The sequence below is a fragment of the Periplaneta americana genome, chromosome 14, assembly GCF_040183065.1.
Source record: "Periplaneta americana isolate PAMFEO1 chromosome 14, P.americana_PAMFEO1_priV1, whole genome shotgun sequence".
NCBI lineage: Eukaryota > Metazoa > Arthropoda > Insecta > Blattodea > Blattidae > Periplaneta > Periplaneta americana.
The window spans coordinates 153,614,111-153,686,199 of NC_091130.1; the positions used below are offsets into that span (position 1 = coordinate 153,614,111).

A 72,089-nucleotide genomic window follows, 5' to 3' on the forward strand; every position below is an offset into this window, starting at 1 on the left:
ATCAGTGCTGGCCATCCCCGAATGTAGCTCGACCAAGCGGCATATACTACCTCTTTCGTCTGTCTCTTTCCTTTCCGCTGTAAAGCACTCAGGCTCTCCTGGGCTCTAAAGCGCGCGCTTGCTCCTGTGGGCATCAATTGACATGCCTGCTTTACGGGATTGAGCGATTCGATCTGCTATTTCTCTGTTATGTATATCTTCGCTGTCAATTTTAATTTTGAAATAGTTAAAGTTTGAAACCGGTTTTATGTATTCATCAATTTTATCTGAACTATTAAAAATCGTCAGTTCTCTTCTATTAACTTACCGTCGTTTCAAAAATGGCCAGTCTTGTTATAACATGCGGTTTCAGGTAGAAAATGCATTTCTGCCATTTATATGCATCGTTGTCTGTTGAGAATCCAGCATTCCGATTCACCATTGTCTTATGAAACTTACAATTACATCAATGTTTGCTTTAGTATATAATGTGCCTCGTATTGTTAATTGAAAATTATGAAATTAAATATCTAAATCGGGCCACCGGCGAAGTCCATGTGTTTGTCTACTGACTCGAAGTTGCGCTCGGTCATGGGTTCGATTCCTTCTTGCGCTGAGTACCTGTTTCATAGGTTTTCTTCAAACCATAAGGCGAATTCTCGGCTTCATCTCGACAATATCATCTCGCTATCACCAATTCCATCGACGCTAAATAACTCAGCAGTTGATAGAGCGTCGTTAAATAACCAGGTAAAAATATATTACAGCTAGTTTATCGCTGAGGGATAAGGAAAAATCTGTTAGCTTGTATTTACTAGAAGCAAACCCGTTGTAAGTGCTTAATAATACTGGATTACTCAACGAAGTGGTGATATTCGAATCGTGTGTCTCAACTCATAGGCCTATTTACTTACTTACAAATGGCTTTTAGAGAACCTGGCGGTTCACTGCCGCCCTCACATAAGCCCGGCATCGGTCCCTATCCTGAGCAAGATTAATCCAGTCCCTAAAATCATTTCCCAACTACCTCAAATCCATTTTAATATTATCCTTCCATCTACGTCTCGGCCTCCTCAAAGGTCTTTTTCTCTCAGGTCCCCCAACTAACACTCTATACGGTGACCAATCTCGAGCTGCAGTGATTACATGCGACAGACAGCCTATGAAGTAAGGAGACGGAGGAAAGGCACTTGGCATGAAAACTACAACCAGTGGCGGTTCCTGTACTAACATCTTGATCAATCCCGCGGATAAAAATCTCAAGCTTTGCTGTATCAGTAATGTCACTGCTGTCATCAAGAGCCAGTGAATAATATACGATTTTTCTTGCTTTTTTTTAAACCTTCTTCTTGAAAATAATCAGGAATTTTCTAAATTCTTCTCTCGATACTTGGTCGAGAAATTGGTAGCTTTCAAAATTAAAAACTTCTTATAGACAAGTTACATAAGCTATTTTAATCATTACTTCTTTGAGAAATTCTGTTCTATTAAAAGGCTTTAGAGCACGAGATATTTCAAACCCCATTAAGTAGCTGACTTCCTTACATTTATTTATCTCATCTTTCTCTTCCTGGCTATGATTTAAGAATGTCAATTTCTGGCGTTTAATAGTTCGTTGACACATAATATTAAATCAGTTTTTCTACAATATTATTATTATTATTATTATTATTATTATTATTATTATTATTATTAAATGAATAACTACTAAATAGTTACACTCATCTAAAGATTAAGAAGATTAAAATTGAGATAAAACCTAATAATTTTATCCTTCTAGGGAGAAGATCTAAAAATATCAATATTCATGCACGTACAGAACACATACTTCGTTGTCAGTAATAATGATAATAATAATAATAATAATAATAATAATAATAATAATAATAATAATAATAATAATACATTATTCAGCGTGGTAATTAATGTTTCTATATACTCCTAATTGAACCGTTGAGCAAAGTAAACATATTACATTTTGTCCGACAGAACAACAAAAAAGTTCTCCTTCTCATTCTTTACGAAACCACCTCTTACTGCTTGTAGAGACAGAGTTTGTAGAGCGACATGATACCGCCACTGCTTGTCTTCAGTGCGTGAATGAAACACACAGCAATGTACAGGAAACTCCTCGTACCCGTTTGAAGGTCTGTGATTACACGATGTAAACACGACACCCGCTTTGGTCACCGCCGCTCTATACGCATTTCTGGATTCACTCATATGTGCTACATGCCCTGCCTATCTCAAACATCTGGATTTAATTTTCCTAATCATGTTAGGTGAAGAATACAAAGAAATTACCCCCAAGCTAAATTCAGCATGTTTTGCTATTAGATCTATGCAAAAGATAGTAAATATCAATACCTTAAATCAATATACTTTGCATACTTCAACTCGGTAATGAGTTTTGGAATAATATTCTGGGGAAATTCTACAGATAGTAACAATATATTCCTATTACAAAAAAGAGTAATTAGAATAATAGTAGGTGCCAAATCTAGGGAATCGTGTAGGACCATTTTAAAAAAATTACAAATATTTCCCATGGCTTGTCAGTATATTTTTTTTTCATTAATAATCTTCCTCGTATGTAATCGTTAAAACTTTGTAACTAATTCAACAGTTCATAGCATAAATACACGTCAAAAAATGACTTTCATACTCCATCGGCAAGTCTATCGTGCTATCAAAAAGGAGTGCCTTATATGGCAGTAAAAAGTTTTAATAGCCTCCCTATCAATATAAAAAAAACTCAAAACATAGCCTAAGATTATTTAGGGCCAAATTAAATAAGTACCTAATTTCTCACGCCTTCTATTCTGTAGGTGAATTCATGACATTCATTAACGCTTCATGAAATTGATACTAAAACTCTGTGTTGTACTAGTAGACTGTTTTGTAAATCTCGTCTGTATATATATTCAACTAGACTGTGATTATAAATTAAGACTTTATAGTACTATTAAGTTTTTTGACTTTTTCCATATTCTAGCTGTAAAACAATGTATGAACACCATGGAATGTTAATAAATACAATGCAATGCGTGCAGTTCTGTGTTGTGTAACTTTCTCCATTCTCCTGTAACTTCATCCCTCTTAGCATCAGATATTTTCCTAAGCACCTTAACCTGTCTTCCTCTCTCAGAATGAGAGTCCTAGTTTCACAACCATACAGAACAACCAGTAATACAACTGTTTTATAAATTCTAACTTTCAGCTTTTTGACAGAAGACTGGATGGCAGAAGCTTCTCAACCGAATAATAACAGGCATTTCCAATATTTATTCTGAGTTTAATTTCCTCCCGAGTGTCATATGTATATTTGTTACTGTTATTCCAAGATATGTGAATTTTTCTACTCTTCAAAGGATAAATTTCACCGAATAATAACAGGCATTTCCCATATTTATTCTGCGTTTAATTTCCTCCCCAGTGCCATTTATATTTGTTACTGTTATTCCAAGATATTTGAATTTTTCTACTCTTCAAAGGATAAATTTCCAACGTTTATATTTCCATTTCGTACTATGTTCTGGTCACGACACATAGTTATATAATTATTTCGTTCTTTCGGCAAACTTATCTCATTACTTGCTTCAAGTAAAATTTCCGTGTTTTTCCTAACACTTTGTGGATTTTCTCCTAACATATTCACGTCATCCGCATAGACAAGCAGCTGATGTAACCCGTTCAATTCCAAACCCTCTCTGTTATCCCGAACTTTCCTAATGGCATATTCTAGAGCAAAGTTAAAATGTAAAGGCGATAGTGCATCTCGTTGTTTTAGCCCACAGTGAATTGGAAATGCGTCACACACAAACTGGCCTATACGGACTCTGCTGAACGTTTCACTGAGACATATTTTAATTAATTCAAAATTCAATAAAAAGTATTATATAAAACTTCTCTCTTAACCGAATCATACGCTTTTTTTGAAATCTATGAATAACTAATGTACTGTACCCTTATACTCCCATTTTTCCTCCACTATCTGTCGAATACAAAAAAAAATCTGAACAATAGTCGATCTATTAGCCTAGGTCTAAAACGACATGGATGATTCCCATTAATTTCATCTACGAGTACATATGGAGTTAACTTTCCGAAAAGAATATTGGACAAAATTTTGTACGACGTCGATAAAACTGATATTCCTCGAAAGGTACTACAGTTAATCTTTTCCCCCTTCTTAAAGATAGGTACGATTATGGTGCAATTTCTTTTTCCCACATAGCAAGTACAAGCTTATAAAATTCACTAGACAATGTGTTTCCACCCTTCTATATTAATTTTGCTCGAATTTGATCGATACCTGGAGACTTGTACTTTTTCAGATTTTCTATCGCAATTTCAACTTCAGAAAGTGTGGGTTCGGGTATAAATGGCTCAGCAGTTTGTATTTAAATATCGTCCCGATCATTTCTATTTGGCCTATGTACATTTATACTTCCAAAAATATTTTTCCCATCTGTTCAGGATTGAATGAGAGTCTGCAAGCAAGCCACATTCTCATCCTTGATCACGTTTACCCTTGCCTGATATCCTTTCTTAAATTCTTTAATGCCCTTATATTATAAATCTCTAATGTTTTTATTTTTACTATTTGTTTCTACCTCATTCAGTTTTTCTTTCATGCAGTCTCTCTTTGTGTTCCTAAGTGTACGACTTGCTTTCCGCCTTTCACTGAAATAATTACCTACATTCGCCTGGACTGGACCCTGTAACGTATAACTCATATCCCTGATCTGGGCTCATTTTATGCAATTATTATAGAGAAACTCTATAGAAACAGTATTGCCATGCCATCTAGTGAGAAACTTGAAGACTGCTCCAAAACCAGCATCGGTATTTCATCTCGTTGCGAAATTATATAGCAATCAGAAACTCATTCATTTTAGTAGTATTTTCTTCTTAAAAAACTGAAATTACGAGGAAAAAACATCGTCCACTGTTTTCTCGAAACTGAAACTCATTATATATTCCTTGTAATACCATTCACAATATTTGGCTAATAAATATTACGGTACTTACTTATTTATTTACATACTTACTTACTTATGGCTTTTAAGGAACTCGGGGGGTTCATTGCCGTCCTCACATAAGCCCGACATCGGTCCCTATCCTGTGCAAGATTAATCCAGTCATCCATTTTAATATTATACTCCCAATAAATATTATTATTATTATTATTATTATTATTATTATTATTATTATTATTATTGTTATTATTATTATTATTGTTGTTGTTGTTGTTGTTGTTGTTCCTGTTGTAAAGTAACTATTATTTCGCACTTCTGTGCTCCGTATATCTCCTCTAGTCGTCCACTTGTTTCTTTCTTTTTTTTACGAGCCCTTTGTCAAACTATTACCAGGATACCCTGATTAAAGTAGCCTACATATATTCAGATATTACATATATATTATCTCAAAATCTATGCGTCAGTAGCTAACCATGACAATATCTTTGAAAAATATTGGAGTGCAAGAGGTCAAATGACTTTATTGTCAAATGCCTGGCATTAGAAAACAACAACAAGAACATATATTCAGAGACAAGAATTTCATTTCCCAGGTTGAGAATGAAAACAGAAATGCAGAAGTGAGGGAAAAAAAATCCAGAAGGGAGAAATTTTCCGGCTCTCCCTCCCCTTTCAATTGGAACACTGCATCCCAGGTATTTAAAATAACTCATTTGTTCAATAATTGAGGAAGAATTTAGAATAATTTTGCATCGTATAAATTTCTTTTCCGTTGGAGAGCAATTATTATATCTTTATTGAAGACATTATCAGGAAATGAAAAAAATTGGTATAATAATGTCTGTTTAATATTTTTCTCCTCAAATATTAATTGTCAATATTACAGATATTATTCTGTAGGACAAATTAATAAAATATTTAATATTCTCATAGCTAGCAGTGGCTATTTCTGTACAGATTACTGTGCACTTAACTGCGGAATCCCGGCCAAACAAGTCACTCAGCTGAGTGCGCTCCTAGTATAATGGCAGTTAACATTGGATGCACGTCAACATATATGCCTAACTTGGAGTCAGGCCACAAAGGGAAACATTGAAGGAGAGGGGTTCGGTCCGGTACTGTGGATTGAATTCGGCGTATCTCAGTGGTCAGAGATTTTGGTATGTAGAACCAAAGACCCGGGTTCGATCCCCGGCGCCGGAGCGAATTTTTCTCCTCAAATATTAATTGAAAATGAATTTGGATGTTGCACCCCAAATATCGTATTTTCTTCAATCCTTTATCAAGAGTGTATATTTTAATTTTTTTTTTTAATTCGTGGTAATATCAAAACGTCCTCTTCGTTTTGAAAACGTAACCAATATTAAAATGAAGTCAAAACAAATATTCAAACATTTACAAGCTACAGTTATTCCAGTGGCGGCTCCTGCGTATTTCTTAAGAGCAGGAAAGAAGTTAACAGCACGAAATGACATCTTCTTGAATGAAACATGCTACAAATTAGCCTACATGCATACATATAAGACAAGGTAGTTTTGGGGTTCGCCTTCCCTTCTGTATAGCAATAATCTGTTCTTGTAAACGGAGTTTTATAAATTTTCCAAAATATATTATGTTTTCACTTCCATTTATTGTTGAATAATTGCACTAATTAACAATTACAAGGAAATTCACAACCTCGCAGCATTTTTCGAGCACACTACAGCATCACACGTGTTGGAAGAGATTATAGTTACTAACACGTAATCGAAACCGTTTTAAGGAAATGGGAATGGGAAATAATCTGAGGAAAGCGAGAACACTGCACCCACCCACGTGGTCTGTGTTGCCACATATACATTTTACAAGTTCATCACATGCTTTTGAAGAATGTCAGTGAGTACCTACTTTCAATTTCAAATATATTTATACAAAACTGACAACTTGGCTGTTGCCCTGTCTAGTAAACAATGAATGGAAGTGAATTTTAGGGGCCAAAAAGATCTATGATACGAACGTAGAACTAACTACTTCCTCTTTGTTTTATATAAACCCAACTTTAACTTTCAAATATCTCTGAAAGTTTCAAACCATGAATAGTAGCCTATATAAAGTGTAATGAAAAAAAAATTTTATCTATAATTAAAAAAAAAGTTTATATGGTGTCTTCCATAGCTTTGCGTTAAAACTGTTTTTATTGTGTCTCCTCCTAGATGTGTTATAGTCCGGTTGAATGCAGCATCGTTAGGTAGCAGCGGTAGCGAGCTTGCTGCACGACTAGTCGGTTTCTATTTTCCGCCCATGCGCTGATTCAGAGGAGGATCTCCTCCCTATCCGTTCATTTACTTGCTTTAAAACTCTGCTTCTTTCTCTGGCCGCTAGTGCGCTGTTGTCTATGTGTGCTAACTGCAGTAAAGGAGGAATGGATTGGCTTTCCTCCACACAAACAATCTCGCATCCTTCTCACAGTTTTCTAGCAGCACATAAGCGCGCGTCGTTTAAAACTCGTTCAACCGAGGTTTTCTTATAGCTGAGAACTTAAAAATTATCGAATCTTTCTCGAATTTCAAGGCACATATTTTATTTGGTATTTACTTTCAAAAGAAGAAAAATGTGAGGAGGACGTTCCTCCCTTCCCTCCCCCGAGGAACCGCCACTGAGTTATTCAGTAGTTCACATTATTGTATCCTACATTTATTTGTGGTGTTTTAATATAGTACACACAGATAATCTCGGATCTGTTGATCTTTAATGAAACAAATTAAGCTTACATGGTTTATATACTAGAGTTATCATCCTCTTCTTGTCTTTCCATATCCTTCTTCATGTAATTGCTGATTACAGCAACAGCCACACAGGCCCCTGTGACAGTAACAGTGGTACAAAATCGGTCCACCACCAGATCGACGGCGATAATACTACTCGCGTATTTAGTAGGAAGGTCCAGGGCGTTCAGCATCACGATTATCACCACGAGGATGGCCTGGGGCACTGCAGGACCTGCCACGCTGAGGAAGATCGAAAGAATGGCCACCATCAGCATAGTGGAGACATCGATGTGCATGCCATCGTACTGGGCGAGGAAGATAGAGGCGGTGGCAATGTTAATACAAGCGCCGTCCTTGCTGATGGCGATGGAGAGCGGCACTATGAAGGCAACGAGGTGGGCGTTGTACCCGCACTTCTTGTGCAATATGTTTATCGCCACCGGAATCGACACCATGCTGGAAGAACTTGCAAATGCAGTTGTGATGGCTTCTAGATACCCCAAGTAGATTTTGAAAGGATTCCTCTTTCCCAGGAAGAAGATTATAAGAGGATACACGACAAAAAAGAAAAATAGATTTGCAGACGTTGCTGTTACAGCGTACAAACCGATCGATGAAAGAAAGCTCGTAGGATCTACAACCACGATCTGTTGAGCGACCAGTGAGATCAACAAAAAAGGAGCGACATACATGATAAATTTCACGATCACGAAAGTGATCTGGCAGAACACATTAATGACGTCGATCAAAGGTGTGGCTGGGACGCTCATAATCTTCAAAACGATGCCTGCAACAATGGAGAACGTCACGAGGCCGAGCATATTGACGCCTTCCAACATGACTTCTTCGAACTGGTCCTTGCCTTGTTGATCTTTCGTTATGTTGGTAATGCTCTGTCGCATCGTCAAGGCGATCAAGTTGTTCGGAATTATGTTCCTCATCATGTCCAGAAAGTTATCTATTACTTCCCGTCTCATATAGAGATCGGATTTACTGTGACTTTCAAGTTCTTCTTTCTTCCCACTAGACCCCGGACGGATTATCATTGCAAATGCAATGGCGACAGCTACTGCTAATACTTTTGTGACCAGGATAAAGACAGTCAGTTGAACACCGCAGGTCTTGGCTAACTTGGCGTCTAGAGTAGCAAAGGATATGATAATGCAGGACGCCATCATGGGCACGGCAACGCCCATGAGCAGTTTCAGAAATATTTCGCCCAGGAATCCTATATACATTATTTCACGATTGTCATACGCACTGACGACCTTTAGGACGACACCCAGAAGGAAGCCCACAATGATAGCTGAAAGCATGAACAGAGATAACCAATTGCCAGCAAGAAAATTCACACATCCTTGCGAAAAAGTACGCCAGCTCATGTTTTTTGTCGATTATAATCACGTATGAAAAGCGAAAAGCTCTACCTAGTCTGAAATACACTATGACAAAACATTAATTTAGCTAAATTAAAGCTTATATTAACGTCAACTCATGAGTCAGTTAATCACTCATAAACTAAAACGTTCCAAATGTTCATTTTCTTAAAGAATCTTTGTCTCTTATATCACATTTAATAACTCATAAACAATAAACTTTCCAAATACGTTTCTTAAACACACTTGGCTTCTTAAATCACATTTGAACACAACCAGTTGGACATCGTCCTTGCAAAATCTTGTCACATACGGTATTTCTTTATATTTATGCTTCTGCACAATAATAGACAAAGCCTCATGCGAATTAGCATGGCCTTCGTGACATAGCTGTAAACGGAAGAAAAAAATGTATGGCGTTTTATACAGCAACGGTTTGGAGAAACTCCTTGTTAAAATTTCATATTCTACAAAACTGGTTATTGCTCATAAAGCGTCAATACTATTTGAACAGTTAGTTATTTCTTACGTAAGTCGTTCTCGACATTTAGTGGTTAGTATGTCTACCATTAGATCTGTCTGTCCGTTTCTTACTGCACACAAGAGTTGTGTTTCACTTCTGGCTTCTGACACTAAATGCTATGTCGTACTAAAACTTACGTCGAATGGCTTGTACAAGGGTTTGCTACTGCGTTCGACTCCCGGCAATAACCATACTTTTATTAATCACGATTTCTGACATCATCATTATCTATACTAATAATAAATCTGTAGGCCTAGCCGAAATTTTTCTGGTAATTTTCGACTTTCCAAAAATAATTGGTCCTAACATATATAATTAACCACCCTGAAACCGAAAATCGCTTTCTTGAAATTTTTGTTTGTATGTCTGTCTGTCTGTATGTTTGTTACCCTTTCACGCGATAATGGCTGAACGGATTTCGATGAAAATTGGAATATAAATTAAGTTCGTTGTCGTTCTTTCTTTCGAAAATGTAAGAATTCACGATCTCCTATACACTACTGCCATAGAATGAATAAATTTGTTTTTCATCCTACTAAAAGTTTAATATTTTGCACATACAGTTACGGAACAACGACACTATAATCTGAGGCGGTTATGGAAATGTACTGTTATTTTAAAACTCTTGTATATCCTTAAATATCAGTGCTATCAAACTTTTCCAAGGAATAAAACTTATCGGAAATCATGTTTAAAGAAACTTTTGTTATGTAACATTTTTCACAAAAATCAATAATAAGCGAGATATTTCGGTTTATTTAATTCAGGCCCCCTTATAACCCCCCTTTAAATAAAGTATTTTGAATGCTATATAGCCTAAAATCTAAGTTACAACGAACTTAATTTATATTCCAATTTTCATCGAAATCCGTTCAGCCATTATCGCGTGAAAAGGTAACAAACATCCAGACAGACAGACAGACTTCAATATCAGTCCTATCAAATTTTTTTCAGGGATAAAACTTATCGGAAATCATTTTTAAAGAAACTTTTGTTATGTAACATTTTTTCACAAAAATCAATAATAAGCGAGATATTTCGATTTATTTAATTTAAGCCCCCTTATAACCCCCTTTTAAATAAAGTATTTTGAATGCCATATAGCCTAAAATCTAAGTTACAACGAACTTAATTTATATTCCAATTTTCATCGAAATCCGTTCAGCCATTATCGCGTGAAAAGGTAACAAACATGCAGACAGACAGACAGATTTAAATATCAGTCCTATGAAAATTTTTTCAGGGATAAAACATCGGAAATCATTTTTAAAGAAACTTTTGTTATGTAACATTTTTTCACAAAAATCAATAATAAGCGAGATATTTCGATTTATTTAATTCAAGCCCCCTTATAACCCCCCTTTTAAATAAAGTATTTTGAATGCCATATAGCCTAAAATCTAAGTTACAACGAACTTAATTTATGTTCCAATTTTCATCGAAATCCGTTCAGCCATTATCGCGTGAAAAGGTAACAAACATCCAGGCAGACAGACAGACAGACAGACATACAAACAAGAATAAAAAAAAAGCGATTTTCGGTTTCAGGGTGGTTAATTATATATGTTAGGACCAATTATTTTTGGAAAATCGAAAATTACCAGAAAAATTTCGGCTACAGATTTATTATTAGTATAGATGTTTGTATCCTTCACCTGACATAATTAGGAACATTAAATCCAGACGTTTGAGATGGGCAGGGCATGTGGCACGTATGGGCGAATCCAGAAATGCATATAGAGTATTAGTTGGGAGGCCAGAGGGGAAAAGGCCTTTGGGGAGGCCGAGACGTAGATGGGAAGATAATATTAAAATGGATTTGAGGGAGGTGGGATATGATGGTAGGGACTGGATTAATCTTGCTCAGGATAGGGACCAATGGCGGGCTTATGTGAGGGCGGCAATGAACCTCCGGGTTCCTTAAAAGCCAGTAAGTAAGTAAGTAAGTATAGATGTTTGTGTTCACTGTGGGCTAAAGCAAGGAGATGCACTGACTTTGCTCTAGAATATGCCATTAGGAAAGTCCAGGATAACAGAGAGGGTTTGGAATTGAACGGGTTACATCAGCTGCTTGTCTATGCAGATGACGTCAATACAGTATGTTAGGAGAAAATCCGTAAATGGTTAGGGAAAACACGGGAATTTCACTTGAATCAAGTAATGTGTTAAAAAACATGTAGGAGGTAGCAGGCGAAACCAGTACGAGAAGCAACTATCTCTTGGCTTGGTCCCCAAACTCCCCAGATCTAACCCCTCCTGACTTCTTCGTGTGGGGTTTTGTTAAAGACATTGTCTATTCACAGAAACCCAGGAACATTGATGATCTGAGAGTAAAAATTACTCAAGCCTTTCAACAAATCTTATGTTACAGCGGACATGGACTGAATTGCATCACCGTTATGAGTCGTGCAGGGTGCGCAATGGGGGTCATGTTGAGCTCTGAGGAATCTCCCATCTTTCTGTGTTGTATGCACAAATTTTCAACAAATAAAGTGAAGTAGTAAATGTTTCACGTTTTTTTTATTTTATCCATACCCAAACGGATCATCCTATACATTTTCTTTGGCAGTGCATAAAATGAATAGCAGTGCCTAAAATGATTGCTTACTTTTTAGGCACTAGTGTTTTAAAGACTCACTTTAGGCACTGACAATACTCGGTAAAATGCAACTTTACGCACTATCGTAGAATAAATATATTTTATGCTCGACCATGCCGAAATGTAGTAATTATACACCTGGTAGTAGCCCTTTAATGCACCTCATTAAAGTACACCTATTCATTATAGTTCAGCTGTTCAGCCAATGAGAAATCACCATGGTAGCATTATAAAACCGCAAGTATCGATTATTCTCGGATATGCAATCGAAAGACAACTAGCGAAACGTCACGGAGGCTGGAAATTCAATACTGTCGCAGAAGGTTATGTTCTGTTACTATAATAATTAGCGTTAATTGTAAATAATATTAAAATAAATTCAATTTGCCATCTCGTTTTTCAATTCTAAATCAATTTCCAGGTTATATCAAGATTAATGTTCATGTTATTCTCTAGATTATATCAAGGTCAATGACATTCGTTTCTCGGAAAAAAATCAATACTTTCGCGTCTGCGCACATCTCACAATTTAGAAGTTCAGTTCCGCTCCTCACTTAGATAATCATAACATGAATACTTATGAATAATTTCAAGTTAGAAATATGGTAGAGCATAAAAAGTCGTATGTAACTTGCCTATAATGGTAATTAAGACGCCCGTATGAAAATTATGAAACTCGCTTGCGCTCGTTTCATAAACAAACATGCTCGCGTCTTAATTACTACCATTATAGGCTCGTTGCATAATGTACTATTATGTTATATTCTCATGTGTTTATGTACACTTGTTAACTGTTATTGAATTGTAGGTGGCTCAAATTATATCTTTACTAGTCCTCTTAACAGTACAATCTGTATTATTATTATTATTATTATTATTATTATTATTATTATTATTATTATTATTATTATTATTATTTTAATATGTTGGTTATTTAACGACGCTGTATCAACTACTACGTTATTTAGAGTCAATGGGACTAGTGATAGCAAGATGATATTTGGCTAGATGAGGTCGAGGATTCGCCATATATTACCTGACATTCGCCTTACGGTTGGAGAAAACATTGGAAAAACCCAACCAGGTAATCAGTCCAGCTGGAATCGAACTCGCGCCCGAGCGCAACTCCGGATCAGCAGGAAAGCTACAGTAGCGTGTAAATTAATCCGAACAACGTAATTACTTATGCAAAAACACTCAAACGGGATAAAAAAAAAAAGGATCTAAGACATACCTCAGTAATCTATGTGGCCTCCCTTGTTCCTAATAACAGCTCTGAGACGATTTGGCATGGATTCCACTAATTTCCCACAAATATTCTTCATTTCTTCATCGCGAAACCATACACCAATGAGGGCAGAAATCATCTTCTCCTTTGTAGAACAATCCATTTTTTGCATTCTTCTTTTGCAAATTGACCACAAGTTCTCAATGGGGTTGATGTCGGTTGAGTTGCCTGGCCAGGGGAGTACCTGAATATTCTTCTTGTTGAAGAATTCTGTAGTTTTTCGAGACGGATGGCATGGTGCCAGGTCTTGTTGGAAAACACGTCTGCCATCCAGAAATGATTTTGCAGCTGGGGTACGATTCTGGTTTCCAATAAGTGAATATATTTGTCAGAATTCATCATTCCCTTGATAGGTATTAGTGCTCCAGGCCCTTCATGTGTAAAACAACCCCAAAACATTACTTTAGGGGGGTATTTGGGTGCTTGTTGGAGATGAGCTGCTGTTACTTTTTCGGATCCTTTCCGTACGTAAGAAACACGGTGGCCGTGGACCTCGAAATGAGACTCATCGGAAAAAAGTACATTCTTCCAGTCATTCACTGTCCAGTATTGATGTAATTTTGCCCACATTAAGCGTTTTTTGCACATAACAAGAGTTAGCAGTTGCTTCTTAATAGGCTTACGAGCCCTTCGTCCAGCTTCCAAAAGCCTACGCCGCACTGTTGTGACGTGAATATTCGCCACAGTGGTAGCCATTAACTCGCGGGTTAAGTCGACAGCAGTTAGTCTAGGATTTAATTTACTTTTCCTGACAATTAAACGATCATCTGCAGGTGATGTCTTCCTTTTCCGGCCACAGTTTCCTTTCTTCTGGAGTGTGATGGATCCAGTCTCCCTGTATCGTTTTATGATCGAATTAACAGTAGCCAAACCGATGTGACATTCTGCAGCAATTTTCGTCTGTGTCATAGAAGAATGCTCTGCTAATGTTATAATTTTAGACCGTTTTCGTGGAGTTGTATCCATTTGTGAAGACGACAGAATGTACACAGCATTGCAGTATTAAGTCTTCAACACAACTGAAATGCTTATAAGTACAAAACGACAGGCAAAATGTCTCATATTATAAAAAAATAATGACAGACCTTCAACAATGGAATTACACGTACTACAGATGTCAATTAAAGCGGTATGAGCAGCTGTGAGGCCAACAATGACAGAAAATGTAAAAATATGTCGTGTTCGGATTAATTTGCACGCTACTGTATTATTATTATTATTATTATTATTATTATTATTATTATTATTATTATTATTATTATTATTAGAGGATTGTTATTCACAGCTTATTTCAATTTGTTCATTAGACATACTTCAATCTTGTATTGTATTTAAACTATACTTTTTTTTTAAAGATGGGACATGACGGTAGCGTTGCGATCGGAAAAAAACCTGAATGTCACATAGCGTGTTAGGCCTGTTGCTATGGTAACAACGGTTGAGTTGCCAAACTTACAGTTCCCTTACAGTTCCCACGTTGCGAGTGCTTACGAACTATTTTGGCGATATTTATTGTGCACACAATGTTAGCATTGGTACGTTTCGTCTTTGATTCTCTGTCGATTTTTGTATTGTTTTTTTACCTTCGCGTCAATTGTCAATGAATGTTTTAACGTCAGCCATCTTAACGACAATTGCTAGCTTCCATCAGCTGGCAGCGTGGTAGTCCATATTGGCAACATGGCACTGTAGTTCATAGCTCGGCGGCTTAACTGTCATGTCCCATCTTTAAAAAAAAAAACAAGTATAATTCCATTAATTAATTTCTTTATAGAGCACGTAGTCATAGAAATTTCTTCAAATCCCCTGTCATAACATTTTTTTTCATAGTCTTTGTTTTTATGTATAGTTGGCAGCCATCGTTGTCATATGACAGAGGTGAGGGGCGTGGTGTGCTATTTCTCGTTGTCGTCATGATTCTTAGGCTACAGAAATGTGGAGGATATTTTTCATGAGTAAGCGTGTGTGAGTTGATGGTGAGTAGATATTTTCCAATAGTTACGTGTCTTGCCAATACCTTTATGTGAACAGATAATCTAACAGATAAATTTCGAAGGCATAAATGTTGAATGTTCAGGTTATGTTCGCAGAATTCACGTGAAGGTTACTATAATAAAAACAACATGAATAGGTTGACGACACAGGCATTAGAAATGCCGGGTAGTGTTGCCAACCTCGACGCGATGAATTACAATATTAAGTGCGAGTTCTGATCACATTATGCACATAAAGAATAATCAACGTCGATTTTTATATAGTTCGCATCAGGGTCTCAGGCAGGCCGCCCAGCGAAATGGCGTGACGTGTGATGTTCTTTATTGGTATGCTAATTTAACACTAGGTTACTAATCATTCGTCACACAGGCCACTGGGTTGGCAGAATTGCTAATTTGAGGTATTTCCGGTTACGCGAGAGACATACATTGCCATTTTTAGTTCTTTCATGAGTTTGCAACTCTTCGTGAAAAGAATGTCGCTGTAGTCATTGTTGAAAATGACTGACAGGGTGCGAATTAAGATTTCTCATGAGGAAGGGATAGAATCTTAAATAGAAAATACCACACATAAAATTATTATTATCCTCATTCGATACGGCTCAACGATACGTTGCTTGTCTTGTATCTTGATGATGATAATAATAATAATAATAATAATAATAATAATATCCATGAGCATGTTTAAGATAATTCCTAAGTTATTTATTGTTGTCAGGTTGCTGGTGATAATACATAAATATTATAAAATATACTTACTTACTGACTTTTAAAGGAACGCGGAAGTTCATTGCCGCCCTCACATAAGCCCGCCATCGGTCCCTATCCTGAGCAAGATTAATCCAGTCTCTATCATCATATCCTATCTCCCTCAAATCTATTTTAATATTATCTTCCCATCTACGTCTCGGCCTCCCCAAAGGTCTTTTTCCCTCCGGCCTCCCAACTAACACTCTATATGTATTTCTGGATAAAGTATACTCGTATTAAAACAATTACATTTGTGAGGGGGGATAGAAGTTATTCCTGGCAGGGATTTTACTATAAATTTATGAGAGGGGGATAACTTTCCAACAGGAGGAGAAATCTCCTCATCTCCCGCCGTTAATTCGCACCCTGATTGACTGAAGATAATGCGACGACGTCAGACAAATGACTGTGTTAGTAATAGTAACTAATAACCAGTGCTGTCGTGGCAATAGTTTTATTGAACATACGCTTAATTTCTCTCAAAATGTAGGCTATTTTGTTCTTCTCTCTCTATTCCACTGACCGCCATATTTTAGTAGGTTATTTAACGACAATGTATCAACTACTAGATTATTTAGCGTCGATGGAATTGGTAATGGCGGGATGAGGCCGACAATTCGCCGTAGATTATCTGACATTTGACTTCGGTTAGGGGAAACCTTGGAAAAAACAACCCGGAAATCGAACCCACGTCCTAAAGTAGCTCCGGATCAATAGGCAAGTAAGCTCCTCTACCGACTGAGCTACGCGGCGACCCGACCGCCATTTAATGGATGCTTTTATGTTAAGGAGAAAGTAAAAAATTGTTTTGATTTAGCCCACCTTTTAATACAATAATTGTGAAACGAGCTTAATTTAAATAAGTTCTCATCAAGCTTTCATAATGAAAATTGAAGATTATATCTGCAACATTTCGGTGTTTTATTATTAGGTTATTTTACGACGCTTTATCAACAGCTTAGGTTATTTAGCGTCTGAGTGAGATGAAGGTGACAATGCCGGTGAAATGAGTCCGGGGTCCAGCACCGAAAGTTACCCAGCATTTGCTCATGTTGGGTTGAGGGAAAACCCCGGAAAAACCTCAACCAGGTAACTTGCCCCGACCGGGAATCGAACCCGGGCCCCCTGGTTTCGCGGCGAGACGTGCTAACCGTTACTCCACCGGTGTGGACTTTCGGTGTTTTTCAACCATTCTTTTACATATGATTCTGGAATTCAGCGCTGTGGAGGTGGTCCATTTATGTTTATGGAAATTACAGAATATATTAAGAACAAGCAAGATATGATCTAAGATCAGTTCAGATCTCTATGTACAAAATTTAGGCATCCATACGCCGTATGATTCCGTATGGGCAGAATTTTTTTCTTCCCCATACGATTCATTAAAAAAACTGTAAGTTCCCTATTGAACAGGATCATAAATTCATAAACAATTTGAGTATTTGTGCCACATTTTTACGTAGAAGAAACCCAATTCTTTTGTAGTCATTGCTGAAGAGGCATTGTTAAAAAAAAAGGGATGCTTTGTATGAGAGGAGGGATTGTAAGAGAGGCAAGCGTGTTAAAATGATCAATCATAAGGCTTCAATTAACATGCTCTTGTTCTAGTAAATATCACTTTAATTACTGCAGTATTTCTGTTCATGTGAAGTGAGTGGTCTGCCAACAGGGTTAAGTGAATACACGTGACGATTTCAACGTGTTCAAAGATTTGAACAGCCTATTTATAGGTATCAAGAGGCGCCGAATTTTGTTTCCCATATGGGACAAGTACTCTAAAAATATTTTGTCATATACAGGGTGTAATGAAAATAGTCGGCCAAATTTTAGGTATGAATTCCTCATATGTATAGTCCGGATCAGCTTACTTAATACCCCAAGGGTGAAACCTAACCATTTTTCCACTGTTACTAAATATGCTAGTGGATTATAGTGATTTTCTAGCTCTCAGGTTGAATTTTCTTTTACCAACTTCGTTTCGAATTTCGGATACTGACAAATACTACAACTGGCAGTTATTTTCTAACTGTTATGTTGACAGCAATGATTTCGGTTTACAGTAAAGCAAACTGATGAAAATGGAAGTAAGTAAATACATTTTTAGGTTAGGTTCATGATTCGTCAAAGCAATAAATTTCATGTTGCCTGGCAAAATAAATTGTAATATAATATGCAAGAAGTCCAGGAGGAAAATATGCTATATCATAAATTATTGAACCATTTAGGAAACACCTCGCAACATAGAGATGAGATGAGGTAAATAAGCTAGACATTGTTATAGTTAACACTACATTATTATTATTATTATTATTATTATTATTATTATTATTATTATTATTATTATTATTATTATTTCACTACGTAGCATTGTGATTTTACCCTCTTTGATGATATCTGGTATTAGTTGGCAACACTGAAGAGAAGGCCAAATTAGACTTTTAGGAACTGCTCTTACGTGATCCTCACTATAGAGAAGAAAAAAGGTTACATGAACATGAGTCGGGGAATGTCTGGTTGCCGCGTTATAGGGGTTACAAGGAGGATCATTGTACACTACAGAAATTACGTACCGGTATTAATGTTTCAGTCTGTGTACATTTATTTATAACGCTAAAGAAGGATAACAGAATATAAATGATAACTTGAATATTATTTGTATCGCTAACGAACGATAACAGAATAAAATGTTAACTTGAACACGACTCGAACTTATAACATTCAAATCATTAAATTAGTTCTCCACCGCTACTCTACGAGACGCAGATATCGAATAACTATATAGTTCCGAAACTGCTTCTACAAGTGCATTGCATCGTGTAACATCACCGTGATCCGAAGTGGACTTAGAAAACATTCGCTTATGGCACCAACACAGAATGGCGATATTTGATTTTAAAGCGACGAGGAAGTTCACTGGCACACGAAAAGGAAGGCATCGTGAGGTAGAGGTTTTGAAATTCATACAGGAAAGGAGGAAAAATGACCTCATTGTTACTAGTGACACAATTAGAAGTACCGGTAAAGCTAATGATGTGTCTACAGCTTGTGGTATATCAAGGCAAGTGTAGACAGGTAGATGGGTAAAGTGAAATTAAATTTTGCATCAGATTTGCAACTGCGCATTACATTCGACAGTAAACATTTTTTTTTATTTCAAGCCTTTACAAATTGAGATGCGCATTATATTCGAGTAAATACGGTAATACAAATTGAGGTGCGCATTATATTCGGGTAAATACCGTAATGTTAACTGATCATTGCAATTTTATGCTGGCTACAACACTGTAATTAAATCACATACACATTCCATGCACTGATTTCGTATGTTGTAAATGTTGTTAGTTCTTGGAACTCATAAGTTCATCACCTGTGCTGGTAATCATGCGACACACGGTTTATGTCTGCCATATTCGTCTGTGTTGAAGATGCGGATGCAGTCAGCCGAACTTTGGACCTACTGGCGCGTACAGGAGACTACTGTCGCCAACAACGAGATTATATTTGACAGAAACAACCTGAAGGCTTCGCCAACACAGTCTGGTAAGTTATAGTAATTTTTGCTTTCATCTTATGTAGTTGGAATGGCATAAACTGAGGATGGCGATACAAGTATTTGCCTCAAGCAAGGGACACAGCGAAGATAGAGAAGGGCACGGAGGGTTTTGTAAGCGTAGGGGAGAGTCGGGTAGTATCGGACATCGGGTAATATCGGACAGTGAGTTTCTTTCATCTACCACACGATGATAGTACCTGATTGACATGGTTACGTTTCTGTGATGTCGCATAGAGAAACGTAACCATGTCATTCAGGTACTACCATATGGTGGTACATGAAAGAAACGCACTGTCCGATATTACCCGATGTCCGATACTACCCGACTCTCCCCTAATGTTAGTTTGTAAGGGCGCTACTTTTTAGAAGAAAAGCAACAAATAAAAGGGACAATTTAATTTTACGGATTTTTTAAAGGAAACATGATACATTAAAATTTTGAAAATTCAAAAGTCAATGAATTATAACATTTGAGAAACCAAAGACTAAGTATATGATTATGTCTCGTGACCAGAATATTGTACGAAATGGAACTATAAAAACTGGAGATTTATCCTTCGAAGAGGTGGAAAAATTCAAATATCTTGGAGCAACAGTAACAAATATAAACGACAGTCGGGAAGAAATTAAACGCAGAATAAATATGGGAAATGCCTGTTATTATTCGGTTGAGAAGCTTTTGTCATCTAGTCTGCTGTCAAAAAATCTGAAAGTTAGAACTTATAAAACAGTTATATTACCGGTTGTTCTTTATGGTTGTGAAACTTGGACTCTTACTTTGAGAGAGGAACATAGGTTAAGGGTGTTTGAGAATAAGATTCTTAGGAAAATATTTGGGGCTAAAAGGGATGAAGTTACAGGAGAATGGAGAAAGTTACACAACACAGAACTGCACGCATTGTATTCTTCACCTGACATAATTAGGAACATTAAATCCAGGCGTTTGAGAATGGGAAGGGCATGTAGCACGTATGGGCGAATCCAGAAATGCATATAAAGTGTTAGTTGGGAGGCCGGCGGGAAAAAGACCTTTGGGGAGGCCGAGACGTAAATGGGAAGATAATAAAATGGATTTGAGGGAGATGGGATATGATGATAAAGACTGGATTAATCTTGCTTAGAATAGGGATCAATGGCGGGCTTATGTGAGGGCGGCAATGAACCTCCGGGTTCCTTAAAAGCCAGTAAGTAAGTATTTGAGGAATCAAAGTATGTTTCTAACGGTTAAACCTACTCAAAAATACCCGTTTTTCAATTTTCCGGCATTTGTTTTTACGTTTACGACACCAGCTTCATAGGTAAATTTACCGAGTCTAACCAAAGACGACGATTCTACCAATTTGTGGTACGATACTTTCGAATGCGTTTCGCACTTAAAATTTTATTTTATTTATTTATTTTTTTTTAATTTTGTCCGTTTTTGAAAACATGTTTTATTTTGTCACGTGAACAAGATAAATATTGAATTGATCTGTAACAATTCTGAGGTGGTGTCGTCGAGGAAGTTGCTGGAATGGTTGCCAATTGGACAGAAATTTATTCACGCAAGAATCAACATAACATATGTACTGCTTTTCAATTAAACTAACTTAGGCTCAGTTGTATGATCCCAGAATAAATCTTGGAGTAGTCTAACTATAGAACAAATGAAAGTGTTGTATCACAGTCTAGTGTATACAGTCACGAAGCTCAACACGTAGTATATATGCATCCATAGACAGTTGCTAATCACTAGGATCGCTAATATCGTCTCACTACAGACAATGCGAAATAGTACCGGCACAGTCTATTGTTCTTAACACCCTCACAACTCAAGCTTTGTAACTGTATATACTAGACTGTGGTTGTATGACGTTCGTTTATTCCAAGGTTATCTCTTCCATAGTTATCAGAATTGGAACAGAGGTTGGCAATACTTTAAATGGTATTTTGTTTATAAAGTACATTCAGAACACCAGTAATTATTGTTGTTATGAAGTGATTTTGAATTTTGTTGCGACTGAATAAATTTTCTTTATGTCTTCTTTGCTTAAAATAACCTTTGTGTTATGTAAAATAGGTGGCTGTGACTTTATTTTTGACGTCACAAACGTTTTTGTACCCTATAGGCCTTACGGTGACCATTGAATTAATTTAATATAATTGCCATTTTCGTTTATGAAAAGCACAAGATTTTTTTGTTATGTATTGTTTTTATTATGTTGTTTAATTTGGTAAGTTTATTTACACACGCTTTAACATATAGTCGACCTGGTTGGCGAGTTGGTATAGCGCTGGCCTTCTATGCCCAAGGTTGGAGTTCGATTCGGGGCCTGGTTGATGGCATTTAAGTGTGTTTAAATGCGACAAGCTGATGTCAGTAGATTTACTGGCATGTAAAAGAACTCCTGCGGGACAAAATTCCGGTACATCCGGCGACGCTGTTAAAACCTCTGCAGTTGCGAGCGTCGTTAAATAAAACATAACATTAACATCTATGGTTATATCGCTTGTTTAGGATTTTTGGGTACGTATATCAGAGGCCGTTTATGATTGTTGAGTTTCTGTTTCTATTGTCATATGTTATAGATGGCTTTTGTTCATGGAACTGATACTTTGCTGCGGTATATGACGTTGGAAGTTTTGTTGTGCAGTGAATATTTGAATTTTAAGGAACGTACATTTGTATAGGCCTATTTGTATCCCGTATGAAAATTGCAACCATATTACCATAGTCTAGTACTCGTACATACAGTCACGAAGCTTGAGGTGAGTTTTTGCATCTGTCGGATACAGCGTTCCAAGTGGCTAGCGATTGGGAGTGGTAGGAAAAATAGACTGTGCGATATTTCGCATTGTTGTGAAGAGAAGGAAAATTTGTGTAAACTGTGAAATGTTCCTTATTGGTTGTAATAAATGTTAATGGCTAAAATACAATAACTGAAATAATAATATGGGACAAGGAGGAGACGTTTGTAGTGCTATAAATTGTAAGAAAAAGAGGCCAGAGTTATCCTTCTTTCGAAAGATCCAGCAAGGTGAGTTTATAAAACATACTATATACAGGGTGGTACACGAAATGTCATACCATTTATTTTACACATAACACGTACTGATTTGTATTAAGGCTTTACAAAATTATACAGAATTAATAATTAGGATTTGGAATTTTATCTCTAATGCAGAACATGTCCCATGTGACCGCCATTTTGCATCACAACCTCTTGCAAACGAACCCTTACATTCGTCACCAATTTTCGACACAAGTCTTCAGATAGCGCACGGCACAACTCCACTAGAAGGGCTCTGAGCTGCACCACATTTTCTGGCCTCTTTTGGTACGCTTTCTCTTTTTTGGAATCCCCATAAAAAGAAATCGCACGGATTAATGTCCGGGCTACGAGGCGGCCACACTTTACCGCAGCCATGGCGTTCAGGAAACCGATGTGACATCACACGAAGATCAAACATCTCGTGCAGGTAATCCAGAACGGTGTTTGCAGTGTGTGGACGGGCTCCATCCTGCTTGAACCACTGTTTCCATAGGGAGATTTTTTGCCATGAGATGGGCGATAAAAATTCTTTCCAGCATGGTTTTGTATCGCACTTGGTTGACAGTTTCATCGAAGAAAAATTAGACTGATGATTCCGAGGTTCGAAATTGCGGCCCGTACAGAAACTATTGCCCCAAACATTTCTTTTTCATGCAGCATGCGAGGAGGTTCCCTCGCCCAGAATCGAACGTTTTGATTATTCACAACACCGTTCACATGAAAGTAGGCCTCGTCTGTAGGACGCATTTTTTCCAACACAGAACCGTTGGTTTCAAACTGTTGGGACAATCTGTAAATTGTCTGCTTGCTAGGAATCCATCTTGTATTAAAGTGAGTACGAAAATGTCTCTGATTCCTCACAACACTCTTTGTTTCGGCGAAAACCAGAACAACTTTCACCTTGTGTTCAACAGTCAATCGCCCATTGTCCGCCATTTCACAAATTGATGTTTGTGCTCGTAGCTATGGTTACATTCGAATTGTGATGCTACCTATCGGATTTTCCATGAATTTCGGCATCCACTAGCGCAGTTAGAAACATCGAAACTACAATATTAAAATTTTAATGTGATAATTAAATGGTATGATATTTCGTATGCCACCCTGTAGCCTATTTCATGAAAATAATAAATAAACTTTTTTTTTTTTCGTTGTTGGTAACTCTACAGCATCTATTAGATACTTTATGGTTGTGCTAACAGATGGAGTTACTTGTCAACAATGTGACGCTGAAACGTGTGTTCAAGTTACTGCCCAGCGACAGTCCTGATGTATTTTATATTTTGATGATTGGTTAATTAATATTAACCCGGCACACTCACAATCACACTCACATTCATACAAATTTCCAGACTCTAGACTTCTTCAAGAAAAATTCACCGAGAGCCGAGCCCGGGACCTCCAGAATTGTAAGCCAGCATGCTGACCAACAGACCACGGAGGCAGTCAAATAAACCTTGTGTATTTAATATTTCAATAATGGAAGAATGGTGTCAATTTTTCCAAAAAAAAAAAAACACGATAACGAAAGTATAATACATTTTGTCGTCTGCTAGGGATGGGAGTCTCTGATGAGGCGGTAGTAGCGATCCTAGTGGCTAGCAACTGAAGTTAAACTGTCAATAGATGCATATTCCCTATGTATTGAGGTTCATGACTGTATGTACTAGACTGTGATATTACTTTAATCCAATATGGCTGACGTATTGGTTACAAATAGGCTCGTGATCATTTTTATTTTTTCATTGATTCATTAAAATTATTTATTTATTTATTCAGGAATGGTTAAGGCCCTCAGGCCTCATTATTTTTAGCGCCTTATTTATGTTGGTTGTAATTTACAAGAATTGACGGTTTCCATCTCTTTTGACCTACAGATCTCTAATACGAAACGAATTCTGTTATCAACAGTTTTATCTCTAGTTTTGATTTTCGCTAAAATAAACAAGTGCGTTCCATTTGAAAACATCACAATTTGTGTTTAAATTGATATTTTCTGAATTAACTGGATTGTGTTTCTTTGTAAGTTTTCCAAATTTTGTTTCGTTTCGAAAATATTTGAGGTCGCAACGTTAGATGAAACACTCTGTATAGAGTGAAATACAAACACTACAGATGTAGGAATAACAACTGATTCACTTTCACAGGTTCGCCATCATGGACTCTTTCCAGAGAAGGAAAGGGGCCGTCAACATGTCAGGACCATACTTCGAAGTTAAAATGTTGGCGTTCTTCTTTCTCCAAGGTCTCAGCACATGCCAGAACTTCCGCATTGCTACCAATATGGATTCCTGCGGAGCACTGGATGACGTAATCTTTCAGTACAAGGAGAATGGTGTGTGGAAGACCAGCTTCATACAGCTTAAACACAAAGAAAACATAGAGCAGGCGCTTAAATCCTTTTGGGCATCAAGGTCAACCTCTGACTTGATCAAATACCTTCAATCATGCCACGTCATCATGCAACAGTTCTCCGCAGACAACAACGAACATCCCGTGTTCGGCGGCAACTTCGAGAATTGCACTTTCATGCTGTACACTAATGGAGTCTTCAAAACCAAGCGGAATAAGAACCACGGACACTTCCTCAAGGACGACATTCACAACTCTGGAGGAAACAACGGCTTTGCTTTCAGTTTCAGTAAGGACAATGGAGAGGACAAGTTTATATTTTCACTCTTGAAGAAATTTGAGGAATGTAAGGAATTATTGGATGGCATTCATCACAGAAATGGAGAAAACGATGTACTTGACGCTGGGCTGTTGCAGGAAATAAGAGACTTGTGGGCTTCTTCTGAGAGAGACGAGCTCAAAGACTTGTTGGAGAAACTTGTGAAAAAACCCACGAAGCAGACTCTCGAAAACGTGGTAAGAAAATTAGATTACGTCTCTTATTTTGATACATTCCTAAACAAGTTTCAAATTCTCGATGGACAAGCCAACGCTAACGCATTGGATGACGTAATTAAGAGACAAATATGCAAGATCTGTGCCACCGATTGTCACGAGACAAACACAATATACGAAGAACTCATCAAACACATCAAAACATGGTGGGAAAGTGGCAACACGTTCATTACAGAGGAAGCAGAATTCTGGCGAAATATGATGCAGTCGAGAGTTGATCGAGTGACTCAGCTCTCAGCAGACAAGATTCAACAATTGGACGATCTTAATGTCAGCTTTCGAGATTTAGATTCAGAGCTTATTCCATTATGTGACTCTTTGGTCAATGTTGTGGCAGACAGAGGTTCCACTTTGTTGAGCTGTGCCAAACTTCGCCAAATTTTGAATGCAAGTGAGAACACAAAATATATGTTTATTGATTTAGAGGTTATGAATTACAAAAAGCAAGAGGTGCTATCTCTTTGGCCTAGTCGATGGTGTGACATTTTGGTGGTGGACTGTGGAAAAAGTGATAAAGGTGTTGAAGTGTTACGGGATATGGATCTGGACCACAAATACAAACTTGTTTTAGTGACGACAAATGCCATTTCTGGCGTAAAATGCGTATTTGACTCCTGTGGGTACGTGAAGCTGGATGATACAGCACAAAGTGTGCTTCTTGAGAGAAATATTATGTTTCAGAATTACAAAGTTAAACTTGAGCATGTGACTCAGAATAATGTTGAAGTTCTGAAGTTCGTAACTGCTGACTTTGTTTTGCAATTGTTACAGGGAAGCCAGCTTCCAGAAATAGGAAATGTTCTAGACAGCCTCTCTGGCCATTACATTGAAAGGAAAGTCTATCCCTACCTATTGCCCAGTTCAATATGGTCCTTACAAGGAAGAATAATACTATTATCAGCAGATCCTGGAGCAGGGAAGAGTACTTTCCTGAAAAGGATAGCTCTTCAAAGCAAGAATACAAAGCCCAGCTTTTTGGTAATCAGAATAAACTTGAGTAGAAATTCTGGATTGCTTCGGAAACTCGCCCAAACTGACTGCAGTCTTGAACGCGTGTTAGAATTTGTGTGGCTAGCTGCAGGGAATCATCGAGAACCTAACTTCGAGAAGTCAGTTTTTAGACACGCCATACTGACGTCTGGCAAGTGTGTTATTCTGTTCGACGCATTTGATGAAATAAACCCAACTTACACAGAAGTGGTTTTACAAATGATTAGGACAATAGCTCAAACGGAAGTTGAAAAGCTGTGTGTGGCATTTCGTCCAATAGTGAAAGATATGTTGAAAGAGTATTTTCTTGGTGCTACTTTGATCACATTAATACCATTATCACGTCCAGAAAAGATTGATCTTCTCCGAGCTCTCTGGAAGGACTGTAAAAGCCAAAATCATTTAGACAAAATTATGTCAATGCTGTCACAAGAAGAGTTACAAAGTATCAGAAACAACGGTTATGATGAGCGTTTTGATGGGCATGTTGATCAGAAACTGGAACGTTTCACACGTAATATTATACAAACTGTATCAAATAAATTGGATGAATCATTCTCAACAACTCCCCTGCATCTGGTCCTATTGGCAGTTGTTTTCGAATCTTACCTTGTTGTTTCTATTAAAGATGGTCAACTCTATGAGCCAGTTGAAGTCGACATTATCAAGTTATACGATAAATTCGTTGAAGTGAAGCTCAATATATATTGCAGCGAGAAGAAGGGTGAAGACGAGAATTCGCCACCAGCTGTTACGGATGACAACGAGATACTGAGAAAATGGTTTATGGATAACCATAAAATGGCTGGTGTTGTGGCATTCTTGCCACCAAATCTCCTGGCGGGGCTGCAAGATAAAGAATTAGAATCCGAAACTGACACATTTTTGAAGAGGATACAGGATGGAAAGGAAAAACGAGGTGTGGTGTTACGAGTGATTGGAGGAAGACCCTATTTTTTGCACAGGACTTTCGAGGAATATTTCGCTGCTATGTGGTTTTCGGAAAATTATCACAAGAATAGGGATGTTCTGCAACTCGTGTATTTCTTTGAAACTAACAGAGTTTTTCGAGAAATGTTTGACAGGATACTGAGTAGAAATTGCCCGTTGATTCAACAAATTATGAATAAAAGTATTGGGGGTATTCTTCCCATTGTATCAACTAACATAAATGAAATGGATGCTGGTGGCAGAAGTGTTTTACATATCGCTGCCATCTACGAAACATATTCATTTGCATGTGTTTCACCTCTACCTCAGTGCACCCTTGTGGACATCCTTGCATACAATGACACTTCCGTCAATCAAGAAGACCGTGTTTTCAAATTAACGCCAATTGAGTACGCATATTTCATTGGAAATAATGTAGTTCTGAATGAATTGCTACGCATCTCAGATATTGATCAAAATGAGACTGTTCTGGTCATCTATGAAAATTCAGATCGCGTTAATGATTCCATTTTTTCAAACCCAGGTGAAATATCGCTGTTGCGTGCCGTTGAATTCGGGAACTATGATCTGGCTTCCTTACTCATCAAGTTGGGTAAAGACACTGATTTCATGGCTAAATATGGAAATGACCCACTTCGCATGGCTGTCGAGAATAGTTACTTTCCAATGGTGAAAATGCTAATGGAGGAGAGTCGTACTAACATGAATGTTTGTGACTGTAATGATGTCAGTGTCATCAAACTGGCTAAAGAAAAATCTCCACATGCATACAAAACTAAACTTCCAACAATGCCGTTGTATTATGCATCAGTGAAGAAATGTATAATGTATTATTCTGATAATAATCGAATTGAACTTCCCTTTCGTAATTGGCAATTACTTCAATCCTATTACAGTCCATCATTTTCGTGCCTTAAGTTTCGTCGAGGTGCCGCATACTCATATCATTCTATGTACAGATATTTATTTGTGGAAAATTTTAAGAGAATGAGTGCCAAATTTATATCAGATGCTCTTTCTTCCTCTTCTACCACTCCTACTACCAGTTACTCCTATTGCTGCAACCACCACCTGTGACACTAGTATAAAAGCTATTATTAAGGGGAGAGGATGGTATTGTTTGGTGAAAAATGTGTAAATTGAAAAAAAAAAAAAAAAAAGATTTTCTTTAAAATACTCTGCGATATGTGTGTGGATATTTTGTGGATATTTGTGCCATTATCAGATGTTGAGACGCCATTGTTAAACTTCCTGCGTTATGGATTTTTAAATCACTCGCCCACTTTTATTGTTGTTTCTGGTAAATTGAATTTTCAAAAAAAAAAAAAAAAAAAAAAAAAAAAACTTTAAAATACTCTTTGATATGTGTGGAATGCATTGCATAACATTTCGTGGGTATTTGTGCCCTTATCGGATGTTGAGACGCCATTTTTAAATTTCCTGCGCTATGGATTTTTAAATCACTCGCCCCTTTTTATCGGTTTAAGATAACTTCATTTTTCTGCTACATTGCCAGACAAAAACGGATATAATTTCTGAACTATTAAAGATACTAGCATGAAATTTAGAACACACATCCTTTAGACTATTAGGAAACTTTTCTCTCTAACAGAATTTTGTTAATTGATTTCATTTTAAAACTACGTCCGTTTGTTTGCAAGAAAGGAATTCAGAAAAGTGTTGTTAAATTTTAATTGTTTATTTTACAAACGTAGGGACTAATATCAAAATTCTGTTACAGACAGTTTGTAGAGCATGCTTTTGCAACTACATTGCAAAAACTGGATGAATCTACCTTTAAAAATGGTTTAGATATATCGGTTTCAGTAAAATCCTGCATTGGGTATATTTTTTTCAAATCTGGACCCCCAAATAATTTTTTTTTTTTCAAAATATTTATTTTTGGTTGAGTTGCTACAGCTATGAGCTCTCTATATACAAATTTTAATATTTTACACCAAATAGGAAAAAAGTTAAAAAAAAATACCATCCTCTCCCCTTAAGTATGTTGGTCATTAGTAAGAATCAGTGGCGGATCCAGGATTCCCTAAAGGGAGGGGCTAATTATTTTTTAAAAAGTGTACGCTCACCCCTAGAAAATGATTTGCTGATGTACTTATGTAAGGCAGAGATAAAACTGTTGGGCTTAATTTCATTAAAATAAAATAACTAGTAAACTTAAACGTAACTGTTGTCATATTGCCTCAAGGAGGGGACTAAAGCCCTCCTTAGTCCCTCCCTGGATCCACCTATGGTAACAATCTATCACATTTCACAAAGATTTCCGAACCATGTACTTGTAGCTAGTGCCATGCTTTCATGGGTTCAAGCTTATGTAAAATTATAAAGCAATTAAAGCACATTTACTAAAAATGTTTGTAGTTCATTTTCTTCATTAGAATTTGTACCAAAATGCCAGAAAAAAATTAAATGTTGTGAATGTACAGGATATTTCTCAGGTTTGTTGTTGTTTAGTCAGCTGTCCGAAGACAGGTTTAAACCTAATAAGTAACACCAACAAAGCATCACACATGAGGCAACTAAGTCAGAAGATAATGAGGTAGGGTGGCCAGTTCCTTTCCCCCTCATTGTATACATCGCTGACTAGTTACATATTACACTTCAGATGCATACAAACAATTGTTCTTCCTTTGACATATCATCAAGTGAGATGTAATGCCTGATAATAGATGTACAGTCTTAGAAAAAAGTTTTGTTGCACAGATATTTTAAAAGTCCCAGAAAGAGGCAGTGTAGGGGAGAGTTGGCTAAAACAAGATGGTGCGGCAAAACAGGATACCGCATTTATTTCGTAGGAAAATGCTGCCACCTCTCAAATGGGATATGTATTTCCTTCCTGTACAAAAGCTCTTCACTGGGAAGCCATTACTTGGTGAGAATTCCCTGGTGTGTGTTGTGTGAATCAGAATTTAGAAAACGCCATGTTTCCTAAAATATTTCCTTCATTTTAAGGTGTTCATAACAAGGCATTTAACTTCAACAGCCAATAGATTAGTGTTTGAAATAATTCTATAGTTATTAGTCTTCAATTGTAGTTTAGTTAAGTCCGATATCTTTCTTCATAATTATCGGTGCTTTATATTTTAAATTTCAATGTGTGGTCTGACAAAACGAGATACCACACGGTGGAATATGGGAGAGAGTAAGGCAGTCGATGATGCAGCATTGAGAAGCCTGTATTAGATAGAGTTAATGGTGGCCATTTTGAGCACTTTTTGTAGTAGTTTGAAGTTTTTGTCTAAGAAAAAATTATTGTAGTTGTAAATTAAACTTTATTTCTTCGTCTGTTTGTTTTTACAGTGGCGCCAACTCTTGGAAAACATTAGGTGGGCTGAAACTCTTGATTTATAGGTCTAAGTTCACGAAAAAATCTCATAAATAAGTTACTTAAGTTAAGAGAAACAACAAATTTATGAGCCTACTATTCCGTATTTTCTAGAAAAATATCAGATGGAAGGCACCTGGGAAGTACATGGTTTAATGATCGGAGCGAGGGGCACCATCCCACGATCAACTGTAAACACTATCAAAACATTTGGCATCCATGACATCATTCCAAACATAATTACTTCAACCATTAAAGGGTCTGTGGCGATTCTGAAAAATCACTTATACGGAATATCATAATCCCCCCCTCTTTTTATCCGTTAGTGTGTGATTGTTACAATATATGTACAAATTTATTATTTCTTAATTTAAGCTCCTAGTTCACATTTCAATTTAACTCATCTATTTTACTGTAATCATTATTCTTATATGTGTGTTATTCTGTGTTTTTGGCAACCCAGGATGCCTGGGCAGACTATTTCTTGGAAATAAATTATACATGATATAAATTTTCATAATATTGATGTGACTATGAACAGTAGGCCTATATAGGCTAAAGAGTGATTTATATAGAAGTAACACATTTCTTTCTTTATTTCAAAACGAATGATGCTAGCCACAATTTGTTATAGGGCTACCTCAAATGTAGAGTATTTTGGAAGATTGCTAACCTCTATAGCAAATGTTGAAAATTATTTATTCGGCTGGAAATTCACTTAGTGGACAGTTTTTAACGTCAAATTTTTTAATTAATATGTAAAGTGCCCAATGGGCACAAATACACTGCGAGAGATCCTCTAAAGTGTACATATCTTTATGTCTCTCATACAGAGGTGTGAAAATTATTAGAATAATCTTAATTTTAAAGGTTTTTTAATAGTTCCTTCACAAATATTCATTGAATTAATGAATATTGGTATATAATATTACTATACTGATGTAGGATATATTTACTACTAACAATGCCGGAAAGCATTGTTGTACATTGGTATTTTTTCTTATTTTACAATTGTTATGGGAATTCAGAAATTATTATATTATGTTGGTGGAATTGGAAACATCAAAAATTAATTAAGAAATGCTTTAAACAAATTGTTCTTTGCGTTTACATTTTTGTGAAGGTTCAAATGAACGTATACATCTGTTTTGTGCATATAATTTTTTATGTTTCCAATTCCGCCAACGTAATATAATAATTTCTGAATTCCCATAACAATTGTAAAATAAGAAAAATACCAATGTACAACAATGCTTTCCGGCATTGTTAGTAGTAAATATATCCTACATCAGTATAGTAATATATACCAATATTCATCAATTCAATTAATATTTGTGAAGGAACTATTAAAAAACCTTTAAAATTAAGATTATTCTAATAATTTTCACACCTCTGTATGTTGCCCACACTGCACACGTTAAGTGTCCTTGCTGTAGGCTGTTATGGATTTGGTAGTTTCTTTAACGTCAAATTAAGCAGGAGTTTTGATTCCTTGTCACGAGATGCACAGATGTTTATTCTTTATTGCTTATTGTTGGCAGCTGTTTTCGACATCAAGATTCAAGAGAGACAAAGTATATTTTACCAGCTTTAGTATAAACATATTCATCGCTATTGCTTAATTTTTTTTTAATTTTAGTAGGTTATTTTACGACACTTTATCAACAGCTTAGGTTATTTAGCGTCTGAATGAGATGGTGATAATTCCGGTGAAATGAGTCCGGGTCCAACACCGAAAGTTACCCAGCATTTGCTCATATTGGGTTGAGGGAAAATCCTGGAAAAAACCTCAACCAGGTAACTTGTCCCGACCGGGAATAGAACCCGGGCCACCTGGTTTCGCGGCCAGACGCGCTAACCGTTATTCCACAGGTGTGGACTGCTATTGCTTAATGTTTTCTTATTATATTTACATATCATTTCCAAACCTGAGCATACCATTTCATTCCTTAAAACATTACTCAATCTCAATGCAAGCGTGATATCGGCTTATGGAATTCTGCCACACTCTTTCAAATATTCCTGGCGTGTTTTTAATCACATCACAGGCGACTACAATCCTAGCAACTAATTTCATGACCATGCTTACTGAGTTGGTATAAACAAGTGATTTAAGACATCCACTTAAGAAATAATCGAGTGGTTTCATGTTGGAATAGGGCCTCCCCTTCCAATCCAGCTACCAGGGAATGTATGATCCAGATGGCTGTGGACTTTTATACTGAAGTAAGGCGGTACTCCGTCATGCTGCAGCCACATCCTCTCACGGACAGCAAAGGTACGTTCTCCAATAACTCAGAAAAACTCTTGTGTGCAAACAGCAAGTACATGAGTACATGTGGCAGTTCAGATGGGCAGGTGAGATATGGCCCAATGACTGTAGTCTACAATGCCGACCTAGATATTTACAGTGAAATTGACTTGATCGCCTTAATCTGGATTCCACAGACCAAAGTTTCCGATCTCAATATGTTCAGTAGTGTATTCTCTATTTTCTCTTTAATTTTCACATGCTTTTACTGAATCACCCTGTATAATTTCTATTTTTCACCATCAGTTTCGTACTGTGGTTGAACTTGTACTGATCTGCTCTTGTTGCTATGTCTATCATCCCATCACAAGAAGTAAGGAATTTTGTCATCCATGAGCCTCCATTTCTGGTACGGAATTTGACTGTCGGACTAGCAACAAACTGGACGACTGATCCAATCAACTCAAGACAATCAGTTAACATAAAGCAATCAAAAGTAAATGAAATCATGCAAAAACATGCGTTCAGCATGATATCAAATGACTAAAAAGATTAGAGAGCAATATACAAAAACCTACATTATTTATTTATTCTGCAATAGTTAATGCCATAATGCCTCCTCTTCCACAATACTAGAAATGAGTCATGCATTCATTTGTGATTGAAGAGAAATAAGTCTTAGTTGTAGAGAATAGATTTATTGAAATATTTTTGTAAAAGTTTCTTAATAAAATGAAATACATGTTACAGTACAAGAAATACCAGCCCAATACTGAGACTTTAATATCTATAAAATCTACAAATAGTCTGACATAGGATATTTCATAGACATCGCACAACGAAATAAAAATAGAACTAACTCTACAATACGAGAGGCTTTGTACATGGTAATTTTTTCTAAACAACAAGATACAACAAGTGGTGAAGTGGACATACGATCTTACGTCCTATAGAGACTTTTGCTGCACTGAAAAGCTGAAAGGAAAATGGCAATGTTCTCTTACGTTATACTGGATTTATGTTAAGTTGTGATCCTGTGGTGGATGATTTAACGGCGGTTCTGATGCATCTCCGTGACGCTTCATGTGTCTTCTTAGCGACGAAGAATCTGTGAAGACCTTGGGACACACGGTACAGTCGAAAGTCTTTCCAGTGTGGATGATCAAATGCCTGGAGAGGCCAGACGGGTGACAGAAGGACTTCTCGCACAGCGGACACTCGTGTAGCTGTATCTCCGGCTGCTCTTTGGTGTGCTGCCGCATGTGCACACGCAGACCCTCCCGCTGCGTGAAGCCCTTGCTGCACACCTCGCACTTGAAGGGCTTGATGCCCGTGTGGGTCATGATGTGGCGGGCGAGGATCGCACCCTGCGAGAAGCTCTTGTCGCACTGTGAGCAGGCGTACGGGCGCTCGCCTGTGTGTGTCCGCTCGTGGCGGCTGAAGCTCGTCTTGTTCGGGAACCACTTCTCGCACACGGGACACTCGAAGCCTCTCTGCTGGTTGTGAACCGACTCGTGCCGGCGCAGATCGATCCTTTTTGCAAACCTCTTGGGACATTTAGTGCATACAAATGGCAGCCCTGCCTTCATGGCGCTGAATGTAGTCATCATGCCCATGTTCTGATTATTGGCCTGCCGCTGCTCCAACATAGCTGAATGCTCTGCCTCTACTCGTTCCTGCTTCACAGCTAACGTCAAATTTGAAATCTGTTTGTATGTCGGTTCGATGTAAGCTTCGGAGCACCCAGCATCGTTTTCGGTTGGTTTTTCCTTATAACTCAGAGCTTCATCAATGGAACTGCTATTTGTGTTCATTTGTTTATGGTTTTCAAGATCGTCTCTAATAGTTTGTATTATCTGTTGTTCCTGCCTTTCCTGCTCTGTAAGCAAAGTCTCAGTTGTCGTGGAATCCGACAGTTCGCTTTCCTTTGTCAATCCCAGATCCTGCAGTAGAGAACAAACATATGAAATAATGCCACTAAAGAAAACAAGCATTATCTTTCATACAGAAAGGGGATGATTAAAAGGTTCTCTATGGACTCTACTAAGCAGATTCTAGCCATGAAAATGACAAACTTGAGAACTATACTTTACTGATAGGGCATGGCACTGTAAGGGCTGATGTAACTTCTAGTAAGGCTTGACTAGAATCAGAGGTCTGCATTGGATGTTTTCGCTCGAGTGCCAAGTAGTTCATAGCATAATCCGATAGGTAGTGCACATGCATGATGGGTAAAATTGTCACGAGCGATAAATCCTCGATCGGTATAAGCCGAGCGTTAGACACTCGTTCTTGTTACAGTGATGAACTGTGTAGTAACATCATAGATGTTTATAATTTCAAAACTTTGCAGTGTTTAACTAACCTCTCCACAGTACAACTACAAAACTTGCTTTAAAATGTAATATAAATGTTGTAGGTAAATTTTTTTTTCCCCCCACACAGGAGTGATTTTGTTTTTGCCACATCTGATACATGTTATTGGATGTAAATCTAATTATTATAAACAGAGAACACAATCACGCTAATGCAAGAACTGTATCAAGTTTTCTAGTAATAATAATAATAATAATAATAATAATAATAATAATAATAATAATCTCTAATAATTAGTGAATCAATCTTTGTGTCTGTAACAGTTGAGTAGCATGATTATTTGTTTTATTATATTTTCTGTGACGTTATCTCTGTACTAATATTGCTATGTCAATAATATTTTGTAAAACGTTTCTACATTGTCGCAGTATATAGGCGGAACACTATGTATGGACCTATCATATTATATATATGTGGTAAATCAAATATTGAATAATTATTAATTAGCAATAATAACTGTATATCGAAGTTTTTCGTACTATTTTATTTATAACTTCATGTTCCTGTTTTGGTACGTTCCATTAAGCGCTTGTCATAAACACAGAAAATAAAGCCTTATTTTTACCGTGTGAGCAAAACATATGTGTATCTTATCTGTCGCCTTCCAGACAAGATAAGACATGTCAGTGAGATGACCTTGTACTGTGCTTCTATTTATTATGAGCGTATCACGACCGATCGTATCTCACTCGAGGGTGCGACACTCGACAGAGTTCAAGCTTGCGATTTAACTCCAATGCAGCACTCTGACTAGAATAGATCCTACTTTGCGGATAATTTTTTCTACAAATAAAAAGACTGTTTGGAGTTTGAGATATTTTTAGGTGGCAAATTCAGTGCTCAAATGGCAATAATCTTATTGAGGAGGTTCATCTTTGTGATGCGGATTTCTTCATGTACAATAGGATGAATGTTGTAAGATTAAGTTTTTCCCAGTCAGGTTAGGTACTGTACTCGCTAAACTTAGACAACCCCAGCTCAGAGGAAAGGAGTCAAAGAAGTCAGTCAACATGCTCTCGATGTTTATGTTATGCAGTTGGCCTCGTCCGATAACAGAACTGCTTTGCAACAGCGTTGCCAAACATAGACGGCTCAGCAAGAGACAACTACTAACGTCTCTGTTAAAAAAAACATTTACTTGCCTCAGCCCAGCGGATGGAGTAATTCAGAGTCATAATGTGACAACGCTGCATAACTAACAGGCATGCACCATATGATTTTGTTATGTTTTGGGTAAGGCACGAGTCAGAAGAGTGGCGTGAGTGAGGTCGTCTAAGCTTGGCAAGAACTGTACAGTACAATTATTTAGTCCTGACAGTCGCTGAAGATGTGCGCCTGGTCAGGCGAGTCCCTTTAGTTACGCCAAGGGGTGTTTGGGTTAGTCACTCGCTTGCCTTCGGAGTGATCGGATATCATGCGTGTGGTAGAGTGGTATGTTCCTAGTACATATATTATTATAACAGTACATATGATATTTCCATGCAGATATTCTGCGTCATCATACGATGAAAGACTAATGGAACGGAGAAAAAATCTCTCCGGCGCGGGATTTGAACCCGGGTTTTCAGCTCTACGTGCTGACGCTTTAGCCACTAAGCCACACCGGATTCCACCCCGGCGTCAGAAGAATCGTCTCAGTTTTAAGTTCCAACTCTTGGGTTCCCTCCAGCGGCCACTAAAGGGAACCCAAGAGTTGGAACTTAAAACTGAGACGATTCTTCTGACGCCGGGGTGGAATCCGGTGTGGCTTAGTGGATAAAGCGTCAGCACGTAGAGCTGAAAACCCGGGTTCAAATCCCGGCGCCGGAGAGAATTTTTCTCCGTTCCATTATTCTTTCATCGTTCCTAGTACAGTTAAGCTGTACTACATTCCTTTACCGACCGCTCGCCCTTATCTCTACTCCAGAGCTCTCCCCACTACTCCTACTACTTCCCCTTTTTCGCGTCGCTGAGCTGTCAGGACTAAATAATCAGTCTGTGCTTCATTTTTTAAATTTTAAACATATATTTTTTAATCAGTTATTTTACGATTCTTTATCAACTACTAAGGTTATTTAGCATCTGAATGAAATTAGTCCAGAGTCCAGCACCGAAACTTACTAGCATTTACTCTTAATAGGTTGAAGGAAAACCCCGGAAATAACCTCAACCAGATAAATGGCCCCAACCAAAATTTGAACCTGGACCCACTCATTTCACGATCAGACATGCTATTACTAGACAGCGGTGAACCTTTTAAATATTAAATGTACTAGTTTTTCAAGTTAATAGGTACTAATAAGATTCACCAGTATTTTTGGGTTATATTTTACATTCATGAATATATGAAGCTATTTTGTAAAAAAATCCATGAAAAGAAAAACACACATATCCCCCCCCCCCCCCCCAGAGACTAAATAATTACCTGCGATAGCTTTGACTGAAATTGATGCATTGTTTTCATATTTTTCAGGTACTGTTTTAGTCTGGCATCTGAAGTCTCACATTTCTGCTTGAATCTGTAATGGCTATCTAATTCCTCAATGCACTGCTGACATACTTGAGATGGCAACCCATCTCCTTCAAACACCTGTTAAGATAAAACGGATCATTACTTTAAGGAAATGAGACTAAAACATATTTAACAATTCCAACAAACCAAATCTGAAGGCTTTGTTGTCAAAAATAAGAAACATGAGTTATCACAGAACACACCATAAAAATATTTTTAATCAGTTACTTCATGATGCTGTATCAACTACTTTAATCAGCGTGGATGCAATTGGTGATAGTGACATGGCTTGGCAAGATGAGATCAAGAATTCGTCATATGATTACCTGACAATTGCCTTAAAACTGGAGAAAACCCATGATAATCTGAGTGCAGTTCTGTATCAAGAGGTAAACATGCTACCACCTGAGCTATGGCTAGGATGACCAACATCTCATAACAGAAATACAGGAGACTTGGTCACGACTAATTTTAGCTCAATTTTTTAGAGTGTGAACCAAGGATTCATTGATGAAATGGTTTATATGCCACTGAACATTTAATTTTTATCTTGCCATTGAAGACGAAAAAAGCTTTTTACAACAAAATGTGCATACAGTTACACCAAACATTACAAGATCACCGGAACAGAATTTCTGTATTGATTGGGATCTATTAAACTATCGATATCAATGTCAGTTTATATACAGGGCTTTCATTTCAAAACTTCTCAGTCTAAATAACTAATTATTTAAATTGAATTCAATTAAAACAAAAAAACACGTCAATTTAGATATTGAGGGGTAAGTCTGCAACCAGGCTTAATTGTATTCTAGATTTAACCCTCACCTCTTTTTCTTTAATTTTAAGGGTAAAAAATATTACAAATAGAGAATGAACTATTCAGAAGTATCAATTCTTTAATTGGCTAGTATTCTGAGGCTAAAAATGTGTTGTTAATTGCTTTGTACAGATTTTGATTTCCAATTTTTAACTAAAAATGACATCATTCTTACACACTTAACACAAAAATTGTTACAAATCATACGACTTTAGGAACTTGATTCTTTACAGTTTAATTATGCATCCTAATGTACAGTCTTGAAGAATTTACAAGAGTGGCGTGATTTGTAACAATTGTGATAAATGCGTAAGAAAATGTAATTTTGTAGTTAAAAACCGAAAAAAAAAAAAAAAAAATTCTGCACGAAGCAACTATGAAATTCACAACACATTTTTAGCTTCAGAATACTAGCTAATTAAAGAAATGATACTCCTGAATAGTTCATTCTTTATCTGTAATATTATTTTACCCTTAAAACTGAAGAATAATGGTATTTTAAAAACAATTTTAAATTAGTGTAATTCTGAAAATATTGAAATTAGGACAAATGTTTATATGAAATTTTCTGCTCAGAATGTCTTCGGAAATGAGCCCTATAAGGGATGGTAAATCCTCGTGAATCACCTTGTATATGTTGACATAGACGCAATTTATATTCGAGTGTAGGCTTTCACAGCAGACATCAACAGGAGAAAAGTTTTCTGGGCTATCAGGCCGTGGTCCGACACACCACTGAAGATGTTCACCGCAGCAGTGAACAAAACGTTTGGTCACACAACCAACGGACCATGGCCTGATAGCCCGGAAAACTTTTCTCCTATAGATGCAATTTAGTTTGTAAACTCGATTTTTCAAACGAGTTTCGCTATTTAATAAACACACATTGTAATTAGGTGTTGAAACTGAGAACTGTGTGTGAGCTACATGTGTAAAATATTGCATTATTCTACGTCTGATAGAAGCAGAGAAAATATGACATAATTTAATGTTACAGGAATAGCCCCTTAAATATGAAGACTAGAAGAATCCTCGAATTCTCTGTTCGTTAAATTCACAATAATTCACATTACATTACAAGTAGGATCTTATCCATATGGTGAAGCCTCCCATAAAGTTGTCATTTTGAAAGTAATCTCGAATAACATTTTAAAATGTAAAGACTTTGAGAACACCATACAAGTTACAGTCATGAAATGTGGTTATAGAGTGAATATACATTGATTCTATAGCCTAGAATATATGTCACTGACTTAGGAGTAGGAATTGAAACTTACATGAAAGATGTTGGAAATCTTCTACCTTCAATTATTCTCGCACTTCTAATAATTTTCCCTCCAAATTTCATCACTGCTGCCAACAAAGATTTACCAACATAGAATAATACTTCAGAAAAATGGAACATAACAAGAAAGTGTGAAATTCCAAGGAGGGTGTGGCTGGGATACCTAATTCTAAAATCATCCATCAGAAGCTCATGGTGTCTTCATTCAATTCTTACCTAGTACAAAAGTGGTGCAATAATTTTTAACTCATGAAGAAGTCTGTATTTCTTTTACCTATCTACTCTGGAATATTCTGCTGTTTTTTATATACGAATTCTCCTTTGCTACAGGTCTTTTAAGTGTTCTCTTATCATTGATATAAATATTCTAAATTTCAATATGTATGCCTTTGGGGGAAAAAAAATAAATTGTCGTCTGCCCCCTCCAAATAAAGTAACATGGGGTTTATTTTAATTTTGACTTCTTGCACTTGTCTAACAGTAATGACATTTTTTGCGTAACTGAAATTATAAACATAAAATGATTACATAAATGAGAGGACCAAAATGACAGTGGAATCTGTAACTTTTCACAAAAATGAGTTGAATGTACTTTCATGTATGGCTGTTGTCTCTATTTTAAGACATTTTATTGTTGCTGCCTAAATCTTTCACGTCTCTACTTGATTACAACCTTGATTTTAATACAGTGTAGTATTGAAATAATTTATTTTGAAAACATTACTTACTTCTCTGTCATTCTAACTTCCTTAAATTTAAATGAGCTTACAAATCAGTTTCTTCACACCCAAAACAGTAATTTAGATCACAAGAGGCTTCTGCCCCACTCTGCCATTGGTAAACAATTTATCATTTCTTCACAGTCCAGTTTTACTGTGAAATCAGACTCAATAGCGAGGACAGTAAGGTGATTCAGATGATCTGTCATTTGTGATGTTCTTAAACAGTTCTTTTTCTATGGCAGAGCGTAAAGTTGCATTTTACTCTCTTATCAGCACGTAAAGTATTAAGCCTTTAAAACACCTGTGCATAAAAAAGTAAATAATCACTTTACGTACTGCCAAAGAAAATGCAATATTAAATGTACAAACTTCATTCAATAAGAAAATGATGCTTTATCTCGAACTTTCATGAAGTAAATATTACACGTAACACAATTAAGTAACAAATTTAACATTCATATCTACATTTTAACCCTTATTATTCTGAAGTTACATGTAGTACTCATTGTAGCAAGGTGTATTTTTTTTTTATTTTATTGGGTTATTTTACGACACTGTATCAACATCTAGGTTATTTAGCGTCTGAATGAAATGAAGGTGATAATGCCGGTGAAATGAGTCCGGAGTCCAGCACTGAAAGTTACCCAGCATTTGCTCGTATTAGGTTGAAGGAAAACCCCGGAAAAAACCTCAACCAGGTAACTTGCCCCGACCGGGATTCGAACCCGGGCTACCTGGTTTCACGGCCAGACGCGCTGACTGTTACTCCACAGGTGTGGACAGCAAGATGTAGCTTTCAACTTTTCCTAACTGCTTTGTTGATTATAATGGCCAGTTTAGGTGGCCATGAAATAGTGATTATGAATAAAACAGGCTGAATTCCATGGCTACTGGTATTTATTTCTTAATGGTTCTGAGTTTAGACGGCCGTGAAATCGTGATTTTATAACCTCTCCAACTGAAATATTAATTTAATGTAAATTTGTGCTAGCATAGAAAAAGCACTGTATGATACACACTCGTGCCAAAAAAGAGAATCTTTACGAACTTGTATCATAAATACAGTAACTACTATCTGCCTGAGAACAGAAAATTAGGTAGGCCTATCTTTCTGCTGAGCAGTTGAAAGACGGAGCACTCATGTAAATTTTTAGAACTAAGCTTACAGTATGTATAAATTTGGGTAGACAATCTCAACACTTCAGTCATTTATCATCTTGCAGAGCTGTGGAAGGACATGTGATAGATTTTCGCTGTCCTATACCAGAGATAAGTTCCAGTTCACTCGTTTTTTTGTATGAGTTTCCAGAAATTTGTTACCCCCTAAAACCTGCCACCCTAGACAAGTATCCAGTTTACCACCACTCTAAATTGGCCCTGATTGTATATTAACTATTTTTAATATTTTTGGGTTAGTTCAGATTAACGACTGTAGGACAAAAACGACTCGATCATCTACAATGCATGAAATATAACAAACTAAATATGATAATATTCTGGTAAAAATCACGGAGGCAGAGAATGTATCTATCTGAAGGTACACTCTAAGTCTTGGGATGACTGATTTTGGGTTTAATGCATATTTTTCAGAAGAACATGATCATATTATTAGGGGTAGCCTATAGTACGATAAGTTGATAAGTTACGCATAACTCTGTTTATTTCTACACGAATCTTATAATTTTCAAGGTATGCTACGATTCCACTATACCAAAAATAAAATAAACGGATTTGTACCTTTATCAGCTATCGAAGAAAAACACTACTGTGATTTGTTTTTCGCCTGTCAGTAAAAGTCCTGAAGTCAGTAAAATGGACTTATAGAATCATGAATCAATGTCACTGAGGTACACATATATGGAAGAAAGTGTAATCTACTGCATCTACTCTATGAATTTATGGTATTTTATTTTTAAGAGGGTAAAAAAAAAGGTAGACATAGAAAATTTATTGATGTGTTCCACTACTGCATCGTCTTCATGCATTGTCCATTACTTAGGCATAAGTGATTGCATTTAATATCGACATAAAATAAATGTTAACAATTTTCATTACTTGAACTCAAGAAGCTTAACACAATCTGTGGAGTTATATAGGCTAAAATACAAATTCGGTAATTCTCTAGAAAAGCTACAATGAAGGAAGGACAATGCTTTTTTGTTTCATTGGTTTCAGAGAGATGTATATAGTGATAAACACGTGGTTGTAGTTTGCAGCCACTAACACTTTCAACACAAAAATAGTTTGACATTTACTGGTAACTGTATAGGCTAACACACTATTGTAGCTCCCCTCCCTACTTGTTACTTACTTACTTACTTACTTACTGGCTCTTAAGGAACCCGAAGGTTCATTGCCGCCCTCACATAAGCCCACCATCGGTCCCTATCCTGTGCAAGATTAATCCACTCTCTATCATAATATCCCATCTCCCTCAAATCCATTTTAATATTATCTTCCCATCTACGTCTCGGCCTCCCCAAAGATCATTTTCCCTCCAGCCTCCCAACTAACACTCTATATGCATTTCTGTATTCGCCCATACGTGCTACATGCACAGCCCATCTCAAACGTCTGGATTTAATGTTCCTAATTATGTCAGGTGAAGAATACAATGCGTACACTTCTGCGTTGTGTAACTTTCTCCATTCTCCTGTAACTTCATCCCTCTTAGCCCCAAATATTTTCCTAAGCACCTTATTCTCAAACACCCTTAATCTCTGTTCCTCTCTCAAAATGAGAGTTTCAAGTTTCACAACCATAAAGAACAACCAGTAATAACTGTTTTATAAATCCTAACTTTCAGATTCTTTGACAGCAGACTAGATGACAAAAGCTTCTCAACCGAAGAATAAGCATTTCCCATATTTATTCTGCATTTAATTTCCTCCCGAGTGCCATTTATATTTGTGACAGTTGCTCCAAGATATTTGAATTTTTCCACCTCTTCGAAGGATAAATCTCCAATTTTTATATTTCCATTTCGTACAATATTTTGGTCACGAGACATAATCATATACTTTGTCTTTTTGGGATTTACTTCCAAACCTATCTCTTCACTTGCTTCAAGTAAAATTTCCGTGTTTTCCCTAATCGTTTGTGGATTTTCTCCTAACACATTCACGTCATCTGCATAGACAAGCAGCTGATGTAACCCGTTCAATTCCAAACAGTCTCTGTTATCCTGAACTTTCCTAATGGCATATTCTAGAGCGAAGTTAAAAAGTAAAAGTGATAGTGCATCTCCTTGCTTTAGCCCACAGTGAATTGGAAACGCATCTGACAGAAACTGGCCTATACGAATTCTGCTGTACGTTTCACTGAGACACATTTTAATTAATCGAACTAGTTTCTTGGGAATACCAAATTCAATAAGAATATCACATAATACTTCTCTCCTAACAGAGTCATACGCCTTTTTGAAATCTATGATTAACTGATATAGGCCTACTGTACCCTTATACTACCATTTTTTCTCCAATATCTGTCGAATCCTCCCTAATTATTACCAACATAAAACTTGAGACGTCCAGAACGCAATATTAGGGAAACAGATCATTTCCTCAGCAGTTCGTACTGAATCTCTCGCATGTTATGTTGGTGATTAGTACTTAGTAGAGAGGGAAGATGTACCTCCTCTGGTGTAGTTCTTCTGGAGAATCACCCTTCCCCTCTAATTACCAACATAACATGCGAGAGGTCCAGAACGAATTACTAGAAAAAGGATCCGTTTCCCTAGTATTGCGTCCTGAACCTCTCGAATATTATTTTAGTAACAAGTAGTGGGGGAAGGGAACTATAAGTGCATTACAAGGGAAAATCCGAAAGACTGGTGCAGCTAAGCTTTTTACGAAGTGTCTAATACGGAGTGGGCAACAGGAACTGGACACTACACCGTTCTTTCAGATTATGGGCATTAGAATATAGCCCACACGTTAGTATCAAACAATTTTTATGTTGAAAGGGTGAAACTTCGGTATCCCCCTCCACACTACACACACAGGAGAGAAAACGACTTTAATCATTTTCACATTCCTCGGCCTCATATCACTTAAATAATCCCCTCAATTAACCCACTAACCTTGTCACATATCTCAGCTTAATGTCACTTAGCTATCCCCTCATTTAACCCATAAAGAAACTTATTAATCAGACTTCAGTCCCGTGTGTGGTGAGGGGCGATATCGAAGATTGGCCGTTAAATAGAACGAAGTAATTATCACTACATACGCTTACATCTTAGAGAAACCAGGAAAGGGGGAGGGGACGGGGAACTGTGCCTTTTTTTCAGTGTAGTTTCTCTGGAGAATTACCACAAATTAAAAAGATATGTGCATCTGTCCCAGCTATTATCTTTGAAGAATAACCTATTTATCAATCTAGTTTAGCAGTGACAAGTTCATGTTTGATTATGTTCAGTTTGGTTGGAACGTTAAATAGAGGTTATGTTAATGTAGCCAACAGCTGAGCCATTTGTATTTATTTACCATTATGTCACGAGCTTCGTAAAGACCTTTCGGTAATAAATCAATGTTTCTCTTTGTTTATAAATACAGAAACAAGATCTTAAAAATGTAACATGCAACACGATAGATCTATTTACATTAAGCGTAACCAAACAAATCAAAAGACATTTCCGAAACAACTAAACAAAAACAGATGAGTAAACACATGTTTTGGACTTTAACCTGCATCATTACATGAAGTAATTTATCACAATGTCATTTTAATATCGAACCAACCTCTACTGACACACAAGCCATTATTCTCAGTGGAAGAGGAACTTCATTAACATCCTGAAATATTGGAAATTTTTCTCCTTCGTCTGACAAACATAGCCTACATATTTCATTGAAATCCATTGCCGCATCGTCAAAGTCGTATCTAGGTAACTGTTTCTTCCGACTGTATGTTTTCATCTTTGACACTTCTATCTCCTTCCAAACAATTCAATATGAACGGATACCGACAAAACCGACAAAACCAACAAAGCCGATAATACTTCGCAGTTTCTTTTCCACTACCGCCCTCTATGTTCGAGCCGGTGCAAATACTATAACGAGAAAGACAAACTACTCCACTGTAGAAAGCAGAAATAAATGCTTGTTCTCGAATGAAGAGATGACACTCTGTTGATCTTTTGATGATGCACGGACTGAATTGAGAAACGTTTTTAATTTTGAGAGGCTTTTGATTTGAAAATCTTAAGAAGTCTGAGATTGAGAAACATTAATACATGTTTACTTCTGTTCTTACTATACACCAAACATATTCAACCTTTGTGCCGCGCTACGAGAAATATGACGAAAATGGAAAATAACATTAATACCCGTAGGCAACCATTTTCTTAAAATATCCTCTTTATATTTTTCAGTCCCTCACTATGGATAGTCACAAAACCCACGAAGTATCTCTTATTTTTTTCATATACAAAATATCGCTCGGGAACATGAAAAAATATATTTCATTTCTGCACTTATTTTTATGGCTTCCCTTGTCTCTGGTAGTTACAAGTCCTTTCAGCTTGTGTTTCTTTTGTGAAAATAAAGTTTTTTTAAAGGGAGAGGAGTCCATAGCTGTGAAGTAATGGTTAGCACGTCTGGTCAGGAAACGGGCGGGCCAGGATTCAAATCCTGGTTGGATTTTCTTCCGGGAGTTTCCCTCAACCAATTGAAGCAGAATTGCTGGGTAACTTTCGGCATTGGACATCGGACTAATTTCACAATCATTAATTCAGATATCATCATCCATACAATAACCCAGGTTAGGCCTAAGTTCACGGTGCAGCGTGCTGTACTTGTACAAGAGCGCGGCCGTTCGGCTACCCAGTTATTTACAGAATAGGAGTGGTAGGCAAAATAAACCTCAGGTTGTAGTGCAAGGCTTCCGATCTCCTCTTCGTACAAGAGAGAAAAAAAACGGTAAAGGATGGTGAAATTTTAAATTGCTTTGTTATTGTTAAATACTTTCAATTTTTTTGGGACAGTACGTCACAGTTCGTGATCAGAATATTGTACGAAATGGAATTACAAAAGTTGGAGATTTATCCTTCGAAGAGGTGGAAAAATTCAAATATCTTGGAGCAACAGTAACAAATATAAATGACACTCGGGAGGAAATTAAACGCAGAATAAATATGGGAAATGCCTGATATTATTCGGCTGAGAAGCTTTTGTCATCTAGTCTGCTGTCAAAAAATCTGAAAGTTAGAATTTATAAAACAGTTATATTACCGGTTGTTCTGTATGGCTGTGAAACTTGGACTCTCACTTCGAGAGAGGAACAGAGTTTGAGGGTTTTTGAGAATAAGGTTCTTAGGAAAATATTTGGGGCTAAGAGGGATGAAGTTACAGGAGAATGGAGAAAGTTAACAACGCAGAACTGCACGCATTGTATTCTTCACCTGACATAATTAGGAACATTAAATCCAAACGTTTGAGATGGGCAGGGCATGTAGCACGTATGGGCGAATCCAGAAATGCATATAGAGTGTTAGCTGGGAGCCCAGAGGGGAAAAGACCTTTGGGGAGGCCGAGACGTAAATGGGAAGATAATATTAAAATGGATTTGAGGGAGGTGGGATATGATGATAGAGAATGGATTAATCTTGCTCAGGATAGGGACCAATGGCGGGCTTATGTGAGGGCGGCAATGAACCTCCGGGTTCCTTAAAAGCCAGTAAGTAAGTAAGTAAGTAAGTAAGTAACGTCACGGTTAAGTGATACCTTAAATCCAGTGCCAAAAGTATTTGAAAATTAAACAGGGGCCCAAATTTAACAAAAGAATACCGTCGCATAGTATTTACTAAAATTGATATAACTCCGTCAGTTTTTAAGTTATTCAGAAAATTCTTTCAGTATTTTACTAAAAAAAAAAACAATGTACAAATTGTTTAGATTGGTGTTTTAATTTAATCTGGATACAATGTCATCAGTATCTAAACATTGTGAATTGTGTATCGAGAAACAGAGCCTCCATTTTGAACAAAATCTGTAAAGGAATGTGTAGTCAAATGTAAATTGAATGTAATTAAATGTAAGGAAGTGTTTGAGGAAAGCGACTTTCGACCCACTACTCTATATAATGTACAGAACATATCAAAAGTCCGGTAACACTTTCAATACTTTATTACACAAAAACTACTAATGATAGCACTTTCAAACACACGTCAGTTTAAAGTCAAACTCTCAAAGTTATTCAGCAGCTTAATTTTCAGCGACGAAGCGAAATTCCATACGAGTGGGAAAATTAACAAGCACAACTGTCGTGTTTGGGGTGCACAGAAACCTCACAGAATCATTGAACATGAGCGTGATTCACCAAAGGTGAATGTTTTCTGCACGTTATCACAACGAAAACTGTACGGACCTTTCTTCTTCATTGAGGCTACTGTGACTGGACATTCATATCTGGACATGTTGGAGCAATGGTTGGTGCCTCAACTTGGACAAGATCTCGATGACGATTTCATCTTTCAGCAAGATGGGGCTCCGCCACATTTCCACAATGCTGTTCGTGCTTACCTGAATACGGAGATGTCTGATCGTTGGATAGGACGTGCTGGAGTAAGGGACAGATGTTTCATGACATGGCCACCAAGGTCACCCGATATGACTGCATGTGACTTTTTTTTCTGGGGGTAACTGAAGGACCGTGTGTTTGTACCGCCTTTGCCACGTGATTTAGAGGAACTAAAAACCAGAATTCGAGAAGCTGCCGCCACGGTCACAGAGGATATGTTGAAAAGGGTATGGGAAGAGTTTGATTATCGTTTGGACATCTGCCGAGTCACTCGTGGTTCACACATTGAATCTCTGTAAGGTGTAAGCAGAACTTTGAGAGTTTGACTTTAAACTGACGTGTGTTTGAAAGTGCTATCATTAGTAGTTTTTGTGTAACAAAATATTGAAAGTGTTACCGGACTTTTGATATGCCCTGTATTTCTCGTCCGAATATAATTGCTACAGAGAATTCTAAGTTTTGTGCTCTGAGAACAGATTGTTAATGCAGCTAATTTCCAGTGTAAATATATTTAATTTAGTGTACATAAACAATTAAAGAAAGGAACATGGCGAGACTTGCGAATGAGTGGCTATGGTAACACAGAGTATTTAACTTTTCTTGGAACAGCTGAAATAATCAAATTTAACATCTGACTGAGAGATCCAGCCACTTGGCTCAGGCGCAAGCAACCGCCTACTCTTCTTCTCAGACTCGGCGTTCTAACGATAATGACTGTGAGTGTTCAAGGCCCGGAAAGATACAGAGGGAAAACAGTAGACAACAGTGGCGGCTTCTCAAGGGGGTTTGCAGGTTTGTACATCCCCCAGTAATGTTCCTAATCTCCCAGCTTTGTTACTATTAAAAGTATACATATATTTTTTTTACAATTTCATTCATGACTATCTGCAGCTGGCGTCTTGTTTTGTACGTCTGCAGGAGCCTTCGAGCCTCTTGGTTTGCAAAGATGTTGAAAACCTATGAAAGGTAGTTTATAGAGATGTTCGGCTAATGCGGGGACAGGGGGTTAGAGGTGTGGTCTACTGCTTTCCTCATTGAGAACGGTTTGTCGCACTCCCTGACATGGACACCAACGTCAGTGCAGAAGAAACTAAATTCACTGGGAAAGTATCTGTTTCAACTAGACATTTGTCCGAAGTAATAAGCATGAAACATGCAATGAACAGTCACATATTTCGCACATTACTTTCTGAATCTGCATGCACACAAACGGCACAATACATAAAGGAGCTTGTATTTTGCTTTAAAGTTGTAAGAGTTGTCATTCTGACAGTAAGTGCTGCTATCTCCCGACAGCCTACGAAAGCTGCATTTGAATTTTATCCTAGATCATATATGTAACAGATAACTCCTCGCTACGTTAAAATCGGCAGCACTTTGAAGAGAACGACCGCCAGGATCGCCACCCGTCTGCCGTAATCGAACACGAGATGGCAGCACAGTCGCTAATGCAATTCAAATGGGAATTATGATGTGACTCCTTATGTACCAACTAGATGGCAGCGTAGTAAACCTGACAAAAGTTGTTAACCTCAAAGCCTATAAGCCCGACATATCTGTTACATATATGATCTAGGATTTTATGAACGAAAATGTTGCACTTGGTACTTGGTAGCATTCTGATGACGATTCTTTGCTCAAATGTTTTTCATGAGGGTAAATCGCAATATAGAGAGCTCCGCCCACGACCCCTTCCACTTTTGGACTTTCTGTATAAATAGATATGCTTGTGTTTAGTCATTTTACTTATTAATTGCATATAAATAAGCCTTATACGTATACCCCCTCAGGTATACACGGTTTTAAACTTTACAGTAAAGTATGTTTAACTCCTCTTCGATATCCATTGTGCACCACCATATTTTCAAACCACCAGCCGCCACTGGTAGACAGGTGACATTTTGGTCATTTTCAATCAAAAGTCGCATTTTTGTTTTTCGTTTGTTTGTTTGTTTGTTTGTTTGTTTTTTTTTTTTTGTGAAATATGAATTGGTAATTTCTTATTTATATGTTGAGCAAGTTTCAGTGTCTTGTGGCACTTGCAAGCATGAAAATTACGCCATATTTAAATGGCTGCATTCTTGAATCTGAATTCCATACGAATTGTACGAGTTGTTTTCTCATAGGCTATTTCTTTTTTACCAGATTTCGTCATGTTTAAAGTGTAGCCTAAAAGTTCTTACAGTTTTGATGTTGGGAACAGAGACCTGCAAGAGAGCGAGCGCGAGATATCGTTATCAGTCCAGGAAGGCACTGACTGAATGAATAGCGATCATCTACGAATAGTTCCGATAAATCACGAAGTAAGGCAACACACCGAGCGATCGGGTCTGAGGACGAGCGCTCGGTGTTCATGAGTGCTCTTCCGGTAGCAGTAAGCAGTAGGTGAATTGTAGGCTTGTCTAATCAGTACGTTACATCAAAACGAATGTGAAGATGATTGAATAGTATCGACGTCGATCTCAAGCAGAGGCTCGGACACCGTCTCTGTTGATGGTAAAAGATTACAAGACACGATGTCAAAAGTATGTGCCGAAAATAAAGTTAAATCAGCAGAGTCAGAGTAGTGGAAAAAAAGGGAAAGTAGTTACTATCTCTGCTTGGACTAAATTCGGAGAAGTAAGGGATAAGAATACCTTAAAGTACATAGGATTGTCCACACCTGTGGAGTAACGGTCAGCGCGAAACCAGGTGGCCCGGGTTCGAATCCCGGTCGGGGCAAGTTACCTGGTTAACGTTTTTTCCGGGGTTTTCCCTCAACCCAGTACGAGCAAATGCTGGGTAACTTTCGGTGCTGGACCCCAGACTCATTTCACCGGCATTATCACCTTCATTTCATTCAGACGCTAAATAACCTAAGCTGTTGATAAAGCGTCGTAAAATAACGTACTAAAATCAAAAATAAAAATATTCCCAAGTTAATATGAGTAAAGTTCATATTACGTTCGAGATGAAACAAAATATATCGCTACTAATTTATTATTTGCATTTCATACTTCGGTAGACAGTTTTAGTTATCACGTATTAAATGTAATTTCTCGGTTTTATATACATTTTATAGTAATATAACCAAACATTTCATTTGCATTTACAATATTATTACGATTAAATTTGTGTCTCAGTCTGTTTTTGAAGTTAAATGTTAAACTGAGTAGGAATGAAATATATTTATACAGAAAATCATTTCAGGCTCTTTCAATCTAAACAAAGAAAAATGTATAATTAATTAAATTTCCACTAAAATATATAATTGTTGAAAACAATCGAATGATTTCTATGATTATTCCATTGTAGGATTAAATCATTCGAATGCATGAATGAATTGTTCAATAACATTGCAGTATGTTGATTAGTCATTCTATACGTAGGTCTATAGCCTGAGAGCAGCGCTCTTTTTTCTTATCGCCATGTAGGTCAGGTGTTTAATTTAATGAAGATCAGGGTCAGATACTGAGGCTGTTAGAAGAGTCAGTACGCTACAACCACACAGAACATTCGAAGCTTATCATTCTATTTTTGCGTCATATGATTCTGAACTCGAAGCTCTTATCATTATCTTAAAATGGAACACATTCTGTTATGCGAGTACATATTTTGTGTAACTTCATACGGCTTGTTGTGGTGGTAAGCAAAATCAATGAATAATCGAGTGATATTGTGAATATTTCTATTATTTCGAATGGTTTTGATAATCAAATGAATTCATTCGATTTTTACCAATGATGTACTACGTAGTACTATAGCTTACTGCTTCGCGTATAGTGGTTGAAGCGAACGCTCGTTCTCACAGGGGAGCGATCCCCCGGGCGAGCTCGAGCGAGCGCAGGCCAAACCCGAGCTCGAGCGATTAGACACGAAGAGCATTCGGTAAAACCGATCTCAGATATCGTTAAGCATCGCTCTCTTGCAGGTCTCTGGTTGGGAACATGAAATTTTTATGACATGTTCTATGTACTATGGTGAGTAAAAAGAGTAGCATTTTTTGATAAACTAAATTTTCGAAATTAAAAAAATAAAACAAAACATATTTAATGGACGTTAAAAATTTAAATTTTCAAGTTGCATTATGTTCTTTTTAAATTTTCCTCTCCATTTATAGATGTAAATTTAAAATTCTTAGTTCCTTTCTAACAATAACAGAGTTATCGTAAATATATGTAGAGTCTTGCATGGAACTTAAATTTTGTAAGAGGAGATAGATTTTGAAAATATGCTATTTTTTAATTTAAATAAATGGAAAAAACCATTCATGTCATCATAAAGAAACTTTATGCAAGAATACTTATACCAGGCCTGCAAAACTCGTAAGAAGGGGAAATATGACGTCAGCCTCAATCCACTTCTATTGGGGATGATCGACTTCCGCGTAGAGTTATTTACCTTCTCTTGTCGTCAAAGGTCCATCAGTGGTGGCAAGTAATTTCCAAAAAGGATTGTAATAAATTCATTGTTTTTATAATGCGTTGTCTCGTTTCAAGTTTTACAATTATGCTAGATTTTCTGTCGGTAGTTTCTTTGAGATTTCTTTGCACCTAACCGGTTTTAGATTTTCGAAAACTTTCCTCCTATCATCACCTACGGAAACACAAATTTATAGCATTTAAGTAATGAACCTTGAAAGTCACTATTAATTTCAATTCAAAATGAACACAACGAGTGACGTCCTTAATTTTACAGTATATAAATAAATAATAATAATTTATTTGTATACTGTATTATTCAATATACAGTTCGTAATAATGAACTTACCCGAAAGTTTGTGCATTCCATAATTCTTAATATGGACTTTGTTGAAATGTACTTTTAATATTGAAATGACGAGTGGAAATAAATTGGATGGGACACAATAAACAAGCAATTCTTTCGTCTTCAACAACAAAATAATCATATTACTATTTCCTTTGGAAGTAGTATTCCTTCACGGGTTTAGATTTTGCCATGTTCCAGTTCTCTTTATACTGTAGTATGCGTATTATTTATTTGTTTGTTTGTTTATTTATTTACTTATTTTCTTATTTACTTGTTTATTTACTTGTTTAGGCCTACTTATTTACTTATTTATTTATATATTTATTTATTTACTTATTTATTTGCTTATGTATTTGTTTACTTCTTTACTTATTTATTTATTTACGTATTTACTTATTTATTTATTTACGTATTTACTTATTTATTTATTTACTTATATATTTATTTATTTATTATTTATTTATTTGGCTGGAGTGCGTTACAATGTTGAATGACAGCATTGACATCCGGTCACATAGCTATCACTCACTTATCAACGTACATTTATTTATCGTCCTATTATTAGTAAAACCAGTTAAGATCAGTAATACAAGTTTTGTAAAAACAGGAATTAAAACTTTATTAATGCACGAAAAATCATAATAAATTCTTCAAATATAGTAATTGGCAAAAGACAAGTCGGGGACTGTACTTAAGTTATTTTACACAAAAAGTGGATTTAACCGACTTTACTAGTAACAGGACGATACACATAGGTAGACCTTCTTACATTATTAGCACACATACATTTTAAAATTTATTTTACATGTCTTTTAATTTATTTATTTCCCTCATTCATTTTTCTCTTACTTTCTAAAGGTATGTTGCTAAGGATTTTATTATCTGTTCATTTGTAATTCTTGATAGCGTATTGTATACCTGCCGCCGCGAATGAATGTTAATGCAGCCGAGCGTAACTAGAACGTCAGGTAGAAAATGTGGGTGGGGTAAGAAACCGGAGTATAGCAGTGCTCTCAGGAGCTACAGTTCTGCAGGCCTGACTTACACGAAGGGGATGAAGTGTGTCAAGTATGAAGTCTTTATTTTGAAATTTTAGAAAATATAAATTTTATCCTTGACTCCCCCCCCCCCCCAATTGGATACTTAATAGTAGGAAGGTGCAAAGTGCCAAATTTATTAACAGTATTTTCTTAATAAATAACTTTCGCTCTTGAACAATTTTAAGAATATATTTTTTTTTATAATTGAAGTGATAGTACTTACGACAATTTTTCACCAATCTCTATCAATGGTTTGATGATACTACTGAAATTAACACACTGAGATACAAACAAACTTCACAATTTAATAAAAGTTTTAATGGCCGGTTTTTCCAAGTATTGTTAGAAAATTTAACGACTGTTAAACTCTAAACAGTTTGTTAATTAATAAAATTGTATGTTTTCAACACCAGTTTGGTTTAACAGATTGTTAACAGTTTGTTAATTTTAAATGTAGGATTTCGGGCAGTTAACTCATTTAACAGTTAGTTAAATATGGCCGATGTCTCCACAGCTGTTCTAACGAAGTTGCGAAATTAATATTTTGTGTCTCTCTGTAGGGAATGTTTAGCATATGACTGGCAATATAACATTTAAAAAATACTTTGGACTGTTTAAATACATCAGTGTTATTTTATTTCTTTCGTATTTCGTATTCATAATAGCTATGAGGAAATATAACCTTACTTTGTAATTATTATTCAGCACGTCACCTACAACTTTCATTTGTCAACTGTTTGTTTATGGAGCGTGGCCTACTATAAGAGGTTGTCATTTTATGCAAGTTTCATGACTCACCCTCTAATATAGAATTTAAAGATTAATTTTAGCCAATCAAAAATTGTCTTAAATGTGTAGAATCATTACCAACTGCTGTTGAGTAGTTAAAATAGTGCTAACAGACGTTATAGTTAAGTGTTGGTTATCTTAAACAAAATTATGTTGAACAAATGGAAAATACATTAACAAAGCGTTAAAAATGAACATACTGTTAATTTAACATTCGTTAAGCAAAATTAAACATTACTTGGACAAACTGGCCATAAGTCTCATAAACATTTCGTTGGTACTGTGATACACTAGCTACATGCTACACTAGTCGGATTTCAGAGGCATTGCTGCAACGTTATTCCAGTCAGAAGCCTTGGTACTACCCATTGCAGAAGATGCGATGAGCAAGAAACCTTAGCCCAGGCATGTCAAAACCCTGCACATTGTGCACTGGTCTCTGTGCAACGTGCAGTTCCTATTCCCCTACCTGGAGGGAGTGAATCGGCTTGGAGGGGAACGCGACAGGGCTGTACAGTACCTATAGTAGCAGATCAGCTTTTGTTTCAGAAACACAGATCAGTACGGGTGCTCATTGAGCTGTGATTGTCAATGCGTTATGGAAAATAAAGTTAGGAGTCCACAGATATAACGAAGAAGAGAAATCACGGATCATATAACATAACTGTTATGATGTTTTCCTCAGCCAATAGTAATTATTTTAAAATGAAAGGCTTTCATCATATCATGTGGACCTAATAGTGATGTGAGAATTTAAATCATATTAGTAAAGTTCTCAAAATATGATATTCGCCAGCTCTTATTTCTTAATTAGTACTCTCACGACAAGACAAACATGACAATGATGTTGTTTTGGAGTCTGTACTAACACAGCCATCAATGGTTAGACGACTTACAACTTTTATTTGATAAGCTGATAAGTGATGAGAATATAGTGAGTAATACATGTGAGGCTCTTGAGGTTGTAAGGGAAGGAAGAAAGCAACTATTTGTAAGGCAGAAAAATTTTCTGGAAAATAATACATAATGGCGAATTTTCCACCTCACGTTACTATATTCTCTTAATATACTTAGTTTAATAAATCTTTAAACCTGACATAAAGAAAATGTCCTCACTTCACAGCCTGTGAAGTACTCTTTTAACCCATTTGATCCCAAGACACTTTCAATGATTGGAATATAAATATTTCAGAATTGATATTAACCCATTTATGCCCAAATTATTTTTTATTAAAAATGTTGGTGTTTCTTATATTACTACTTATTGACACATAAGGAACAAAATAAGATAATTATTGGTCCTCTCAAATCATTTACGCCGTAAATAATGCATGTTCCCATTTGGGAACAGTGGGAGTAAAGGGGTAAATCAATTCAGTAACGCTCCCAACTTGCTAATACTTGCTCTCAACGTTTTCCAAATAAACTATATATAAATTTAAATTCAAGCTTAATTTGTCAAATTTATTAATAATAATGTGAATTTATATTAATATACAGCAAGGAAATGATTCCAGTGTAAAAGCCTCACAATGTCCTATTGCATGTAATTGGGAGTAAAATATTTTCTTTCTTAGAATTTGTGCACCAATGGTCCCAATAATGCTTGAGGAACAATGAAAGAGTATTACTTTGAAATAATCAGTACTTACTACGTAAAATGAAATATTGTGTTCGTTTTTTGTTGTTTCGAAATTACTGCAATATTTATAGTTTCTTCAAATACTGTATACAAATCATGTAAATAAATGATTCTATACAAACGACTGCATTGTGAATTGTGACTGAGTACGTCTATTGTTTCTTGTGTTACAATTATTGTCAAATATAGACACTGACAATAACTGTGTTTTTTCCTTCTGCTAAGTATGTTTATAATGTCCAAATGTCAATTCAATTGAACACTAGAAGCGCAGAATAGACTCTTGTACATCCCTCCCGCTAAGAACTGGTAAGAGCAACACGTGAATGACGCAATCTGCACAGACCGGCGATCCGCGCACATACACTGCACTTTCAGTGTCTCATTTTTGACATGCCTGCCTTAGCCCATGTACTGGGTTTTTGCCGGAAGGGAGAATTACTGAGAATTGACCGCCATAATAAAATTCGCTCTATGATTGCCAATGAACTTCGCCGGGCTGATAAGTATGAGCTGTACGAGGAAATTGGGTGCCTTTCTGCTGACGGTTCAACTTGAAGAGCAGATATCATTATTATAGACCGAAAAAAAAAATGTGAACTCATTCTCGATCCCATAATCCGTTTTGAGAACAGCGAGGAACAACCTAGAGAAGTCTGCAAAGAAAAACGGGCAATTTATCTGCCATGCTGCAGCGATTTGGGGACCAAATATAACATCAAGACATGGGACGTTATAGGAATTATGATTGGGGCTAGGGGCACAATCCCACGGGAGTCCTTAGAATTCTTCCGAAAATTAAAAGTTCCTGACAGCACCCTGGACATGATATCCTCCACTGCACTGAAGTCGTCGATCAGCATAATTAATCATCATTTATATTCTTTATAAAATGTAACTTGTCTTGTAGCCTAAATTGTTTGTTATATTTCCAATAAATTTCTCAATGACAGCCTACCTAACTAGGGTTTCTATTAAAGAAAAAATTGAATTAAATATAAATATTAATTTAGAATTGATTAGGAGGCTGATTATTAAACCCTGGTTGGGACGGCTATCAACTATCTATCTTATGTACGTTTATGTTTATTTGAACATTTTGCATTACGTGTAAAACTGAAAGTAGGCAATGCCTTAATAATAATCATTTTAATATCACATCACAATGACTTAGCACAGTTTGGAACATTCATACTACTGACTTAGCACACATCAGAAAAAAAAAAACTGAGAGACTATAATGGGAATAACACGGAACGTAACACTATTTGGAAAGTTTCAAGTGTATTCCTGTATAGATGCATGGGAAATAACGTTAACATATAAAATAAGAAATCGTTTATAAATGCTAATATGTTTTCGCGGGATATCAGCCGAGTTAAGATTTTGGAATGCTCCAAGCTTTCGACTGCTATCTCTGCAGCCATCTTCAGGGAAGTGATGTCCGAACAGAAAGTCGAAAGGTTATATAGATGTGGCTGTCTCAGGTGAAACGGGATTGGTTGGCGGATCGGCCAATCCGGGGCCGGGAATTGTCATCGCTCGTAAGCTCCGCCCCTCCCGGGATTACTGCGTGAAGTTTGGCGGGCGGCGAGCCCTGTTCCGCCGGTTGGAATCGGTTGCCGTCCTCGGTCCGTGATCGTCATGACCTTGATTGTAAGAGGGCCTGAGTTGGTCTAAGGCCGGTGTCCATGCCTGACTGAGCTGGAGTCCACTGTCTCTGTTAAAGTTGTTTTTCTCCAGCTTGATCTCTATGGCCTCCTTGATTGTACGATCCCAGTAGTGGCTTGATTTGTTAATGACCTTGGTGTGGTCAAACAGTATTTTATGCTCCTTTTCTATGCTGTGTTGCGCCACTGCAGATTTTTCCGGGTAATACAGCCTCAGGTTCCTCTTATGTTCTTTGATTCTGTCTTCTATTGTGCGGCCAGTCTGCCCTATGTATACTTCGCCACACTCGCATGGAATCTTGTAAATCCCTGGAGTCCTTAAGCCCTGACTGTCTTTAACTTGACGTAGATGACTCCGGATTTTGCTCTGTGGTTTATGGATGGTTTTGATATTAACCTTCTGGAGGATTCTGCTTATTTTGTGTGACACGCTCCCGCAGAATGGAATGAAAGCTTTCTTTGTCGGTTCTTGCTTGCTGTCTAAGTCTATTGTGTTACATCTCGTGGTAACTTGTTTGAGGGCTTTGCTGATGTCTCTCCGGCTGTAGTTGTTTTGCTGTAGTGTTCTACGAAGATGGTCCATTTCTGCAGGCAAGTTGTTGATATCGGAAATGACTATGGCGCGATGTAGTAGACTAGTCAGGACGGACTTCTTCTGCGAAGGGTGGTGGAGGCTGAGTGCATTCAGGTACAGATCTGTGTGCGTCGGCTTTCTATACACGCCATGTCCGAGAGTACCATCTGCTTTCCTGTGTATGTGGATATCCAGGAACGGCAGTGAGCCCTCTGACTCCACCTCCATGGTGAACTGGATATTCGCGTGGATGCTGTTGAGATGTTGTAGGAACTCTTGTAGCTTGTCTTGTCCGTGCGGCCAGACCACGAAGGTGTCGTCTACGTAGCGGAAGAAGTGGCTCGGCTTGTGTGTGGCTGAGTCTAGGGCCTGGTGTTCGAAGTGCTGCATGTAAAAGTTAGCAATAGCAGGTGACAGCGGGGAGCCCATTGCCACGCCGTCGGTTTGTTCGTAGAACTCACTGTTGTACGTGAAGTAAGTAGTAGTCAAGGCCAGTCTGAAGAGTTGTAGAATATCATCCGGGAATTGTTCCGCTACCAGTTCAAGAGCCTCTTTTATCGGAACCTTTGTGAAGAGTGAAATTACATCGAAGCTCACTAGTAGATCTGATGGGACCACTGTGATGTTCTCCAGAATTCTAACAAATTCTGTAGAGTTTTTCACATGATGTTCACACGTTCCAATCAGGGGTTGGAGCATGTTGGTTAGATGCTTGGCCAGGTGAGACAGCCACATCTATATAACCTTTCGACTTTCTGTTCGGACATCACTTCCCTGAAGATGGCTGCAGAGATAGCAGTCGAAAGCTTGGAGCATTCCAAAATCTTAACTCGGCTGATATCCCGCGAAAACATATTAGCGAACCAACGCCGAGAAAGCCTCAAATCATACGTTTATAAATGACTTAGCACCGTTTGGAAAAACCACTCTTCAATTATTCCATGTCATGCTTTCTGATTTATAGTGACGGAGGAAATAATTTAAATTTCGATATATTGATATTGCAATATACTGCAAACCTAATTACGATAATCGATATATTTTGCAAAAATATATCGATATATCGAACGATTATCGATATATCGCTATTCCGTAAGCAAATTGCATTTTCAGGTGTAGCCTACATTTAATAATAATAATAATAATAATAATAATAATAATAATAATAATAATAATAATAATAATAATAATAATAATTCGTGGCGCTACAGCCCGTGAAGGGCCCAGACCAGTGGTTGCCAAACACCACGAAATTTTCACGTAATAGAAATGCAACCCGCACACCACTATCGCAGGGAGAGGGGTGGAGTGGGTATCTCCTCAGGTAATGCAGTGAATAACAGTGCAGAGACTGACTGTGACCAGAAAACAAAAACAATATAATATTCTTCCAGTTATCAAATACACACACTTTTTTACATGTTAATTTTTTATCCTTCTATTCATTATTTTTATATTATTAATAAAATAAAGTAAATTTATTTCCTTATTTACCATAAAAAGAACGTGTACTTTACATCAGCAGATATTTGAAATTAGAAAAACGTAGTAGGCTGGTCACGAAGTTGTAAATTATACTACATACTTCCAAAAAAACGTCGAAGTATTTTACTCATTAAGACATAGAAGCCGATACTTTTTATTGTTTATCTATTAATGAAATATTCAAATTACACTACATACGTTGGAAAAAACGTGGAAGTATTTTATATCGATTAAGACATAGAGAAAAACGTCGAAGTATTTTACCCCGATTAAGACATAGAAGCCGATAGTTTTTATTGTTCGTTTATTAATGAGATATTCAATTTACAGGTAAGGGCGTGGTAGTCTTCATAACAAGAAGAATAATGACAATGTACATTGTTCTTTTATACTTCATTTAAAATTTTACAACAAATTAAGTATCTCATATTTTTGCCATCTGCACAAAATAAATACTTTTCTTCCCATGCTCCTTAAAATTAAGTTTTTACTTATTATCTGTTTTCGAAAAGACATCGAAACATATTATCCTACACACTTGTAACATTACATGTGTACGTCCGCTGCTGATAAATGTCTTTACTTACATCGAAGTGATGGCTGTAAACAGAGGGTGGGGGTATGATGCCATGGTTACGCTTGAGTGGAGGCAGGGGCATCTGTCGCGACACAGCTTTTGGCGATCACTGACCTAGACCGACCAGCCGGTTGCTGGCCTCACGCCCACATGCCGAAGCAGAGGTGGACGATCATCCAACCAGAATGGAGGTATCGTGTGGTTAGCACGATGATCCCCCCAGCCGTTATAGCTGGTAGCCTACATTTACTGTATTAAAATTAAATTATTTAAATTTTAATTTTCCTTTTTACCATTGAAATTAACATAACAGTCAAAAGCATAAATTTAAAATTGTAAAAATAAACAATACATTTTCAATACCATTATGCTGTAGGCCCTACCCTAAATCAAAATTATGGTGGAGGTAAGGTGAGCTTAAATGATATAGTGGGAAAGAGTTAAGTGAACTCTACATGGTTGAGTATTTGATATTGGAAGACGATTCAATTATTCCAATTTTATATAGAATTCAATCCAGGACACAGATATAATGCTCTTTTTCTACCTAACAACGTAACCATTTTTAAATATAAGTAAGTAGAACTTGTAATTATTTTTAAATGTAAGTAAACTGTACTTAGAATATTACAAGTTTTAACAAACTTGACAATCCTTCTGTAGTAAGTTCCCATTGCAACATTTCAAACAACAATGGTGATGATGATAGGGACAGAATTTTTATGCACTAAAATATATATATAATAAGAAAACAGAATGTCAGTACTAGGTTGTGCATAGAAATTGTTGCCGTAAACAAATGTCACATCGATATTAAATCCTTGTCTCTCTTTCTATTTCAGAATATAGAAATAAAAGTTTTGATTCCCGTTTTGAGGTCAGACGGTTCCCTTTCAGATGAGATTTGCTTCTGCTTTGGAGAACATTAATAACAATATTAAAACAGTAGTAGAATTATCGGAGTTTTCTAGTGTGGATTTTGTTGTTGTTGATAATGATAATAATTCCACAAAAAAAAAGATAAATTTATGAGAAAACCGATATATTACACGATATATTGAATCAAAATTTCGATACTGATATATCTATATATCGAAACGAAAATATCGGTATTTCGTAAAAACCGATATTATCATTCCCATCTCTACTGATTTACAAATGACAAATATGAATTACATCTGACCTTTTTTGAAATTCACTTAAGATTAATCTGAAATAAAATTGATATTTTCTGAATTTCAGCTAGACAAACTACAGGGTGTTTAAAAAATACGGGGCATAATTTCAGGTATGTATTTCCCACATGTAGACAATCAAAATAGTTCATTACAACATGTGTCCGGAAATGCTTTATTTCCGAGTTATGGCCTTCACAACATTGAAATTCACCGGAACGTTTTTCTTTCCGCAGGTCGTTGTCATTACAGAAGATGTTCAAAATGTCACCTCCTGCTTGAATACAGACCTCACATTGATGTCTCATTGACCTGCGTACACGATCCCAAACTCCAGGAGTATTGCGTATGTCCTCAGAACATGCCACAATTCGATTCCGAAGGGATTCCAAATCAGGCACCGGAGACGAATAAACCAATGATTTTAAATGGCCCCACAAGTAGAAATCGAGAGGGTTCAGATCAGGTGAGCGTGGAGGCCAAGCAACTGGGCCACCTCTACCTATCCATCGATCAGGAAACCTTCGATCCAAGTACCGGCGAGCCGTACGACTGAAGTGTGCAGGAGCGCCATCATGCAAGAAGTGAATGTGTTGACGATTGATCAGTGGAGTGTCTTCTAAAACATGAGGTATGGTCCCGGTGAATTTCAATGTTGTGAAGGCCATAACTCGGAAATAAAGCATTTCCGGACACATGCTGTAATGAACTATTTTGATTGCCTACATGTGGGAAATACATACCTGAAATTATGCCCCGTATTTTTGAAACACCTGTAAAGTCAATGTTAGCTGTTCAACTCGAGTTTGCGAATAATAAAAAAATCTGCACTATGGGAATACTCTATTAGGAAGATCTCTGCAACGTTAGGTAGACAGACACCTTTGACAAACGACGATACTCTTATGGTCAAATATTCATAAATGTTGATGATAATGATTACTTTAATTACGACACGGTTGGCAACCCTGTTGTGCAATAGGAATTTCTTATTACAAAATATTTTCTTATTCATTATAGTCAATGAGACGCGAGCTCTGCCAATAGCTGGCGGTATGCGAAGCCACGTGATCTCGCGGACCCAATGAGAGCAAGTTGCCAGAAACTCAACACTGCGGTCGAGAAGCAAACGCGCTAAAAATAACGGCGGCGTCGCGTCGGATCACGGGCACGGCACGCCTCTCCGCCCCCCGACGACACCACCTTCCTTGTAATGAAGTGTGAATTCAGAATTATCACAGATTTTTAGTTCCACGACAAGAGGACGTGCTCGAGGACTGCAGGAGGACCGCAGCATCCAGGTACGCGCAGATCATCATCTCAATGTCAGCACTGAAATGCCACTCAGTCCCGTGAAGTGAAGTATTTATGTTTTTACAACACACATGTCACTTTAGTAGCGTTTGATGCCACATGGTTCCAGGCTATAATAAGTTTTCTGTTAATAGATATTTCACGCCGGCTTGTTTGTATACAATGACTAAAGGCGCCGAGTTTTAATTTTGCGTGCTTTGAATCTTGTTTAGAACACGAATCACTGTCAGCTGTCAATGTGTCATCGTGCTCACCGCATGCTATGCGAGTCCCACCATATGTTCACATAGTGTATGTATGTGTATGTATTTATTCACACTGCAATGGGTATATACCCGGTGGCAGTGGTAAATAATTACACTCAATAATAATAAACTTATTAATTAAAAATACAATTAATAATAATACTAATAATTAATACTAACAATAATAATAATAATAATAATAATAATAATAATAATAATAATAATAATAGGGAATATCCTAAATTAAATGAAGCACGATCACTTAAAATAACATTTAAAATAATTCTAATTTGTATCTTAAACCCAAGTTCGAACTAAAACCCACGAGTATGATATGTTCATATCTGCACAAGTACCTTTCAACACTACACTCATTTCGCTGTCAACTCACTCACTGCACTGGAACTACGACACATTTCACTGATTCTATCCTGATTTCACTAACACTTCAAAAACATTTCACTGTTCAAATACTTTGCACTGCCACTATAAACTATAAAGCTTCACTGACAGGAACACGTTTCACTCATACAACACACTTCACTGACACAACACACTTCACTGACACAACATAATTCTTCACTGATACAACACTTCAATAATAAAATATCATTTACACCCTTTAAATACTGTGTATAATTACCGTCTATTAGTAAAGTCCTTAAGCCTATTTTTAAATAAATTTTTGGTTGTTGGTAAAGCCTTTAGTAAGTCTGCAGGTAAAGCATTCCAGTCCCTGATAGTACGATTGAGAAAAGAAAACTTTCCAATGTCCGTCCTCTGTCTTCTTTCCCTCAATTTATATAGTGGTCGGCTCAATTTATATGAGTGGTCGAGTATACAAACAAGCAAAGTATTTTAGGATGAATGTTGCTATGGGTATGTAAAACCGCCGATAAATATTTTTGCAACAAATGAAGAATTCTGATAAGCGAACTTATATTTTACAGTGTGAATTCTGATAATGTAGCCTCATTACCAATAGACCAGCCATCGGTCGAAAAATGGGGACTAAGACATAACATTGTAATACTAAATGAAGAGTCCACTGCAAGAATGATGGATGTTATTTGGAATACATTTTTCAGGAGAAGCAATGGAAAGTTAGAAATGCATAGCGCTCAAAGCTTAACTGTGATTTTCCGATCATTACTGGACTATGACTATCAGTGTTAATGCCATATAATTCTGTATGTACATTCTATATGTCTTAAGCTATGCATTTACAGTCTTGGTTCATTTTCGACAAGAAAGTGACATCCATCATTCTTGCAGTGGACTCTTCAAGCCTAAATCACCATATTAATAATGTAAGACAGCCATTCCATTTGTCTCTGATGTTACATTTTACTATTTTCTAACTCTATATATTGAAAATGAAATGACTTTTGTCAACTTTCATTATTAAAATCAATTTAGAAGATCAGTATTAATTTACAGAAAAAAAATTGTCGAATAAAATATTATTATTGCAGAAAATAATGAAACGGTTCCGTCACGGATGTTACAAGCTTTGTAAACTCACTTCACACCTTATTAACAAAAGGTGTAAAACACAGGTCTCTGTCTCAAGCAAAAAAGAGATTCATTCTCATGGTGTCCATGTGGAAGCTATGCAAATCTCATGGCATTCAATTGGTTCACAAAATCATAATCGGTAATATTTTATAGCTGTTTCTTCCATGTCACGGATGTTACAGATGAGTTAATGTCATTCATTCATTCATTCATTCATTCATTCATTCATTCATTATCTTCCATAGATCTTACATGAGCAATGAAGCTTTAAGATGTGGAACAAGTCAAAATTTTACAATATTACAATTACATTTTTACAAATTTTTACAATATTTTACAATTTTTACAGTTTTACAATGTAGTAATTTTCTACAATGATGAGGTGAGGTCCGAGGATTCGCCAAAAGATTACCCGGCAACAACTTTGACATTTCTAAGTCAAAATATTCACTTGAACTGTAAGATTAATTCTTATTAACTCAACCTACTTAAATAAATGACAGAAAGAATATAGTACAGAGTAAAAGGTCCCTTGATCCTGGAGCTCTGGCATTAACAATGAAGACTCTGAAAATATTTCTTCAACAAAAACTTCTTGAAAAACATACTCGTACATTAACAGCTGATCCCTCTATGAGTAAGTGCTGCAAACTTTAGGGAAACAAAAAGTACCCATTACCCAGCCAAGACCACTTATATTCAATGCCCATAAAACTTATAAAATATTTTCTTTTTGAAAATAAAAGATTAGAATATTTAAATGTAGAGTCTTATCTAAGTCTTAAACTAATACTTACTTACTTACTTACAAATGGCTTTTAAGGAACCCGAAGGTTCATTGCCGCCCTCACATAAGCCCGCCAGCGGTCCCTATCCTGTGCAAGATTAATCCAGTCTCTATCATCATACCCCACCTCCCTCAAATCAATTTTAATACTATCCTCCCATCTACGTCTCGGCCTCCCTAAAGGTCTTTTTCCCTCCGGTCTCCCAACTAACACTCTATATGCATTTCTGGATTCGCCCATACGTGCTACATGCCCTGCCCATCTCAAACGTCTGGATTTAATGTTCCTAATTATGTCAGGTGAAGAATACAATGCGTGCAGTTCTGTGTTGTGTAACTTTCTCCATTCTCCTGTAACTTCATCCCGCTTAGCCCCAAATATTTTCCTTAGCACCTTATTCTCAAACACCCTGAACCTATGTTCCTCTCTCAGAGTGAGAGTCCAAGTTTCACAACCATACAGAAGAACCGGTAATATAACTGTTTTATAAATTCTAACTTTCAGATTTTTCGACAGCAGACTGGATGATAAGTCTTAAACTTATAATAAACAAATTTAATATTCGTGAAAAAAGACTTTTTCATTGGAATTCCCAGTTTGTCTATAATAGCTGAAGACGATTATTATTATTATTATTATTATTATTATTATTATTATTATTATTATTATTATCATCAAATTTTAGATGGGACTAATTATATAAAACGCCAGGCTGGAAATAATAACAACAATAAAAATCGTAGTTTTGAACTGCGCAGTATAACTGCGCGATAACAACAATGGTCAGGGTTGCCAACTTGGTGAGTTAGTAGTCTATCTATAGAGAGTTTAATTTTTGAAGTCTGGTGACAGAGTACTTCGCTGGCATATTCAGTCGTGCCAAGAAATGTCAAGAAGATAGCTCGCAGGTGGATAACGCCATAACAACAAACAATATTATTATTTATTATCCAATTTAATACACTCTATTTCACCCTGAGGTATATTAGGGTTATAGTTGGCATCAAAATACATATTTTATAACCAATAAACAATAGTAAAGTTATAATATAAAATAGTGGTCACAGTTACAATTCACATGAATTATATAAGAATGCATCTTAATGAAAGAATGGATCCTGTTAAAGATTAATGAGATGCTTGAGGAATAATCAATGCAAAAGATATACAAGAATGTCTAACCGCTTCAGAGTAAATACAAGACCTTAAAAATATTATCAATAGTAGATTAATATAACAAAGTTTGAATTTCACTTTCAAATTAATACTTAATTCATGAACAATGGAACAGTTAAGAGTAATAAAGGGATATTACAAGCAATGATTTACGGTTACAAGTTACATACGTGATTCAGGAACAAGTACAATAATTAAAATAATAAGACAAGTAATGACTTACAACTAACGAATAACGAAATTCTTGAAGGGCAATATATGATCGTAGGGGCAAAACAAAATATAACAACAAATAATAAGAAGTTGTAAGATACTGATGACCAGGGAACGGATTTATATGGACTAAAAATATATGAAATATGTAAATATATATGTAGTTATTTTTACCAAAATATGGAATTAAATATGGATTTTTACCAAAATATGGAATTAAATATGGACTTAAAATTATAAAAAAATGACTATGTACGTTAAATATTGGTACATTTTAATCAAACTAAACAAAAAATATAATGGACGTACCTTATCTTCCAATGTAGTTTCAACAAAACACAATTTTTATTGTCTGTTACCATAACAATAGGTTACAAACATTTCTTTCAAGTGCTGAAAAGTGAATCTTCTTCTATTGTCTCTGAGGATAGATTTATACTGACTAAAAGAGCGTTCGACGTCACAAGAAGTAACTGGTACATAATTCAATTTCACAATGTCTGCTGGGGATAAGTCCAAGTTAATCTTCACTGTTGATTCACCACTCATCACAGCAACAACCTTTTGTAGTTCTTCATATCCAGGGTTTTTTGAAAGTACAGTGTCCACCTTAGCTCTTACTGCATCTGCAACTTTACCTCTACCACGATTCAGTTGTTCCACAGTACTATTTATAATTTCAAAACTTTCAGATAGTGAAAGGTGCCTATTTTGGAGACTTTTGAGCGTTTTTATGATGCATGAAAATGTATGCTGAATGTGAGCTAAGTCATTCTTCACACTTATGTCACAGGTAACTGTTTTCGCAGTATCAATTGAGACTGCATCTTCAGAGTCCAATGCAAGGAGAACATTGTTAATAGAGTCTATATGTTCGGCATAATATTCAACTGCTTCTAGCCATGTACCCCATCTAGTTAAAATTGGCTTTGGTGGCAATGGAATTTCAGGGTACATTTCTTTCAACACGTTAACTCTACTGGGAGCTTTGAGAAATACTTTTTTCACTGATGAAATCAACAAATCTACTTTAGGGAAATTGTCTCTGACCACTTCTGCCACACGATGAAATGCATGCGCCACACAAGTAAAATGAGTCAATTTAGGATATACAACAGATAATGCTTGTCCAGCTTTGACCATATAAGGGGCAGCATCGCTAATAAAGAATAACACATTATCGTACATAATACCCTTTGGCCACAGGATACCCATAGCTTCGTTGAACAGTTTAACTATAGTTTTGTTATTGCACTTTTCTAGAACATCACAATGTAAAAGAATTCGTTCAGAATATTGTTCACTTAACAAACCGATAACTACATTACCAACAAGTCTACCTTCTTTGTCGGGAGTCTCATCAATGGAAACCCAAATTGAACTATCTTTAATTTCATCTCTTATCTTCTGTATTGTCTCATCGTAGATGGATGGAGCATACGTCTTCCTAAGTGTTGACTCATCCGGGATTGTATGTTGAGTATATTTTTCAAGGAATTCCCTGAAGACCTTATTCTTTAGTTTGTAGAGAGGAATATCAGCAGAGATGAGAGAACGGCACAGGTCGATGTTAAACTCAGATCTTACATTCGATGTTGTTGGTTGTGTTAAAAACAATTGTCTCTGCTTGGAATTTAGTTGTTTGTTGGCCTGATGTTTACTAGTTGTAATGTGTTGTTGCACCAGGAACTTTTGTGTAGATGATACTGCACACTGACACAAATTACAAAATAATATTTTATTGTCAGTTGATAAACCATCTTCTTTAAATTCTGAAATGTAACTTGTTAGTTTTGATTTTAAATTGACTGAATGACGTACTTTTGGCATATTTACCGTCTTTATAGTATGATTTACAAAACTGAACCTATGTGTACTCTGACTGGCATTTAACTGTTGAGCTGCACAACTGAAGTCTGTTAAAAATTTTAAATTAAATTAATACAGTTTTGTAACTTACTTTCCCATTGTTGATAGGACTGCTAATTTTCAAATAACTCTGATGTTAAAGGGATTACTGAACATGTGTTTAAATCTCTATTGTTGAAATGTATTTTTAAAAGTTAATGGAATTTTGTTTTGTTTTATTGTTAAACCTAATATAATATGGACTGTTTTATATGAAATATGGAAAATATATGGAAATTAACGAAAATATGTACTAAACTCTAAAATATGGAAAAATATGGAAAATAAAAGTAGGATTTTTCAACCCTACACATTGTGAAACATAAAGATAATGCAAAATATAAATTATATTAGCTTTATAAGTAAATATGTATTTACATATAAATCCTTTCCCTGCTGATGACTCTAGATAATTTTTCACATTACCGGTACTTTTACATAATTCTGTTATAACCGTTTATATTACTTTTAATTTATAATTGAGACATTTCCTGACGCACGTTACGTCGTTTTTTCGTTTCCAGCATAATTATATTGGATTCTTAATAACGCATCCCTTCTGATAAAATATTTTTCTACAACATAGAAACATTTGAATGTCGTTCTACGCAACACTGTTATACGAGAGCTAAAATGTTTGATGTTTTGTTTCAAATTTAAGATTTTACAATCAAGTTTTTGTTCCAGAGAAAGCCTCAATTCTATCAAATAACTTATACAATGTAAATTTTTATGAATACTTAAACTTATTCTAGAAGGGCTTATTTTATTTATAACGGAAAAAATTGTTTTATTGCTGCATGCATTGCTTTAGTAGGACTATTGTACCAAATTGTTTAGGATTGTACACCAGAAAAACCCCTGCCGTTTTCAAGATATAATTTAAGTGCTCGTTTAATGGTAGCGGGATAGGATTTTCCATGCGGAAGGCTGGAGTCCAAAGCACACTGAGTTCAACGTACTTTTTATAGGAAAAGACAATGTTGGTTATGTTTTTTTCGAAGTTCTCCCGTTTTCCCACCAATTTTTCATGATCACAGATCTGTGACGTAGGCCTATTATCCGTCACGTAGCATGGGAATGACAGGAACCTTAAAGAATTTAGTATTCTGTGTATTTATTTGGAGATTTTGTTTATTTTTAATATGCATGTCTGTTTTTTGTGGTACATGGCTATTTTATACTTCATTATTTCGACGCATTTTCGGACTCAAGACTCAATATTTCCATTTAAATGCGCCTTCATCTCAAATGTGAAAGCATCACCTTTCCGGGCTGAAGATCGGGGTGCAAATACTGCCTAGTGCAAATGAAAATTTTCGTGGATATAGTCGGAGGTTCTCCTGATTCCTGGGTTTTCATTCCACCATTTTATCATCATTTTGTCATTATCACGAAATATCTGGCCTTATCAGCATTGGGCTATGTCCTTCAGTGCAGAACTCAGCATTAAAACACAGAAAGCTTAGAAATAATAGCCTATATCAGGCCTGAACAAACAGCTCTCAACGATATAGGTAGAGGAGAGGGAAACGACCACTCAGTTATCTAGTGGAGTGCAGTGTGTAGGCCTATTCTCAGTAACTGTTTCACGTTGCTTACCTACTGCTACAGTACAGTATGGAGGAATCTAAAAGACGGAACATAACATTTAACATTTACAACTCGAACTTATTGATCTTCAGTGTGACCTAAAGGCTAAAAGATCGTTTGAATAATACTTCTAGCCTGGTTGAGTTTTACAAGACTAAACATTAGCAATAATATCCACGACTACACAGGCTGGCTGTGAAAATGATTTCTATGTTTGGCTCAACATTTATATTTGTGAGCAACTGTTTTCTATAACCAACTTTAATAAAGGCAGACATCGAACATCTAACTGAAGTTTCATTACGACCAGTAGGCTACTGTTCCTTTCAACTGCCAACAGCATAAAACCTCGTTTTCATGTACTGATAAATAAAAATATAACAAACTGATATTGTATATTTAAGTAGCTATAGAATTCCTATTATTTCTGTAAAACAAATATTTCTTTATTAATTAATAATAGTCCAAGATAGTTTTGCAAACACTGAACGGGAATTCATTTCATAAACACTCTTACTAGTACTGTATTTCCTTTTGTGTATATTTGTACGAGATCACCCCTTCCAGTCCACCCTTATACAGAGCGCAGCTAATACCTGCATTCCGCTCATGTCCTGTGAGCTGGCTCGGAGAGCGCAAACCTTGTGCAGGCCTGGCCTAGTTCGAAAGTCACGTATATTTTCTGCTACAGCTCAATGGAAAACGCTCGGTCACGTCAAACAGCATATTTTAAAATACATTTTTTTTTTTCACAAAAACCATCTATTCTTGATATCATTGTTGTGCGAATTGTGACGTCATCGGAAACATTTTTAAATGACATTCTGTATTTTTCTGTATACTATCTGAAAGATTTTATTAATCTCCACAAGCTATAAATTGTTTTATGCTCGACCATGCCGAAATGTAGTAATTATACACCTGGTAGGAGACCTTTAATGCATGTCATTAAAGTACACCTACTCATTAAAGGTCAGGTCTTTCAGCCAATGACGACTCAGGTTACAACTGTTCAGCCAATGACAGGTCAGCTTTCTACCGTTATAAAACCGCAAGTATCGATTATTCTCGGATATGCAATCGAAAGAGAATTAGCGAAAAGTCACGGAGGCTGGAAATCCAATACTGTCGCAGAAGGTTATGTTCTGTT

The 72,089-nt window shown here is 36.5% G+C and overlaps 3 protein-coding genes across 8 annotated transcripts in view; 2 read left to right on the top strand and 1 right to left on the bottom strand.

The window, feature by feature from the left end:
* The first annotated feature begins 15,354 nt into the window (after nt 1-15,354).
* Nucleotides 15,355-31,551, top strand: LOC138713873 (uncharacterized). The gene is made up of 3 exons (XM_069846347.1): nt 15,355-15,470; nt 19,664-19,778; nt 24,971-31,551. Exon 3 carries the CDS (start codon nt 24,981-24,983, stop codon nt 28,746-28,748), a length of 3,768 nt encoding a protein of 1,255 aa, XP_069702448.1. The 5' UTR covers nt 15,355-15,470; nt 19,664-19,778; nt 24,971-24,980; the 3' UTR covers nt 28,749-31,551.
* Nucleotides 31,552-33,944: 2,393 nt separating this feature from the next.
* Nucleotides 33,945-46,004, bottom strand: LOC138713874 (zinc finger protein 84-like). 4 transcript variants are annotated; one of them, XM_069846351.1, is made up of 4 exons: nt 45,705-46,004; nt 40,233-40,305; nt 38,049-38,213; nt 33,945-35,211 (listed from the first exon to the last, which is right to left on the bottom strand). In XM_069846351.1, the coding sequence occupies exons 3-4, from the start codon at nt 38,085-38,087 to the stop codon at nt 34,285-34,287; spliced, it is 966 nt and encodes a 321-aa protein (XP_069702452.1). In that variant the 5' UTR covers nt 38,088-38,213; nt 40,233-40,305; nt 45,705-46,004; the 3' UTR covers nt 33,945-34,284. The 4 variants fall into 4 exon arrangements, with proteins under 4 accessions (XP_069702452.1, XP_069702450.1, XP_069702449.1 ...); XM_069846349.1 differs by having other exon boundaries at nt 40,233-40,308; XM_069846348.1 differs by lacking the exon at nt 40,233-40,305 and having other exon boundaries at nt 45,705-46,003.
* Nucleotides 46,005-63,329: 17,325 nt separating this feature from the next.
* Nucleotides 63,330-72,089, top strand: part of LOC138713875 (putative RNA exonuclease pqe-1) — a 203,417-nt gene continuing 194,657 nt past the window's right edge. For 2 of the 3 annotated variants that reach the window (XM_069846353.1, XM_069846354.1), the window contains exon 1: nt 63,330-63,485. The gene's annotated coding sequence lies outside the window, so the exon portion shown is untranslated. The remainder of the gene's footprint in view (nt 63,486-72,089) is intronic. The other variant, XM_069846355.1, reaches the window with a different exon arrangement.

Excerpts from the sequence above, each read along its gene's own strand:
- LOC138713873 (XM_069846347.1), top strand. The coding sequence starts at position 24,981 with ATGGACTCTTTCCAGAGAAGGAAAGGGGCCGTCAACATGTCAGGACCA.
- LOC138713874 (XM_069846348.1), bottom strand. The coding sequence starts at position 45,881 with ATGAAAACATACAGTCGGAAGAAACAGTTACCTAGATACGACTTTGAC. Across the intron at positions 38,214-45,704 it reads TGGCTTGTGTGTCAGTAGAG|GTGTTTGAAGGAGATGGGTT; the intron begins GTTGGTTCGATA and ends TTATCTTAACAG. Across the intron at positions 35,212-38,048 it reads TTCAGTCAAAGCTATCGCAG|GATCTGGGATTGACAAAGGA; the intron begins GTAATTATTTAG and ends TCTCTACTGCAG.